Genomic DNA, 72089 nt, shown 5'->3' on the forward strand with positions numbered 1-72089 from the left:
TTCCAAAATCAATCATCGTTTCATTTGATTGTTCAGCAGAACTATATATCTTGTTCAGCTATGTAACAACATCCTTCCAATCCTGCAGTGTGTATGCAGTAACGATCAGGATCTCCAGAGTTTACAGAGTCATGATCTTTTCAGACGACGTTATGACAGTGGAAAAGCACAGATTTGAGGGTAAATTTGTTAAAACATCTATAGTGTGTATGCTTGAATCAGTGCTGATCGGGACTTTTTTTTCCAGTCGTTAGTACAATCGTTATAGATAACAGATTGGTGAGAAAATCCTACAGTGTGTAACCAGCCTTAGGGTTGGAAATGTCCCAAATGCAGGATCTGCTGCTCCTCACTGCCAGTGGGTATATGACCTAATGCAATATACTGTTATATCTCATCATAAAATCTACTAGAGACCTTTGCCAAGAACAGAGGAGTGTACTCTTTTTACTTCAGGTTATGCTTTTGCGTCACAATTCCACAGAATGTGATTCTACACTGTATTTGTATTTTGTAGCATTTATAGTCTATGACATACTTGACTATTCTCCCGGTATTTACAGGAGTCTCCTGAATTTCGAGGAGTCCTCGTGGACTCCCGGAAAAGTAGGCAAACCTCCCGGACCCTGTAAAATGCAGAATGCACTGCATTGAATAGCGGGGATGGGGGGGTGGGCTTAATCGTGTCATTAAGCCCCACCTCCGCTATTCAATGCGTGAATTTTTGTATTTTATGGTAGGGTCAGAGCTATAGTGACGTAATGACATTGTTACGCCCCCTCCTACCCTCTGTCACATAATCTGTACTCCGATCTTCCGAAAAAATTTGGCAAGTATGGTCTATGATTAAAGCTGTCACTGGTACAGCAATTCATTCTGCTGTGTAGTTTAGCTGTTGTAGGATTGGGGCCAAATTCTGCAAGGGAAACTCGTAACATTTGACAGCAAATGGTGGAATATTTAGCTTATCTCTAAATAACACCTAAGAAATGTCTGTTACTTGTCAAAACTAAAACAGTAAGATAATACAAGTGTCATAGGCAAAATCTAATACTATTTTCATATTACAAGAGGATTTGTTTATTTCACAAATCATGGTCCAGGAACCCTGGGCTGGTTATCCACTGACGTGAAGAAAATGTCACCATATACCAAACGCAATCATGGTAGCGTTTGAAATGCAGTAGTAACTAACGCTTCCACTTGCAGTGGGGAGTGAGGTGGAGGACTGTGCTATTCTCAGGCTCAGCTGAAACTTCTTCCACTTCTTAAACTATTTTTTCTTAACAAGCATGGAAGAGTCTGACTGGAGCTTACAACCTTTTAGCAGCTGTCACTATGTAGAGTGTCTGGAGAGGTGACCTCAGCTTGGGCAGGGACATTTACAGACTAATTTATACAATTACTTTGCACCTGGATCTTTAGGACTGATGCTGCTCTCCACTGGCAGTGGGTAACCAGCCTAATGCAGTTTACTGTTAAATGCCATCATAAAGTCTAGTATATCGGTTACAATAATGTGCTGATGAGATTTCTGGTAAAAATGCTTAAAAATAAGCCTGTTGGTATTTTTAAACATTGTTTCCATTTAATTTTAAGAGACAGATATGGTTCTAATTCTGGCATTCCTGAGGTATTATATAATAGAGAGACACAGGAATTAAACTGTCAATTCTTCTCAGAGCAGTGTTCAGTGCAGTTTTATATTAACATACTTTCGATATGAGGGAATTAACCCATACTGTAAGGTCCCCTGTGCCTGTAAACAGGCATTTCCTGGTATGATAGAAAAATGCTATGTTTTTTTTTCTCACATGAACAATTCTTAGACAGGCAGCCCCTGACATTTGGACTAGAGATCTCCGCCTCGCTGTGTTTACACAGTTGTCTCCATTCATTCAGTGAAAGAAATCACTTCCCTAGTGGTAGCTGATAAAAGGCTCTCTGCGGTGCAGTGTCAGAGTCACTGTGAGACCCAGCACATTCCTATTCTCAGGCTCAGCAGAAACTCCTTCCACTTCTTAAACAAACTATTTATTTTCTTTTGAGAAGACATGCAAGAGCCCGACTGGAGATCACAGCTTTTTAGCAGCTGTCACTATGTAGAGTGTCTGGAGAGATGACCTCAGCTCGGGCAGGCACACTCAGGAGCTCATTTATACGATTGATTTGCAGCAGGATATTTAGGGCTTGGGGTGGGAGACGCCCCAAAAGTAGGAGAAATTTGCTGCTGCTCTGCACTGCTTGTGTTCTGTATGGGATCTTTATAGTAAGCCAGGTGGTTAACTTGTTGCCACAGCACAAGCCTACTCAGAAAGTGGATGGAGAGATTGCTTCTTCTGAGCAGCCTAAGCGCTTTTTAGAACAGAACACTTTTTATGTGGAAAATTCCCAGCCAGATGGGGGCGCACTGAACAGTTCTTCAACGCTCCAGCCTAATGTAGTGTATATCACCCTGAAGTCTAAGAGAAGCAAACCGGCTAATATCAGGGGGACAGTGAGACCAAAGAAGAGGAGGAAATCTGCAGCTCTGGGGCAGCATGGCCATGGGCACAGCGTCCTACAAAGCATGGGCAGCCTGGAGGACCAACGTTGGAAAGGGTATCCAAAAAGAAGAGCCCCTACCTACAAATCCAAGGCAACAGAAGCAATTATTTTAAATGATCTAAGGGGGGAAACAAACAAGCATCACAGTAACATTAGAATGTACAGTGACAGTGCACCCCCTTGGTTTAATGCAGAAGACATAAGCACAATGCGGTTCCTAGCAGACTCCAGGATACAGCGGATTAAACAGGTGCCTTCAAGCCATGCACATCTCATCCTTTTTCAATCACCGTCCAGGAAAATGCCTTTTTCCTCCACACCCACCTCTGCCTGCCAGGGAACTTGTGGTCTTATTAAAAGACCCTTGGACATGAGTGAAGTATTTGCTTTCCACTTGGATCGGATACTGGGGCTTAACCGGACGCTGCCATCAGTGAGCAGAAAGTTTGAGTTCGCCCAAGGTAAGAGGATCTATTGTTCTATTGTAGAGTGGATCTGGTTTCCTGCAGTAAATGTACTACAGCCAGCTGTCCACTCTACATCCAGCCTCTACTCTGATTTGTATGACACATTACCTTATAATACTCTGTACAGAGCAGTGCTGAGATAAACTGGCATGGGCTGATAGGATGGAAAAATTGCTGATGCAAAAAATGGACATGTAACTTAACTGTACATCTAAATTTTACATATCTTGACATGACATAAATATACGAAAGGTCATATAGTCACTTATGGAAATGTTTCCAAATTTGAAAAGGAAGTAAATGTGTTGTACATACAAATAGTTTTTTGTATGTATACATAAGTTTATGTGCCATACACAGTAAAAACATCACCTTACTAAATGACAAGAAACATACAATATAAAATGAATGTAACTGGTGTCATAGAGAAAAATAATTGAATTGAGGTCCCTGACCCAAAGAGCTTACAATCTTACATAGTTCTTGTAACAGTTTTTGGAATGGAGCAAAAGGTAATACAATTTGCTGTTTCGTGTAAGCAAAATCTATAAAATGTTATATTTTATTTCTGGTGGTGAACTTTTGGGGCTAACCTGGTAGACATGAGGTATTGTGTTAATTTGTGCTATGGATTTCTAGCCGCTGTGGAATTATAAGTCCCAACATGCTTTGATTGGCAGAGGTTCCACAATAGCCAGGAACAACAGTTTGCCTCACAGAATGTTACTAGAGTAAGGCTGGGTACACACTACAGGATTGTCACCCGATTATCCTGCCAAGCACACGATGAACGACCGTTACATCCAATATTGCATTAGTGTGTGCGCTCCAACGATCAATGATTATCATTCCAAAGCACATTGTATCGTTTGATTTTATAAATGGATTATAAATCTCTATAAATGATGGAACGATGTCATGTCGATTCTGCAGTGTGTATACACTCACAACCAGCAGTGTCCACAGATCTCTATGGAGTATGCAGAGTCACAATCTTTTCAGCTGATGGTTATAACAGATGAAGAGCACAGATCTAAAGGGTTAATCTTGAAAAAAATCTTGTAAAAGATGTATAGTATGTACACATGAATCAGCATGATGATCGGGACTTTCAATCGTTGGTGAAATCGTTAACGATATCGCATCGGGATGATAAATTTTCTGTAGTGTGTACCCAGCCTAATATATATGTGTATCTTTATTGCAGCTACATTTGGTCAAACAAGTATCCAGAAGTTTTAGCTCTAGGTACATGTAGTGGATTCCAAACAAGTTTGATTTACCCCTTAACTGCAGCCTAACAATGCAGAATGTGTTAAGTATCCGTAGCTGGAAAATACTTGTGGATTGGATAATTGACCTATAAATATTATATAAATGTCATATAACTGTGACAACTATATTACATACAACTGTATTAAATACAATGCTTAACCAGTTTCTGACAGAATACTGTATTTAAACAGCAGCTCACACTTCAATGAAGCCTGAGTTGTCATTTCTAAAAAGTTTCTAAATATAGTGGCAATTTGGGGGGGTCCTCTTTTACCTGTACTATATATGCAGCCTCCAGTTCTAAGACTGGGCCCAAGAACTGTTTGATTCGCTCTGATGCACTTGATCACTTGCTACATAGCATATTAACCCTAATGTAGAAGTATCCCTACTACATTAGGGTTATTATGGAAACCTGGTGACCCCCACCTCCCATCATTTTTTGTCTTGGGGTCCAGTGATTGTGAGTTACTAACCTGATTTTAAATGATCTTTTATGCATAAAGATTACATATAACAACTGTAAAAATGAATAAATGTCATGCAGACTGCATATGATTCTTAACCTGCAAAAATGATGCCATCACTCCAATTTTTGTCTGCACTCCCACCCCTAGGATTGGCCATATGAATGCTGTACAACCCTGTGCAGATGTGATATACCATCAAGAAGAAAGACACCTAAAATATGTTTGTTTCAGGGCTTTATAACTGCATATATCTTATAAAAAGTGCACATATTTAATATCCGGACAATTTTGGGTACATTTCTGGAGTTGCACTAATTACCTAAAGGTAGCTTTGGCATGAATTATGGAAAAATTTATTTTTTGACTACCGTCATATTTTTTTTTACTATATAAAAAGTCCATAAAATATTTCATGCAATTTGCTTGTATAGCAAAGCAGCAGTAAACAACTGCACATTGCCGCAAATTGATGTGGTGATGCTATTTCACATGGATGTAGTGAGTCACCATATATGTGTAGAGAAGCCCCAGGAACAGCAAATAAGCAGACTGCCTAGAAGGATTTAAATCTGATATTGTTGTATTTACCTAAAAATAAAACAAATGTATAAATATACTATAAATATATGCCGGTACAGTATTTATATACAGGTGTCTGTTTTAGAGATAATCCTCTAAATAGCTACTGTAATCACCTCTCCTGAATCTAACTATACTTGGCAATTTCTCAACTCTGGCAAGTGTGGGAGGAGTGGTGGTGATGCCCCACCCCCTACTGTCTAATGCCACGATTTGCGACTGGGGGCGATTGAATCATCAGGTCCCATCTCCATTAGGGAGGCCTGTTCTTCCAGGAATCCGTGAGACTTGCAGAAAATTCGGGATCCTACTGAACATTCCAGGAGCGTAGGAAAGTATGATCTAAACTACACATCTGAACTGCTGTAAAGTGTATTATGTAGGGAACACAACCAGAAGTTCCTATGGTGCATATTTATTAAAGAGTGCATTTTTAACACAATCCCTTTCAATTTTTATCACAAAGTTAAGGATTGAAAAATCATGTGTATTTATTAAAAAAAAACGTAAAAAGGAGCAACAGTCATGAAAAACTGCTGTTACTGCGAAGACCCCTGTCCTATCTTTTCTATGGTCACTATTGCGACTTAGTGACCACCTTTGCGATAGTGACCGGAGGGGAGAGGGGTAAGATGTGGTGAGGGATCTGATCCCTCTACCGCAATGCTCTCCCCATAGAGCAGAGCTGAAAAATGACACATATGGTAATGTACGCCAGGCTGAGTAACGGCTTTTGATTACTTCCTAAATAACAGTAAATAGCAGTCCCCATAGACATCTATGGGAACTGCTCTGTATTTGAAAAAAATGCAAAGCAGCAGATAGCTACAATATCTGCTGCGATCCACGGTTAATAAATGTGCATATTACCAAAATATGTGTCAGCCCCCCGAAAACAAATTGAATGAAAAAAGGTATGATAAATAGGCCCCTATGAATGAAATAATTACTTATATCTTAGTAGATTTAGAATGTATGGAGAATGGTCTTCATAAATCTAGCAATAAATGATATCTAGGCATCACATATATGGAGAATTAATTTTGGAATTGACAGCTTTACAGAGCAGATCAGTATCTGAAACATTTTTCTCAATAGTGCAAGTCTATCGCCCCCCTTCCCCCTTGGGGTAGATTTAACTTGCTTTTTTGCAAAACCCTAACACTATTTATATATCCTCCATGTATCTGACTGACACGTCTAGATAAACTATGGGAACACCCTTTTTTTACAAATACTTCTCCTATGTGGCACTTCCTAGTGAAGTGGGCAGATCCGAGAGATTACCACACTCTCGCAAAATGCGGGAGTCTCCCGGACATTCTGGGAGAGTTGGCAAGTATGATTTAAGGAACAGCTACATTTTCAGTTTGTAAAGACTGCACATGTCAAATGTATCTGATAAATCTCTGGCATAGCTAATTTTCTGAAAGCTGTACATTTATATAAATGATATTTTGAGGAATTCAAAGAATACAATCTGCAGTATCAATGGATATCGGTCTTATGGAGCAGTGGTTTTATTATGCAATAGGTATGTGTCATTGAAGGTTGACAGCTGTAGTCGTACCCTCCTACCTTTTCTTTTTCAAAATACATTATTAGAGGTTGGTAATATATGTAACCAACCTTATGAAAATATTTGTATTTTTAAAATAACCCTTCACTCTCTTTTGTGTTCTAGTTTATAAAAATATTATGAATTAATATTTTTATTTAATGTTATTAATTAAGAATTAAAATCAATGTATTACTATTAATGAACACCAGTAATTCCTAAAAATGTAATAGGTTCTTATGTCTTGACAAATACAAACACCTTTACTTAGGCTCAAAGACACTGTAATGTTAATCTTTCAATTATTCTCTATTACTTTGTCACCCTTGTTCATTTATACTAGAGATGGTCACTGACCCCCGTGTTTTGGTTTTGGATTCGGTTTTGGATCTGGATTACCGTCGTGTTTTGGTTTTGGTTTTGGTTTTGCAAAACCGCCATTGCGTGTTTTGGTTTTGGTTTTGGTTTTGTTTGGTTTTGTTTTGCTATTTTGTTGGAAAATCCATGTTTTTGTGCCTAAAATAACCCAATTTAGCGCTCCAACTGTTTTAGAGATAAGTAATCTAATTGTTGAGGTAATAAATCATCCAAAAAAACAGTTTAATTCTTCGTTGGTAGGCCTTCATTTATTCTACACACAAAACAGATTGTCTTCCTCTCCATCTATGCATATTGGCAATGCAGCCATCATCTTTGGATGTATATTACACCCTACACTTATACTTAAATATGTAAAGAAATGGAAAAAGACAGTTTGCTTTCTGTCTCTCTAGGCCCCCCTCCACTTTTTAAAAAAAAAAAAAAAAAAATTCAGCCATTATAGACTGTACAATATTAATTGACATGGAGAAAGCCAGTTTGGTTTCTGTCTCTCTAGGCCCCCCTCCACTTGTATAAAATACTAATAAATTCAGCCGTTATAGACTGTACAATAAAAATTGAAATGGACAAAGGCAGTTTGGTATCTGTCTGCATCAGATCCTCTCTCCACTAGGAGTAAAATAGAAAACTATTCAGCCGTTATATAATCTAGAATATAAATAGAAATTGAGAAAGGCAATTTGGTATCTGTCTGCATCATAATCATCAACATCATCATTAGCGCCCTCGTCGCCTACACAAATCTCCCCCTCATCCTCTTCTAATTCGAAAGTGGCATCCTCAATTTGGGTATCACCGGCTACACTCGGGCTATTAAGGCACACATCAGCAGAATGCTCACGATTAGACATCCCACTGTTGGATGGACTCTCTACAGGGATTGTTGTCATTTGTGAATCAGAGCAAACATTCTCCTCTAATGCCTTACTGTTATCTTGCAGCTCGGCTTTGACGCATAACAGTAGTTGTGCACCAATTGTAGGCTGGGTAACTTTTTGGGATCTGCCACTAATAGCCAAAGGTGAAGGCTTCATTCTCTCTTTGCCACTGCGTGTGTAGAATGGCATGCTTGCAATTTTTTTTTTATTGTCACTTAACTTTTGCTCAGTTACACTTCTTTTTCGCTTCAATACAGTAAAAAAAAATTTGTTTTTTGTTTTTTGCACTAATTTGGAAACACTCTGTTGTTTGACATCGCCTTGGCCAGATGACGTACTGGAAACACTAACATCAGAACTGGTGACAGTACCTGGTTGCTCATTCTGATCATATGTGGACTGCTTTGAATCCATTCTGAGCGCAAAGCACTGGGGAGTGCTAAAAATTATTTGGTAGATACTGCTGACAGGTATGACTTTTGACAGCCAGTAATATTTATGCACAATTATGGGAGACACCCCAAAAACACAGAGGAGTGCTAAAAATTATTTAGTAGATACTGCTGACAGATATGACTTTTGACAGCCAGAAATATTAATGCACAATTAGGGAGGACACCCCAAAAGCACTGAGGTGTGCTAAAAATTATTTAGTAGATACTGCTGACAGAAATGACTTTTGACAGCCAGAAATATTAATGCACAATTAGGGAGGACACCCCAAAAGCACTGAGGTGTGCTAAAAATTATTTAGTAGATACTGCTGACAGAAATGACTTTTGACAGCCAGAAATATTAATGCACAATTAGGGAGGACACCCCAAAAGCACTGAGGAGTGCTAAAAATTATTTAGTAGATACTGCTGACAGATATGACTTTTGACAGCCAGAAATATTAATGCACAATTAGGGAGGACACCCCAAAAGCACTGAGGTGTGCTAAAAATTATTTAGTAGATACTGCTGACAGAAATGACTTTTGACAGCCAGAAATATTAATGCACAATTAGGGAGGACACCCCAAAAGCACTGAGGAGTGCTAAAAATTATTTAGTAGATACTGCTGACAGATATGACTTTTGACAGCCAGAAATATTAATGCACAATTAGGGAGGACACCCCAAAAGCACTGAGGTGTGCTAAAAATTATTTAGTAGATACTGCTGACAGAAATGACTTTTGACAGCCAGAAATATTAATGCACAATTAGGGAGGACACCCCAAAATCACTGAGGAGTGCTAAAAATTATTTAGTAGATACTGCTGACAGATATGACTTTTGACAGCCAGAAATATTAATGCACAATTAGGGAGGACACCCCAAAAGCACTGAGGAGTGCTAAAAATTATTTAGTAGATACTGCTGACAGATATGACTTTTGACAGCCAGAAATATTTATGCACAATTATGGGGGACACCCCAAAAGCGCTGGGGAGTGCCAAATATGAAGAAAAAATAATAAACCTCTATCCTCCTCTCTGCACTAGCGATTTTGGTTAGAGCAATTGCAAGAACAATATTGTATTCTCTGTCCCTGCTCTAATTAGCCTATGACTACACCCTGCTCCAGTGTCGGACTGGGGCATGAAGGGCCCACCGGGGGACTGCAACGCTAGGGGCCCACCAGAGGGGGTGTGGCCAGCCATCATAGAGGCGAGACCAGACACTAAAGGGAGAGTGGTCAGCCCACGAAGGACAGCTAACACCATAGTGTAGTATATAAAGAATGTAGTGTGCCCATCCTTCTCTTTTGAAATGACAGGCTGACTGCGCACTTAGTTACTAACCTGCTCATGCTCCTCTGGGCGGTTGGATATCCGGAACTCCTACTCTCGTCTGCCCTGCTCAAAGTGAAAAACACACTACCGCGCAGGTTCAGAGAGCCCAGACGCGACTCTCTGCACCTGTGTGGTAGTGTGTTTAACGGGAGTGTTTGGCAAAAATGGGGAAGGGGGGGGGAGGAGTTGCGCTCTACCCCTACTGTTGCAAGAGCAGCATTAACACAGGTTATCCCTCTCTACGAACTAATAATATACTGAAAGTTAAGCGCTCATTGACTTATGTATTATTCCAAGTGTAATGCTTATAATAAAATTTGTATTCTTTTATCTTGAATACAAATCGTATTTTTCTATATCTTGTATTAGGCTGTGAGCAAGAGGCTCGGTTCAATTAGTGGGATAACATTTAATGTTAGTTTTATCACAATTTATTGAATCCTGGTTAAAATACATAAAAATACATTAATATAGACAAATAAAATACTCCAATTAAACCACATTATTTATATTATGAGGCATTGATTTCTATATACATACATATGGTATGGCATCAATTAAACATACATAAAAAATCAGACAAACCTAGGTATATAGACTTGGACTAGTCTAGCTACTGGGAGGCAAATGACAGTGGGTATAAATGCTGCATTGATCCAGATATAACACAGTCACTGATATCTCAATAAAATAATGCTCATAGCATACAAGTCCAGTAGATGGGAATTTGTATTTCTTTAAGTCTCTGCTAGTGCAATATAAATATTCAGATCACTGTCCACATATACCACATGGTTATTGCTGCGATGCTTTCAAATTTAACTTTGTTTACTTGCAGTTTCAATGTATATAGAGATGGTGGCCAGGTACCCAGTGTGCTGAAATCAGAGGATGTTTCTCGTGGTCCGTGCTTGTTACTGTTGGAGAGGAAGGTGCCTGCGTTCCACTGTGGAACGCATCTGTCCCTTCCTGTTCTCGCGTATGTCCAAAAGATGAATTGTATGCAAGTCGGGAGTCAGCTGTTTTCTTAGCTCCTCCCTAACAATGGAGGGGGCGTGGCTATAATGTGGAGGGGCCTACCGGTGGATAGTCCTGCTGCCCTGCAGGCCAGTCCGAGCCTGCCCTGCTCTCTCCCTCTGTCAAATGGCGATGGATTGCTGTGGAGGCGTGTATTTATAAAGTTGAAGTATCGCGAGAACCGTGCCCCGAGATCCGACGACGTCACAATGACGTTCGGCCTCGATTTGGATTCGGAATGGGCGGGAGAGTACCGAGCTGCTCAGCTCGGTACTCGGATACCCAAAGTTCGGGTGGGTTCGGTTCTCGGAGAACCGGACCCGCCCATCTCTAATTTATACCAACCCTAGTGAGAAAGAACACCATGGCATTCCCCTGTCAGTAAAAGCTAAGTTGGTGTCTTACAAGGACTGTCAAATATACAGATTTTCATTTTGTTTGTTTAATTTCTAAGCACTGTGTGCATTCCAAATACAAAAAGATACACATGAAGGGAAAATCACTGGGTGGGGCATTAACAACATTGCCACATGTTTGGAAGAAATGCGCATTAATAGGAGAGGACCCAGGGGCATGCAGGGCTGGGGGGCAGCGGGCCATCTGACCCCTGGACCGGTCCCATAGAGAGCTACATTGGGCTGTGTCACTGAGCCACCTACATTTTTTTTCCATTGTAATAAGGGGGCTAAGGAGAGTCTTGCCCCCCGGGCTAAAATTTACCAGCCGTTCCCTGGTTGGACACATGAAGCCCTCACACGACTAGTCCATTGTCAGGTGAATGCTAGATTACAGATACAGACATGTCTTATACCCTGTTCATACTGCCTCAAAAAACTGGGTTACTGCTGGGGCAAGCCCAGACGACCTGGGTCGAGGCGCAGTGTGAACGGGTCCAGGTCTAATTCTCTGAACGTTGAGACCGGGGTTTTTTAAATCGCAATTAAATAGCAATCTTTCATATATACTCTTCCGGCATTCCAGGGGGTATATTTACTAAACTGCTGGTTTTAAAAAGTGGAGATGTTGCCTATAGCAACCAGTCCGAGTCTAGCTGTCATTTTGTAGAATGCACTAAATAAATGATAACTAGAATCTGATTGGTTGCTATAGGCACCATTTTCACTTTTTCAAATTTGCAGTTTAGTAAATATAGCCTAGGACTCCCTGAAATTCAGGAGTCTCCCAGACATTCTGGGAGTGTAGGCAAGTAAGATTTTCTTTATTGCACAATGCAGCATCGTTAGTATGAGAGCAGGTAACTAGATTTTTACTATTTAGCCATGTTTGTTTTTTCCACAAGTGACTGACTGTTACCTCCACTCACACCACAGACCCAATGTGGAACATTTTTAAATTATAATTTTTTGAAATATATTTTTTATTTTTTCCCCATTTTTTTTTTATAAGTGGAAATGGAAGCCCAATTCAGCGTTTCCAATTTCACTGTGCATGCATGAACCAGGTCGCACATGCAAGGAAGATTGTATTGGCTGAGGAAACGGTAAAATTTCTGTTACCACTGCCATCCAGTTTGCCGGGCAGCTGAGTATCACTCATGTTTTATGATCTTTCGCCACTTATTGCTAAATAGACACCTTGATGCTATGCGTTTCCCTAAAACAGCAGCACATGGAAGATTAATAAAACAATCCAGCATTAGAAGACAATTTAGTGTTTGCTATATGCACTATATGGACAGAAGTATTCGGACGCTTGACCATTACACTAGCAGGGGCTGTAATGACATTTTATTCATATACATATACTTTAATATGGAGTTGGTCCCCCTTTTGCAGTGATAACAGCTTCCACTCTTCTTGGAAGGCCCTACACTTAAGATGTTGGACTGTTTCTTTGGGAATTTGTGCCCATTCATTCTGCAGAGGCCTGGCTGGCTATCTCCGTTCCAGTTCATCCCAAAGATGTTCGATGGGGTTGAGGTCTGGGCTCAGTGTGGGTCATTCAAGTTCTTCCACACCAAACTCATCAAACCATGTCTTTGTAGTCCTTGCTTTGTGCACTGGGGCAGTCATCTTCTCCAAAATTGAAGCCATCAGACGCAACATCTCCTCCTCCCACCCCTCTCCCCCCACTCCCACCGCTTCACCTCCAGCCATCAACCAGCTGTGGTCCTCCTTCATCCCCACATCAGGTGAAGAAGTTCGCTCCCTTATTCTTTCCTCTCCACCCTCTACCTGTCCTCTTGATCCCATCCCCTCCCACCTCCTTCGCTCTCTCTCTCCTACTGCCTGCTCTTACCTCGCACACCTCTTCAACCTATCACTCTCCTCTGACGTTGTCCCATCCTCATTCAAACACGCTCTTATCTCCCCTATCCTTAAGAAACCCAATCTCGACCCCACCTCTCTTGCTAACTACCGCCCTATCTCTCTTCTCCCATATGCCTCCAAATTACTTGAGCGGATTATCTGCAGCCGCCTCACCAGACACCTCTCTGACAACTCCCTCCTTGACCCTCTCCAATCCGGCTACCGCCCCCTCCACTCCACTGAAACAGCCCTGGCTAAAGTTACCGATGATCTCCTATCAGCCAAATCCAAGGGTAACTACTCCATACTCATCCTCCTTGACCTCTCCGCGGCCTTTGACACCGTGGACCACCCCCTCCTACTGCAAACTCTTCTCTCACTCGGCCTCTCTGGCTCTGTCCATGCCTGGTTCACCTTGCTAATCGCTCCTTCTCCGTATCCACGTCTGGTTCTTCCTCCTCCCCCTCCCCCTCCCCCTCCCCTCTCCCTGTTGGAGTCCCTCAGGGCTCTGTTCTTGGCCCTTTACTCTTTTCGCTCTATACTTCCTCCCTTGGGGCTTTCATCTCCTCTTTCGGTCTTCAGTATCACCTATATGCTGATGATATTCAACTCTACATCTCTTCTCCTGATCTTTCCTCCTCCCTCTCTCGTGTAACTGAGTGCCTCTCAGCCATCTGAGCCTGGATGTCCTCTCCCTTTCTTAAAATTAACATCTCCAAAATCGAACTCATTGTCTTTCCCCCACCCAGGCTCCCTTCCCACCATGACCTCTCTATCGTTGTTAACAACTCCATTATCTCCTCTGTCACCCAACTCCGCTGCCTAGGTGTCACTCTCGACTTCTCTCTCTCTTTTGCCCCCCACATTCAATCCCTTGCCCAAGCCTGTCGCTTCCAACTCCGTAACATTGCCCGCATCCATCCCTTCCTCTCTCAAGATGCCACCAAAACTATCATCCATGCTCTCATCATCTCCCGTCTCGACTACTGCAACCTCCTCCTTACTGGCCTCCCCTGCTCCCGCCTTGCCCCCCTCCGCTCTATACTCAATGCGGCTGCGAGACTCATCTTTCTCTCACACCGCTCCTCCTCTGCCTCCCCTCTCTGTCTTTCCTTACACTGGCTCCCCTTCCCCTACAGAATCCTTTTCAAACTCCTCACCACCACTTACAAGGCTCTCTCTCAGTCTACTGCCCCTTACATCTCTAACCTCCTCTCCATTCACACTCCTACCCGCTCCCTGCACTCAGCCAATGATCGCCGCCTCTCCTCCACTCTGATCACCTCTTCCCACTCTAGACTCCAAGACTTCTCCCGTGCTGCCCCCCTTCACTGGAACGACCTCCCTCGCTCCATTCGTCTCTCACCCAATCTGTGCTCCTTCAAGCGGGCTCTTAAAACTCACCTGTTCCTTAAGGCCTACCAACCATCCACTTAACCTTTCACCTCTTCTGGTTCTCCCCTGCCCCCTTTCTCTCTCCCCGTTGCTTCACTGGCTCCCTTATGTACCTGATTCTGTTTACCCTCCCTTAGGATGTAAGCTCGTATGAGGAGGGCCCATCTTCCCTCCTGTCTCCATACCTGTTCTTCCGCTCCATCTCTACTGTATCTGCCTGCCTGGAGTTTCTGAAGTACTGGTACTTTGTGTTTATTGTTCTGTACTGTCTTACCCTGTATAGTCTACTGTTTGTATCATGTACGGCGCTGCGGAAACCTTGTGGCGCCTTACAAATAAATGATGATAATAATAATAATAATAATAGAAAAGGGCCTTCCCCAAACTGTTGCCACAAAGTTGGAAACATAGCATTGTCCAAAATGAATTGGTATGCTGAAGCATTAAGCTTGTCCTTCACTGGAGATAAGTGGCCTAGCCCAAACCCTGAAAAACAGCATCATACCATTATCCCTTCTCCACCAAACTTCACAGTTAACATAATACAGTCAGGCAGGTAACGTTCTCCCGCCCTCTGCCAAACCCAGACTCGCCCATCTGACTGCCATACAGAGAAGCTTTTTGCAAAAGGGGCTGGTCCACAGTGCAGAAGGGCACTGAAATTGTGAGGGTTATCCTTATTTTTGTTATACTGGGCGGTTATGTTGATTGATACATAAGAAATAATATAGCCTTTGCTGTCTGCAACTTCTACTTACCATAACTTTTCTGCCTCCATCTTAATTCAGCAGTGTTTATCATATACGTTTCTGTAGCAAACATGAACCATTTACACAACAAATCTACTTGTTGACATGTTGCTTATTCTATTACACTGAAAAAGTACTCAGATTGAATGCATTTGAAAGTGTACAGTGCTTTCAGCCATGCTACATATAACCAGGGCTGCCAAGAAGAATTCAGGGCCCGGGTACAACAAATTCATGGGGCCCCCCTCATATTCAAGTAAGACCCAAAATTTTTTTGCGCCGCCTTACGGCGGCGCAAAAAAATTTAGGTGTATGGTCATACATTCAGGGGCGTGGCTAGCCAAATGGCGGTGCAAAAATTTTGGGAAGTGTGGTCATGCATTTGGGGGCGTGGCAAACGTGACATTGGGGCGTGGCTAACATAAAAACCACTAGGCTCTCAATTCGCCAGAGCGTCACATATGTTCAAGCACTCCTGACTTTCAGGACATCTACCACCACAGTGTAGTATACAAACAATGCAGTGTGTACACAAACAGTTCAGTCTTGGCCTACACCTTACATTGGGCACAACATTCACCAAAAATTGGTATTGTCCCTACTAGAATCACAACATTTCACACACTGTGCTGCTCTCTCCTACCTGTTCTTCTCACTTTCTCCACCTGTGGCTGCTGGTTTCTTTAGTTGTGGCTTGTCCGGATCCAGGAATGTTGAAGGACCTATTTTGAAAAAAAAATGGCTACATTTAGAAAATTACAGCCAGCCCCGGCCTTAAATCAATAGCACTTACGATTAATAATTAGGCCTTCCTCCAGCCCCAACATTAAAATAATAGTATTCACATTTAATAAATAAACCTATTTCACTTCCTGCAAACAGCCCCAGCAATACCTATTTCCCGCAACCATCACTGCCATTAAATAATTCATAGTCACATTTAATAAATAGACCTCATTCTCCCTAAACTCACCCCAAGATTCAATAGCCCCCAAACCACCCCATCTTAAATTAATAGTCCCTACTATTAAATTGCCTCACCATCACCCTACAAACAAAATAGCGCCCATTAATTAGCCGCCACCTACCTCACACACACTACATTGCAACAAGCCCCCTGTGCCATCACACACATTACTGTGCCCCTTCATCACAACTACACTGTACCCCCTTATGCTCACACTGCGACCTCCATGCTGCTTTTCCCCCTTCTTTTTTACTTTGTGCCTCTCTCCCACTTTTTTTATTCCTCTGTTCCTCTCTCCCACTTTTTTTCCTCCTCTGTTCCTCTCTCCCACTTTTTTTTCCTCCTCTGTTCCTCTCTCCCACTTTTTTTTCCTCCTCTGTTCCTCTCTCCCACTTTTTTTTCCTCCTCTGTTCCTCTCTCCCACTTTTTTTCCCTCCTCTGTTCCTCTCTCCCCAATTTTTTTTTATTCCTCTGTGGCTCTCTCCTTTTTTTTCCTCCTCTGTTCCTCTCTCCCACTTTTTTCCCTCCTCTGTTCCTCTCTCCCCAATTTTTTTTTTATTCATCTGTGGCTCTCTCCTTTTTTTCCTCCTCTGTTCCTCTCTCCCACTTTTTTTTTATTCCCCTGTGGCTCTCTCCTTTTTTTCCTCCTCTGTTCCTCTCTCCCACTTTTTTTTTTATTACTCTGTGGCTCTCTCCTTTTTTTCCTCCTCTGTTTCTCTGTCCCCTTTCTTTATAGTACTGTCCCTCCCTGTTTTCCTCCCCTAGCCTCTCCGTTTCTTTACTTACCTTTTGTCAACTTCTTTCTTTTCTTTTCTGCTCTTCTGTCTCCTCTTCTGTCTTCTTTCTTCCTGCTGGCTGCGGCGCTCCTCACTGACTGACAGGCGTGACTTGATGACGTCACGCCCGGCAGTCAGTGTGAATGGAGGAGAGGAGGGACACGGCGCCGCGCGATCACGTGAGTATTTTTTTTTATTATTATTTATTTTTTCTTACAGCTCCCAAGAAACCCAAGACCCCCCCCCCCCCCCCGCGGGAAAAAAAAAAAAAAAAGTTAAAAAAAAAATACCGCAAGAGAGAAAAATAAAATAAGAAAATAAATAAATTTTATTAGCAGCGAGGGCCCGGCCCGGGCCCCCTGGCATGGCCGGGCCCGGGTAAACTGTACCCGCTCCCCCCCCCTCTCGGCGGCCCTGCATATAACTCAGGATAATGAATGTTATGCTGTCACTTTGTCAAGTATTTTTATGGAGCTTAGCATTTAGCAGTTGTTAGTTATATTATATAATGAAGACTGGAGCTCAGGTACTCTATATTGTACATACTGCAAAGAAACATACTACAACCAAAGGTAGAAGTGATAATCAGAGTGGATTGACTTTGTTTTTTCCATGACTGTCAAGGAGCAAATTACACTGAATTTCCCAGTTTTTCACTCTTTATATTGGACACCATCCTAATACATTCTAAGGAATTAAATGTTATATTCATTTGAAATGTTAAGTACGTAAAAAAAACTCACTATAAGTAGGCCCAGCATTCTAATTCACTCAGAGTGCTAATAATTTATGTATAATAATTCCAATCTGCTGGAGTGAACTTTTCCAAGGAGCCGTATTCCTCACCAAAACCCAGCGTGCAGCAGCCAGACTGAAATAAATCCTCTCTTTAGTCACAGTGCAAGCATCATCATGAAAGTGTGTTAAGGATTTGTAATAATGAATAACAATTATCATACTTGCCAACTCTCCCGGAATATCCGGGAGACTCCCGCATTTTGCGAGAGTCTCCCGGACTCCCGGGAGAGTGTGGCAATCTCCCTGATCTGCCCACTTCCTAGTGATGTGGGCAGAATTTTGTTCAAACACCGCGATTCACCGGGAATTGCGGCGTTAGGCTAAAATGACGCAATTTCCAGAGCCCCACCCCCTACACGCCCGCCTCCCTCCCGCAGCTCCCGGAAGCCATCTGAAAAAAGTTGGCAAGTATGAATAACATAGCTTGGTGTTAACAAACTTTTTTTTTTATCATATATTCTGTGACCTGTTTCAAATAGTTTCAGATGTTAAAGATAAATAAAAAATATTTTGCACAGCAAATTACAGTTCATGTGATGCTTCAGATAATCAAAAACGATAAGTCACACAGTCACATAGACATTATCCTTAAAATAGAACAGGAAATTGTATATTACAGAAGTACTGAACTCAGCATATCTGAGTTGTGTGGTTTGTGTAGTTTCCTAAGTTTTCAGTTCACTTTGATGGTTTGGGAAAAACACAAAGTGTGTGTGTGCAAAGGGTGGAGGTTGTGTAGCAAACTGATCCCTGAATTTAATTACTTTGGGTTTACTAATTCTTAAAATTAACTGTATAAAGTTTATAAACAGCAAGAAGATCTCTGAGATGTATTTTGATACCAGTTTAACATGGCTGTGTATGTGCTGTGTCTTATCTCCTTAAAACACCATTTAACATTTTAGTTGAGCTGATCATTATTCATGTTATATTTATGGACCCTCTAGTCATTGATGCTATTACAGGACACAGAACACATTGACTTTGTACCATACGTTGATTCTGTACCATTGTGTGTAGGATTTCTCGCCATGGTGACAGCTCTGTGTTATTATTTCCATTGGCCTCTTTCTTCCTAGAGCATCAGTGCTAGAAAAAAGTAACACGTAGCCTATTCCGTGTCTCCTATGTTTAGCTTTATTATAATGTTACTGGCAAGTTATATTCCAGTTTGTCTACTATTTTGTTGTATTAATGACAGAGAAAATCATGTTTTTCATCTTATTTTTATAAGAAAAATACCACCCAAAATTTCTACGCATTTTAGGTACAAATATAAAGGGACAGTTCTATGAGACTTTCAAGCATACTTGCCAACTCTCCCGGGATGTCCGGGAGACTCCCGAAATTCGGGTAAGCAGGCAAATATCCCGCAAACAGCATCTTGCTGTCAAAATTCAAGATTCACCACGAATCGGGTAATTTTGGCCCTGCCCCCGTGACAAAATGCCATTTTTGTCGTGGGGCGGGGCCAATATGACGCGATTCACCGCACCGTGCCCCTCCCTCCCTCCAACCGTGCCCCCCTGCCTGGGATCTCCCGGAAAGAAGATTATAAATGTTGGCAAGTATGCTTTCAAGTTGGTATAATATTTGTATATACTGTAATGGGACATACCCATCTCTCAACTGTGTTTGTTTTAGAACCAAATGTCACTTTCCATTTTGTCATGGTAAGAACTTAAGGGCCCACAGAATAGAACACCAACAAGTACCCACACACTATGCAGCTTGAATAATAGGGCATTTAAAAGTGCAACTGCATCATTATTAAAAAAAAAAATGCTTTAAATACTTTTGTTCAGCTATAAATACTCAGATTGATATTGTGTGTAATGCAAGTGATTGTTTCTAAATTTGTCCCTGCTCTATCTGTTAAATAGAGCTTTATCATTCATTGGCTGCTAAACATTTTGAGTTCCTATAGTAGTTTATTATAAGGTTATCCACAATATGGGCTGGTTCCATTAAGGAACATAAATGTGGTGCTGTATTTTGTGTAAATCGCTCTGCGCCTGCCCAGATCCGGACTATACACCAGAGAATGTTAAAACATACAATTCATCTTCGAGTGCAAAGGACCCTTATGACATATGGTTTCAGGAGAGGGGAATGGGCGTATACTTATAGTCAATGTACAGTAAGGTGCCAAGCTCGAGCGCACACAGCAGGGCTAATTGAAGCTTTGGACATCTTAAATGCATGTGCAATCAGGAGCAGCACTTAAAATTAATTTTATGTACAGTAGACATTAATGACATCATGATAAATGTATTGAATAGGAAAATAAATGAAAAAAGGTGACAATCTTTGAATATTTTCTTCTCTGTGCTTTCTGCTGGGACTTTATATTCCACATATGTATTGGACATATCGTGCAGTGTATTGTGTCTGTCAAAGCAGAGCGTACCTAGACCCGTATTCCACAAGAGACGTTTCTTCAGATCCGCTTGTAGTTGAATACGGACGTGTGTATGTCTGAATTACATACGTTTAAAAAAAAAATACAATTTACGTTTGTTTCAAGTGCCTTAATTAATCAGACTCTATATGTGATTATCGAATTGTGAGCTGTAGTTTAACATCAGCAGTTACAGATATAATGACTAGGTCTATACCTATGACCACAGAGTCCAAAGTGAACCTGGACTACATGCAATGAAATGGCCCCCTCATCAGTGACATGGTTGTTATTTTTCTCTTGATGAAAAAAGTCTGAAGCTAAAAATATGTTCCAAAAAAAGTACGGCGGGTTGGGAGATCAGCGCTGTGACTGTCTCTGGTGCATAGTAGTCTTGACTTCTGGTTCTTGGTTCTCTGTCCTTCCATCCAGCTGGATGGTAATAATCAGCACGTCCAAGTTGCGTATGTCCTGAGCGTTTATCGGATGCTGCACAGACGTGCAGCTTACAAGTGTCTGCTCTGCTGACATCTAATAGATGTACTTCAGGGGTGTGTAGCACATAATCTACATATTGCATATTTGTATACCTGTGCCTGTATTCCACAGTAGTGCAAGCGGTACATCTGTATATCTGTATACCTGCAAACATTACTGTATCCTGTTAAATACACCAACGTTCCTGGTTAAGTTTTCAAATGTGTGGATTCACCTCCTTCTCACATTCCAGCTATTACAGCCATCTACCAATAGGTTATGGGCCCAGCACCCCAAGTGTGAGGAATACATTTAACAGGAGACTCAACTTTGAATAAGAGGAAACTGCAAGTATTGCAAAGTCCTTTATTTGAATTGAAGTGCAAATGTATACTCCAAGTGCGAGCATGGACGTCATAAAATTAAAAGGCTCAGAGAATTATTCAACGTGGAAAGCATCAGATAAACGTCTCATAAGAAGAAGAAACCTGAGGCCACTTTGTATGGTACCAAGTGGCAGGGCCGCCATCAGAAATCATGGGGCCCCCATTACGCCCCCCCTCCCCCCGATGAGCGCCCCCGCCATGAGCAACAGCGCAACACAAACTTACCTGGGGGCCCGCTGTCTTGCAGTCCGCTGGTCTCCGCTACTCTTCGCTGATGTCTTCAGCCTGGCTGTCACCGTGACAGCCAGGCACCAGAATGCAATCGCAGGGGAATTCCCCTGCAATCATGTGATCTGCCTGTGACAGCCGGATCACATGATCGCAGGGGAATGATTCCTCCACCCCTGCAATCGCATTCTGGTGCCTGGCTGTCACGGTGACATCGGCGCAGAGTAGCGGAGACCAGCGGACTGCAAGACAGCAGGCCCCCAGGTAAGTTTGTGTTGCGCTGTTGTACCGGGCCCCCTGGTGAACCTGGGCCCGGTACAACAGTAAACCCTGTACCCCCCTGATGGCGGCCCTGCCAAGTGGAGTGAATGCAAAGGAATGAACAAATACATTGATAAAATGTTATCAGTTTCACAGCAATTCATGGTGCGAAAAGAAACAGTGTTAAAAACAACGAGTCATCTTTGAATGTGGTAGATAGTCACTGAAAGGATTGTTGGTACATGGATCCTGGAACCACCAGACCCTTCAGTTGTAACAAGCACTAGTTTAATACCAACATGGGAGAGTTGCATCAAAGATAAACTAACTGCACACAAATGTATGTGGCCCTATGGAGACTGAGTCAATTAGTGGTTACCGCTACTTTATGACAGAAGTATATTTCCTTAAAGCAAAAAGCAAAGTTATATACAAGATCAAGGAATACAAAACTCAGGTGGGGACTCAAATGGATCATAAGCTAAAAGTTTTGAGATCTGATAACGAAGGAGAATATCTTAAGAAGAACTTTGTTGATTTTCATACAAATCATTGCGTTCAACATCAATTGACTATTGTAACAACTGCCTGGTAGGATTCATTGTGTTAACTTAGATTGGCGCTGGCTTGCCAGGGGTGCTGAGTTTAACTAATTCCCCAGTATTCACCAAGAACCACTGCAAGGCGTGATGGACTTAGCTGCTGAGAACCCGTAGATTGCGGTCCCTTGACCTTCCACTAGGTGTAATACATGATACTGCACGCAGTTGGAGAGGTTAGAAGCAACGGACAGCAATCAGAGTAACTCGTCTGCATTGGTACATGAATGGTTAATAAATAATAGCTACAGATGGCAGGTGGAGTGTCAGGACAAGCCGGGGCCTGGTACACAGGCATACTACGAGGTAGCAGTATCCGGAGGCAGGCGGATAGTCAGAACGGAGCTGGAGTCTAATACACAGGAGGGCAATGAAGATTCATGAAGCAGATACGATGTCAGAACGGAGTCAGGGTCTGGTACACGAGCGGTCAATGTACAGGATAGCAACTCGGGGAGCAAGAGCACAGGAACTGAACAAGGACTGTGAGTCAGACAAGCTGAGGCATTTATTGCTCTGACACTGCTACAGTGTCAGAGCAGGTTTAAATAGTAAAAGGGTTTGAATTCCCCACTTCCTGGTTTGCAGTCAGATGATGCTGGTACTTCCATGTGTCAACTGGTGTGCTGTCAGAGACGGGCAGTGCTGGAACGGGGAGCAGGTAAGATCGTGACAACTATCGCACACACCTGAGCAAAATGGTGTAAGCTAATGTGCAAATTATACAATAGTTGGGAGGGCACATACGATGCTGAAGCTGGTGTAGAAATTAAATTTTGGGCTGAAGCAGTGCAAATATCAGTTTACTATGTACCCACTGTTGCAGCAAAAGGCAAAACACCAATTTAAGCATGGTCTGGAAGAAAGCCTAACGTCAGCCATTGTACACATTCCCAAAGAGAGAAGGAGTAAATTGGACTTTAAGTCAAAACACTGCATTTTACTTGGATATTATCTTGAGAGTAAAGGCTACAGGCATTTGGACACTGTAACAAGATCCTTGTTAAATCCAGTGACATCCTATTCCATGAAACAGCACCACCTAGTGGTGAAAAAGAAAGTGAAGTTCGAGAAAAGGTAATAATACTAGACATACCTAAATCCATAAATGTGTCTGAGTCAGAGACTTCAAATTTCACAAGTAGCAGGAGACAAGAAGTTTTACAAGAAGCAATAAGGGAAAATCTCCAAGGAAGTACTGCCAACATTGTGTTCTCAGGACCACAAAATTTGAAGAAGCAAAAACCAGTGATAAGTGGGAACACTGGAAATCAGCCATAGATAAAGAAATGATATCCTTGGATGAAAACGAAACCTGAACTGTTGTCAATAGGACAAACACCATAAAACAATTAAAAACAGATGAGTTTTCTGTAAAAAGCAAAATACAGACGGAACGATTGGCCATTGCAAGCCTTGTCTTCTTGCAAAGGGATTTACTCAAAGGTCCAGAATTGATAATGGGGAAATCTTCTGCCTGTGGCAAAGTACAGTACATTTCGCTTAGTCATTGCCACATCTATATTGCATGATATGTTGCTCTACCAGTTACATTTTGACTCTGCTTTCCTAATCGGGGAGTTAGTTGAGGAAATCTATATGAAACCCCCTAAGCATTATAATGAGAACGTTATACATTTCCTGTACGGCTTGAAACAAAGTGGCTGTTGTGGGTACATTAAACATGAGACTGCTGATAGACATGGATTTTGTACATTCCGAGACTGACCACTGTCTATACCACAAAAGGATAGATGGAAAGCTGTTCATTATTGTTGTATATGTGACTGACTTGTTGCTAGCAGGTCAGAAAAATCACATAGACAATGTAAAAAGTCTATTGGGAAAGAAATTCAAATTGAAAGACTTGGGCTCTACACATCACTTGTTGGGAATAAGAATTTTACCAAATTTGTATGCTGGAACTGACACCTTAGACCAGCAAAGTTGTAGTGAGTCTATACTTCTAAAGTACAGAATGACAGATGCTAAACCAGTAAATACTGCTATTGATAAGAGTACAAAATTGACCAATGATATGTCTGAAATAGAGGAGAAGAAGGAAATCCCCTATCAGAATGTAATTGGAAGTTTAATGTATACAAGTGTTGGAACTCATCCTGACATCACACTTGTAGTGAGTCAAGTGAGTCATTTTGCATAAATTTTGGAAAACCGTATCGGACAGCTGTTAAGAGAATTCTGAGGTACCTAAAAGGTACAAGTTCACTAAAATAAAAGTTCTCTAAATTGAAGTCTTTAGAACTGGAGCTTTTCTGTGATGCAGATTGGGGAGCAAACGAAGATGATTGTCATTCATATACTAGTTAGCTGTTTGGATTAGCAGGCGCAGTGGTAAGTTTGGCAAGTAGAAAGCAGCCAACAGTTGCTCTTTCCAGCATGGAATCGGAGTGTGAAGATACCGGGTTTATCTGGCCCAATGCTACCCACTTCACGCTTGTCTGGCCACCCACGGGTGCCTTCCTATGCCAGGAAAGTCTACCCAGTACCTTCTAGGGTTCATATAGTCACTCAGGCAAATTCAGTTAGAAAGTAAAGCAATACATTTATTTAATAAAAACAATCACTATATTATTATGTACACAAAGTAAATAAATGCCAGGCAGGTTAACCAAATAATCTGTCCCTTACCCCACTAGCTTATGGAGCTACAGTCACCTGGCTGTCCAAACTTGATGACCCATGGATCTCTCTCAGCTACATATGTAGACTCTGGTAGAGAACGACAACTCAAAACCAGATCTTTCACCTTCCATGAATGAAATCCCAGAATGAACACAATCCCCGCTTCTTATATCTAGGGTCAAATTTCCACAGTGTTTTCCCCTCTCTCGGCAAACCCCTTGGTCTCTCTCTCTTTCAACATTGGTAGGTCCTGGATCAGGGGGTTAGAGGGGGGAGTGGAGATGAGCTCTGCTTTCACAGAAGCGCCCTGCTGGGACACAGATAAAACATCTGGACTAGACCTATGGAGAACAAAGGATACTAATTGGCTTCCCCCACCTCCAAACATAGGGTAGCAGTCAGACCTTGCTAAAATGACCCCCTTACACTACTTGGTGATGTCACAGGGTCCCCAGCTGTTCCATGCTTCCTGTAAAGGAAGGAGGGGTGAGAATGAATGCAGCTCCAGTCCCCTCACCTGTATCCTGGACAGCACCTGATCTTTACCTTAACCCACCTGGCTTCACTTTAAGGACCATGAATAACAACCTCACTGCTACATCATCAATATACAATACACAATATACATATTTACAATGAGCTACAATGTCCCCTTATCCACATGTAATTAGACACTGCAGTTGTATTCTGTTGAGCTGGGGAACAAAAGCAAGGGCTATAAAAAGTACATGCTAAAATCCACATTTTGTGAGAAACGAGAAACAGGCTGGTTACGGTGTTATCAAACTCGTTTCGTCACACGGAGTATATGGCTTTGACTGAACCATCCAAAGAAACCCTTTGGATTAAAGAGACTTTGTGTAAACCACATCTTCTAAGTAAATGTGAGACTATTGACATAAAATGTGATATCATAAGTGCTATTGACTTGTCATCAATTACAAAGCATCATAGCAGGTTAAGTATATTGCCATTAGACATCACTTTATACATGAAGTTATTGAGAAAAAGTCAGTTAGCATAAGCTAGGTTGCAAGTGGGCAGAATGCAGCTGATAAGCTTACAAAGGGACTTGTTTCACAAAATGTTGATAACACGTCATGAAAAATGTGACTTGCAAATGTTATGAATGTTAATGTTTTTTGCTGACATTATTTGGTGTATTAACCCCATGTTTTCAGCTGCAGGAGAGACACATGAATGTTTATTAAGGTTAATGGATGTGTTTTTTTTCTTATAACTGGAGACATCTCTAAGTGACATGCGGTGTTGGGAGATCAGCACTGAGACTGTCTCTAGTTCTCTGTGTGGCAAAAGAAGGGCACTGCTGGGTCTCGTCTGCTCTTCACTACTGCGCACATGCAGTAGTCTTGGCTTCTGGTTCCTGGTTCTCTGTTCTTCCATCTGGCTGGGTGACAATAAGCAGCGTATCTAAGCTGTGTTTCTCCTGATATATCGGATGCTGCATAAACGTGCAGCTTACAAATGTCTGCTCTGCTGAGACCTAATAGATGTACTACACGGATGTGTAGCACATAATCTACATAGTGCATATATCTATTCCTCTGCCTGTGTTCCACAATAGTGCCTGCTGCATACATCTGTATACCTGCATACTGTTAGGCTGTCTGGTCAGATAACGAACCTGCACAACTGATAGGCAGAGGTCTTCACCTATAGAAGCCGCCTTTCCCGTAGAGCTAGACGCGCTCACAGGTACTTAGATGAGCACAGGACTTAACTCCAATGTAGTGTAGGTTCGTTATACCCACCGCATCGCAGGTCCGGAGACAGTACAGATGATAATGGATGGTCAGACGAAAGCCAAGGTCAGGGGTCACTTGCAGGGTAGAATAGTCAGAAAACACGCCAAAGGTCAAGGTCATGAGCAGAACAGCAGAATCCAAGGTACAAGTCAAAAGGTCAGGGTCACAGGCAATAAGGCAAGGTCCAGCACACAGGCAGAAAGTCACAACAGAAATCCAGCAGAATATCAGAGCAGGTCAGCACAAGTACAGAACTAAGACGCTATAACTGGCAGGGAGGCTAAGCCCTCCCTGCCTTAAATACAAGACACAGCGATTCAGAGCCTAGCTCTGGGAGTATCCACAAGCCCTGTAAAATGTGCTTTAGGGTAACATTAATTAAAGAACACTCAAACTTCACAATTTTCCTTTTCATTCATTTTTCAGTCTTCACCACAGTTTTCCACTATAACAATGATAAGAGGTCAAATTAAATTGAGTTTTGTACATCCATATCCCTCATTGCTTTTGCTGTATCACTCAATAGTTAGGTTTGCATGGGATAGTCCTGATTTTTATGTGCTAAATGGAGCTTAACGTCCTGAGAAAATGTGGTGTGTAGCTCTTTGTGGAAGTGGCATGGGAAGATACAGGTGGAATGGATAGATGAATTGTCATTTGGGCAGATCAGTGTGTTCCAATATTACAGTTAGGAAGGCTGTGAGGAAGACTTTAGCTGGTCGCACATCAGGACATGAAATGAGTCCTATGAGATACAATTATTTTCTAAAGGTCATGTGCCGACCTTGTCCATACATGGGCATTCTGAAGACTGATTAGTAAAAGCTTTATAGTGTGACAGGGAAACAGTGTTTCCCATTGTATATAATGTGTCTCTAACTGGGATTTGCTTCTAATATAATAAGGCTCATATTATATAACTGTAAATTATATAGTTATGCATGGTACAACAGACACATTCTACAGAGAGGAGTCAGCAGTATAGTCTGAATTGTCTGATCAGGATGTAAAATCACACAATATATATGAAACTGGGAGAGCCCATGTAATAAAGTCAAAAGGTGACATTAGCATGTCTCCACCCACTGTCTGTGGACACACAGAATAGGCACTGTTTTCTCAGGGATTATATAGGAATGTAGAATTATTGGAAGTACATGGGTATGGGTGCCTCCTGCTCTACAGACCGTTTATCCTGTGACAGTGTGCACACTATATAGTAAATCAACTTGCTAAATTGATATAAAGTTAAGAAATGAAAAGTTATAATTAAAACTAAAAAGAGTGCAGTATTTTAAATAAATTTGATCAAGTTTCCTGATAATGAAAATTAAGATATTCCTATTGCTTTCCCAATTCCTTACTCAAAAATTATTTCCCACCAGCTCTGCAATAAGTATCGTCATTATGATTTAAGTATACAGCTCTACACTGGAGCCAATATTTGATTATGAATATTTTAAAATCTGACATTACTATTTGCTCTTGATAATTAATTTTTTCTTGGCCTAAAGTGAATAGGTAATAATTAAAGTAATAGTAATAGATAATAATTACTGTAATATAGTAATTTCTAGTAATCTGGCAAGGTAGTATGTTGAATTTGAAGTTATATTATTAAAGCTGTATCTACATTTTTTTTTATTACATTTTTAAAATTGTGCATTTGAGAGTGATATGCAACCAAATCTAGATGACTAAATTGATCACATGTGATGGGTTTGAAAACTATATCAGAATATGATCTGTTTATAGTGCATTGTATTATTATCATTTGATTCATCTGAAAATATCTTACATTGTGCATGCCTTAGATCAAAGGGGTTGTGTGTATAGGACAATGCTTATTTATTAAGCAAAACATCAGAATTTAAAACCATTGAGTCCCTAAAAAAATGTGATCTTTCCTTATGCACTTACATTGTTTATGGATCTCATTGTCCAGCTAAGCTGTTGTTTGCTCAGTTAACATTGATATGTGTGGGGCCAGCTTAAGACAAGAAGCAATTAAGTTCATGTGGTCTATCTACACTAATGGTTTTGCATTCCGCTATCTCCGAGCAGTTTCCTCAGGAAGGTGACTCAGACTTAAAATGTGTCTGTTACATTTTGATACAATTGTTTTCAAACTCCTTTGTGACACGAATGTTGATAACAGATTTACTGCTAAATATGGAAAGGTAATTATTTCCGTTCTGGTTTTGGATAGCAAAAAAGTAAAATAAACATATTGCACACACAAATGTTATTGTAGGTTCTGGCAAATACAAAACAAATCCTTTTAGAGGCATCTGTGTATCGGTGACCTAACTGTTTGAGCTGCTTTTCTTAGCAAACTGCAGACATTCTGAAGGCCTAAAATACCTGGCGTAAGTTAATTACAAGGCAACTTCAGGCATACATTATTGTTATTTTTACTCACTCAAACATAGAGCTGTATATAATTAAGAGATGTGGTTATCTGATGTGGTAGCAGCAATTCAACTTTGATATAGTACACTTACTAAATAGATTTTATAAAAATAAATATGATGTACAAATGTGAACAAATATCTATAGTATTTACAACCATTAATTCAATTTCAAATACCACCACCAATGCACATGTTGCTTACTAATTGGTTGAGTTGGGCAGTGGTTATTAACATATGGGTCCAGATCTAGAAAATAAATCGCCAAACCCATTTTGGGAAGGTTCAAATGAACTGTCTTTGTAGACATATCGTGTACTACCAACTGTAATACACAATTCTGAAAGTATGTAAGTATGAATTGTCTGCTACAAACAAGGATATGGACCAGTGAAAGCCAGAAGCTTAAAAGAAAAAGGTTGCTAATAGCAACTTAATGAAGTTCACAGTTGTCAAACTAAGAAACCAAAAATACAGTACCATCCATGGAAGTTTAAAGTTAAGATGCTGCTAATAAGGGAAGGTACGAGGAAATACAAAGAAATAGCCAGACCTATTTCACTCCCAGATAATTAGATTGATAAACATCAAAAATCCCAACTTCCATGTCATGGTTAAATACAGGAATACAGCTAGGAGCCACAAATATGGTGAAACACACTCAATGTTTATTTGCAGAAATGTACAAATAGCAGGTAATCATGAGTTTGTAGTAAATACCAGGTGCAAGCTGATGCAGGAAGCAGGAGAAAATATGAACTTGCAGAAAACACCAGGTACTCAGCTGATGCAGGGAAGCAGAATGTATGAGAGAGATCCCAAGCAGCATAAACCCTGGAGCACAGCAGGAGGTTGTAACAGCAAAGAATAACAGGATGTGACCACAGAGTGTAACATCAATAACCAGCAATTTGTGCTGGGAGTGACGGGTATAAAGGAAACACACCCAGGTGCATGGGATAAAAGGTGAACAGGTTAACGCCTGATGCAACAAGAAAGACACAATAGCAGCACCTCTGGAGGATAGAGGTACTGCTGCAAACACACAATAGTAAAGTCTGATAGTCCAGGAGCGCATGCACTGCAAGGGCTTGCAGGCAGATCCTGACATTCCATCTAACTTAGCATAGATGATGATCAAATTATGCTCAGATACCAATGCAAAAATGCAAAAGAAATGTGGAAGAGCAAATCTGAGCAATAAATTATATTTAATAAGAAAATTACAGCAAACTAAGAGGATATAGGGCCAACATAAGCATGCCTAAATTAGGCGTACCTTAGAAATAGTAGAACCATGAGTCATATGACTAAAGGAAAAAAGTTTTGCCTGTCATCTTAACCAAAGACAAAAAGAGTTTTCATGGCTTATGAATAGAGCATGACTTCAGACGAGCTGCACAGAAAGAAGCTTGAGCTGCAGCATATTTGAGTATTTGGAAGCAAAGCCTATGTACATATTCCAAAAGAAAAGCATTCCAAGTGGAATGTGGAATGCTTCCAAAGAGAAGGAGGTCATTTGTGTAAGCTACAGTTAGAGCCAAACAGAATTCTACTTCAAGACACCAACAAGGTAACAATTAACAGAAGCTTTGTGATAAACAAAGACACTGGGCCTGATTCATTAAGGAAAGTAAGGGAAAAAAGTAGTAAGTTACTTTATTATTTTGCACATAAGTTAAATACTGGCTGCTTTTTCCTGTAGCACACAAATACTGGATAGCTTTAATTTTACACTGACGTGCCTTACTCCAACTATAAATCTGCCATCACATTTCAAATTTACATCCCTCTCCAATGCAACATGGTTTTGCCAAGGTGCAAACTTACTTTTTTTTTTGCTTTCCTTTCCTTAATGTATCAGGCCTACCGTGTTTTTCAAACTTCACAGAATTTCACAAGTTGTTCAGCCTGAGCAAAAATCAGAAACACAGGAAAATGAGAAAAACAACATTGCAATTGAATTAGGCAATCCAGCCTTCAAAGACAAGATCAACAAGATAAAAGAATATTCCAGCAGAATCTTACCGATCACTGTAAACTGATAAAAGAAGTGTGTAGCCAGTTTTACATTCATTGCTCCAGGTTGGAAAGAAAAATCCTCTGTCATTGTCTGTTTGATGACTCCTTTACAGCTCTGGTTATTAAACAGTTTCACTGCTACACTCACAAACATTTCTGTCTTCACTGTTCAGTCTGTAAACTGTACATATTTGACAGTATACAGTTTGTACACATTTTGCAGTGTAATTCCTCTCTTTAACAGATATATTGCCCTGTGAAACTTATTTGCAGCAATAGAGATTTCTTTTTCAGTTCACCTGGCGTTTTAATCATCTTGTTTCACTCTAATAGTGTAAATTATTGGGATATTTTTTTTACTTATGATGACAGCAACATACTTGAAAGAACGCAATGAACTATAACTTTCTTATACTATTCATACATTTTCAATCCAGATATGTTTCAAACTTTAAAGAGTTGCTTCTCTCTAATTACTACATACATTTTCCTGAACCCCAATTATTACACAGAGTTCTTCAATTTCTACTCTGCAAACTCAACACAAACCAGTAAACAAAACACCGTTAGTTACTCTCTGATGTAATATGGCTGTGCAGTTATATCAGACAGATTTATATCTATACTACATCCCCATTCCTTTAATTATACCCCAAAACACTGATTTTTATCTACAAACCTTCTTATTAAACGTATATATCTGTGCTGCCTTTCCACAACCAGAAACAGTATTCATCTTTCATAGTTTAGCAGTATCCGTTGTCTGACTCCTGTATCACCTGCTGTGCTATGTCATGTACTGTAACATTCATGGCACTTCAGTTATGTCGCCTCACCCTCAGTCTAATATACATGTATAAATCTACCTACAACTTCTCAAACTCTTAATCTATGTGCAACAACCAAGTCAGAAACTATTTGTACCAAAAAACAATGTAACTTTAACTTTGGTAGACTAATACAACAATTTGCATGTACCAATGCATTTCATAAATGTGAACGCAGGTCTGTGTAGGAAGATATTAAGCAACTCCTGCAATAAAGCGGCTAAAGTTGTAAATATAATGTATGTTTTTCTTTTTATATCCCTATGGATTTACACAACTAAGCATAAATCAAGTTTTTAGATTAGAAGCTTGGCAAAGTAATAAAGTTGAATGCTACACTTAATAAAGGCTTTACTTCTCTATTTGCTATATGGTTTGGACTATAAAACACAGGCAGAGGGAACTTCTGTCATATACTGTCATAGCGGGTGACTAAAACAAGAAATCATTCAAAAAAGTGAATGTTCATTCCGAGAAACTGTGAAGGCCGTAGAGGTCAATAGCTACAAGTTTGCTAGTTGAATTTTTCTGTATTTCATCATCATCATTATCATCAACATTTATTTATATAGCACCAGCAAATTCCGTAGCGCTTTACAATTGGGAATAAACATTTACAAGACAATACTGAGTAATACATACAGACAGAGAGGTAAGAGAACCCTGCTCGCAAGCTTACAATCTATGTATTTTGTTTAGGTGATTCTTTATTTTGAAAATGTCTCTATACATTGTCATTGTATATTCCTCTATTTCCTTCCAGTTTTCTGGACTGTTTCTCTTTTAGATTAGTTTCTATTACTAAACCTTTTGATGCTTAAATTGCTCATGAGGTTAGCCAGAATGAGAACGATTATACTGTCAGCATGGGCTATCCCACATGGGTTCTAAGCTATGGAAAAAATATTACAAAAGTCCACTTTGTATTTGCATATTATGATCTCTAAAAGCAAGATATGTCAGTGAATAGATAATCAACAGGATATTCTATATGAGCAAATAATGAGCTTGCAAATAGTATACTATTATGCTGATGGATCTAATGGTGAGGTAACAAGGATCCCAGTGGTCTCAACTGCAAGCAGAACTAGAGGCACAGAGAGCCTGGCTGCAACCCAATTAAAGACCGACTTGGCCATCTTTTCCCACAGCCCTGCATTTTGTTTCAATTCACAGATAACCCGGTCAGGTTTGGCTTTACTTGTTAGCTAATAAGCTATAGTATTACAGGTGTTTCCCCTCTGGGAACTTGAGAGGACTGATTAAATCTGGAAGGGAGTATTCTATGTACTGGAGGAAATGATGAAGGAAACGATATTCAGATGTTGACTTTTGTTTAGGTTTCCACTGTACGGTTTACAGTAAATTAAGCTGTATCTTGTATGTAACCCCCTGTCACTGTGTGTATTGTGGGTTGCAAAGGGTACACAGTGCACCTCCTTTTCAAGCCCTGGCTAGCTGATGGGCATGGGTGTAAATGATCAGGGGGTCCCTGCACATGCAGGTGTTTCTCTGTAGTTAGTGGGACACAGGGGATGTCACTTTGGTGCAGTGTAATAGAAGTCACATTAATTTGGGCTCCAGACCATCTCTATAACAAACTCAACTCTTTATTTACACTCTTCCTCCAGCACGATAATCATAGTGGTTGCAGCAATAAAGAAATATATGTACATCTCCTCACTCTCTCCAGCACAGTTCTTAATGAGCAATACGAATATGGTTGCAAATATATCTTATTACTCCTCCTGCACAGTTCTTAATGTTATCCAGATGTTAAATAACATAAATAATAGGTCTCTTACATTCCATACTCACTGCAGATCACTCTCCTCTGCAGGGGCACTCACATGGATGCTAACAGGCAGGCAGCTTCTCCACCATGCAGCTCTGACACACTCTGTGTACCTCTCAACTGCAGCTCATCCCTCCTCTGCGGGGATGATGTCTCCTGTGCTCTGACACTTCACTCTGTGTTCTCTCAGCCTCAGGGTCTGACAATGCAGCTACCATGCCTCTTGTTGCAACCCTACTCCAGGGTCTCTTCCATGCAAAGTGTCCCCCTCTATCTTGGGTTCTCTATAGTGTCATGGAGTTCTCCCCCTCATCCAGGGCATACATTCCTTGCCCTGGCTCAATCACCACGCTCAGACAGCCAGGCAATGCTGGGGGAGCCTGGGAGCTTCCACCCCAGGTCCCCAGCTACCATCTCTCCTCTCCTGTGTCTCCTCTCTATATCTCTTTTTGTTCCCCTTTCTGACAGCCCCTCCTTCTTCTCCCTCAGTCTCCAGGCTGGGCTGGGTTATCACCATGGTAACCTGTTTATGTAACTTTTCATAAACTATTAGCTTACCCTCTAGATGACCCCTCCTCTATTCACTGAGGTAAAGGTTTAACTAAAACACCACTAGGGGGGTGTTACATGTAGTAGAGGTTAGTCAGCTCTTCTTCAGGAATCATACTGCCATGGTGTGGCGACTAGTGACACCTGGGCTGTGGTATGTTATACTATGGAACAAGCAAGCCATAAAGATGCTCTTGTACTGGTATAACACCAGAAACATACCCTTCAGTAAGTTCTGTACTGTATGCTTGAAAATGTGCTTCTGGACAACCACTATTGTTTCCATTATTTTTTGAGTTCTGTTTGTCAGTTTGCAGTGTTTGAGCACCTTGGCTTAGTTATAGCACTGCAAGCATACTGTAAGGGCCATGTCTCCTTATGTGACTTTGTGCTCCTATTTTTGAGTGAGTTGCGAATTTATACAGTTTCAACTGTTAAAGATATAACCTTATTGCCACACTGGGGTTTTATTTTTACTGTTATATTAGTATAGTATTGGTGTCACAAATCGGGGCCTTAGTCCTGTTTACACCACTCGGTGGTACCATATCACCGTATATCTCCCTTTTAGTGAATTCAGCTTCATCCTGGTTGCTGCTTCAATCCTCCTGCTGTATACAGATCTCCACCATTTAACTCTCTGAGTGAGTTCAGCTTCATAGTGAATGTTGTTATTTGAACTGCAAACCATTAACCCTCTGAGTGAATTCAGATTCATCCTGTGGCTGTTATATGACCTGCAAACCATTAACCCTCGTGTGAATTCAGCTTCATTCTGCCTGCTGAAATAAATACTTTGGTTATTTATTCATCATGTGGATTCACCTTCATTCTATCAGCTTGTGCACAGATTCCAGCTGTTATCTTCTGTGTGGATCCTCCTCTCATCAATCTATTCCTGTCTCTCCTACTGGCTATCTGGGGTAGTAGGTTGTTGTTCTGAGTCATCCACCTTCTGCAGCCATTTCTGTATCTCAGGGTATCGACTTCCAGTTCCAGGGCTAAACCAGGTTCTGAGTTGCCCAGGGCCAGTTCCAGGCTTAGTCTGTTCAGGAGGTTGCCACCCCTGTATATCCTCTACCTGAGTTCTGAGTCTTCCCAGTCCCAGTTGTGGTACTATATTTGCCTGAGTCTCTGAGTTCTTGGAGGTACTTAGTCTCTGCCCATGGGTTCAGGTCCCTCCTGTTCCTTCATCCAGGTTCCAGTCCATCAGCTCCAGATTCCAGGCATTTATTTCAGTACGGAGTCCAGTCCAGCATTCCTCCTCCTAACTTCCAGTATACGGGATTAAAGCAAGCTCTATGAGCAAGGCATTCATCCAGCCTCCCAGTTTCCACTACACTCCTGCCACAGCTAGCCCCAGGGGTCCTGAGACAGATCCCAGAAACCCTATTGCCATGACAATTGGTACACTGTCCATGCCTAGTTACAGACATCAACAACGCTTGAGCTTGCAATTACACATACCGGGGATCATCCCAGTTTTCATAGAATTTTATCTTAAAAAGAGCAAGGTGATCACAGGCACTTGCTAGGGAAGAGATTTCCCTGTAACTTGAAAATGTTCCAAACATGTGTTCTGTTCCAGTTGACATCAAGATGCTGTTATTATATTATCTCTGCAGCATTCTTGAGGGTTTTCTGGATAAGGATTTTACCTGTAGTTTAGAACAGTAAGCGTAACATACACAAAAGCATGTACAATTCAGCCCAGTGTTTCTCAAAGCTGCTCCTGGCATTTCACTCCCCAACGCCCTGTGTAGCAGCGCTCCTGACAGTGATTGTATTAGGAGATCCTCAATGATCTGGTGTGTGTGTAACATTCTTACAGGGCAGCAGTAATTATTTACCTTTTACTCTTTGTTTGTTTGAGCTTTCTGGATATTGGGTCTCTGAACAAAAATCTATATCTGTATCACTTTACACAGCATGGGTCTGGGCTGTCTGGTAAGAATTGGGGTCTCCTCACATTTTAAATTCCATAATGAGTAGAGTACTTAACCTGATCATCTTTAAAGCCCATCAAAATGAGTATGAAAAGTAACATATAATCTATAATATAAAAGCCTAGCGGCGTGTGTTAGTCTGTGTGTGAAAAAAACAAAACAAGCTGCAGCGCCACCTGCTGGGCGGAGTTATACACTGACCTACTAAATTCTTAGCATTATCTAATATATAAAAGTAAAAGCCTACTGGCGTGTGTTAGTGTGTGTGGGTGTGTGTGTAAAAAACTATTTTCTCAGAAAGGGCTCATCCAATTGACCTGAAATTTGGTATACTGACATTATTTGACAAAAAAATTAGAATAGTGAAGTCAGTTAACTTCCATCATCCCCCCTTTCCCCCCGTGGGAGGGGTAGTAAAGGCTAAATTTACGAGTTGAGGGCTCAAACTCATTTTCGTGGGGTAATTTTACCTCATGAACACACATGTGTAGCGGCGTGTGTTAGTGTGTGGAAAAAACTTTTCTCAGAAAGGGCTCATCCAATTGACCTGAAATTTGGTATACTGACATTATTTGACAAAAAAATTAGAATAGTGAAGTCAGTTAACTTCCATCATCCCCCCTTTTCCCCCGTGGGAGGGGTAGTAAAGTCTAAATTTACGAGTTGAGGGGTCAAACTCATTTTCCTGAGGTAATTTTAGCTCATGAACACACATTAAAAAGGGCGCTTGCGTCGGGAAGTAACGCTCTTCCCCTGAGGAGGCCTGGGCTAGGCCCAAATGCATGACACACCCTTCAGCGGAATGTCTGTTGACATAAAAAAATCTAAATAATTTAATCCACCCAGTTATAGATTTTGGGTTACCATACTACAAGCATAATGAGCCCAAATGCCCAAAAATTAGATTTCATCTGGTACATCAGTGCCAAACCAAGGTGTTTTATGATGCACCACAGATGTGCCATGTAAATGTCCTCACCTGTGTTCCAAATTCATTTTATCATAATAATTACTCCAGATGCACAAAATCCTGAATTTCCTACTATAAATTTTATTTTGGGGAAAAAAACAAGTTGTGTAATACAACTATTTCCCTATTATTTCCCTACTATTTTTGCAGCACAAAACCTACTGTGTGTTACAAATTCAATTCTTTGTGATATGAAACACATTTTTATCGACAAACTGGATTATCTGTGCCATAACTAACTTTTAAGCCACACAATCAGTTTTTTTTGGTTACAAAAAATATTTTGTGATATAATAAATTGTGTTACAAAGGAAATTTTGTACCAGATAACCAATGTTGCATGTTACACAATTGCACTTTTATTGCTGTAATAAATTTGTACCACAAAATAAAATTTGAGTTGCAAAATAATGCAACCCAAATTACTTTTACGTTGCCCTCTTTCCTGTATTTGATTGTAATATAATTGTTTTGGATTTTAAATATTCCTCCTCAGTAAATATCAACATCTAAAGCTCAGAGAATAAGAAAAGATAATAATAATTGCATCTAATTGGAAGAGAATGAATGAAGATTATTGTGCTGTTGGTCAATATTAAAAAATAGGAATAAAATAGGGACAGATCACTAAAACCTGGGACAGGACTATTGGATATGAATGACTACGCAGTATTTAACACATATGTTTTGTTTCTATAATTGATTTTGTAGACAAACTACAGTGACACAGTCATGTGAAAATCATATTTACGGCACAACTAATATTTCATGTTATTTCATAGCTGTAGCTTTATGGAATAATAATGTAACGACACATATTATCCTGTGCAGCAGACAAGCATACACGCTAGGCATCACATTGCTCAACAAAAGTTATGTGATTACATATTATACAAAATCATTTAGAAGTTCTCTTACATTCTTAGACAGGATAAGGGCGATGAGGGCATATTTGAAAGGGGAGTCTGCCAGATGTTAAAGTAGAGATTAAATGCTTGAAGTCATTGACTGTAAACAAACTGGATTATGAGCTGAAAAGTGAATATTATTTTATAAGGAGAAAATACTTAAAATTCTGCTCTCTAGGAAAGGAAAGAGAAAAACATTTTGGCACTAAAAAGAATAACTAAAAAAATTTTTTTTAAACAAATTATTAATATAAATAATATTAAAAATATATAAATAATATATAGAGAGAGGGAACATAGCTGCTGCAAAAGAGATTATGCAATCCCAAAGGGCAATTAGACAACAAAATACAAAAATATTCTCGCAATATATTCCTTAAATTACCCATGTAAAAATCTATTAAACATTATGTAGAAGATCTGAGATGAGCCAAAAAAGATATATAAATAAATGGCTACCATATTAATTAAATCAACATTTACATTAATTAAAGGACACTTTAAATGAGATATATAAAATAAAATATAAATATATAAAATATTAGGGGAAGATTCAACTAGCCGCGAGGTGTCTCCGGAACGTCTGTGAGACACCTTGCGGTGGAGATTTGATCGAAATCTCTGCTTATTTTTTCCTCGTACCCCACAGCCCACAGGGGTGTGAGAGAAAATGAGCAAAGATTTCTACCGTAATTTTACCACTGGTGTTCGTTGGCGTGCCACATCGCTGGCAATTGAATTTCCCCTTTAATATCAATTAAGACAGTAATAATGGACTCCCAAATACATCATCGTACAGAATGTTTTTATAATAGTTTTAAAATATTATAAAAGTCTCCTTAATAATGAAAAGTCTCAAATAGTGGTAAACTAAAAAAAGATGCAGTTCAAGGGAATGACTGCTCAGATGCGGTTGTACTGAAGGCTGTCACTTGTATAAAATAATAAATACAGGTGAAAATCACTGTATGTGGAACATAAAAAGTCGCCCCATTCTCTAAGGAGTATATCACAGAAGTGAAGAAACATGTCAGTCTGTTTGTGCACATCAAATTTTTCCCTGAAACAGTATGTTTCAGATCCTCTGGACTCCCTGGAATACATTTGCCTAAATATTTAAAGCTATCAATGATATGTCATCAATTAAGAAGCAGAAAATAGTAATTTATGAGGAATAAGGGGTAGTGAGCCACTTATGGTGATTACAAATATTCAGGTGACATATATACTTGTTTGAACTTCAAGCAATGGAGGGACATTGACTGTTCCATAAAAAAAGTAAAAGAGAAAAATGTTTTTCGAGATATGATTTGAAAGAATGTTTTATATATATATTTTTTTATTGCAAGGCCATGTTGGTGAAGCTGTACATTGCCAGTTTAATAAGTGAGTGAAAAAACATAATGGGATACTAAGTATGTTGTTAGTAGAGATGGGCGGGTCCGGTTCTCCGAGAACCGAACCCACCCGAACTTTGGGTATCCGAGTACCGAGATGAGCAGCTCGGTACTCTCCCGCCCATTCCGAATCCAAATCGAGGCCGAACGTCATTGTGACGTCGTCGGATCTCGGGGCTCGGTTCTCGCGATACTTCAACTTTATAAATACACGCCTCCACAGCAATCCATCGCCATTTGACAGAGGGAGAGAGCAGGGTGTAGTCATAGGCTAATTAGAGCAGGGACAGAGAATACAATATTGTTCTTGCAATTGCTCTAACCAAAATCGCTAGTGCAGAGAGGAGGATAGAGGTTTATTATTTTTTCTTCATATTTGGCACTCCCCAGCGCTTTTGGGGTGTCCCCCATAATTGTGCATTAATATTTCTGGCTGTCAAAAGTCATATCTGTCAGCAGTATCTACTAAATAATTTTTAGCACTCCCCAGTGGTTTGCGCTCAGAATGGATTCAAAGCAGTCCACATATGATCTGAATGAGCAACCAGGTTCTGTCACCAGTCCTGATGTTAGTGGTCCCAGTACGTCATCTGGCCAAGGCGATGTCAAACAACAGAGTGTTTTCAAATTAGTGCAAAAAACAAAAGCCCAAAAAAAATTTACTGTATTGAAGCGAAAAAGAAGTGTAACTGAGCAAAAGTTAAGTGACGATAAAAAAAAAATTGCAAGCATGCCATTCTACACACGCAGTGGCAAAAAGAGAATGAGGCCTTCACCTTTGGCTATTAGTGGCAGATCCCAAAAAGTTACCCAGCCTACAATTGGTGCACAACTACTGTTACGCGTCAAAGCCGAGCTGCAAGATAACAGTGAGGCATTACAGGAGAATATTTGCTCTGATTCACAAATGACAACAATCCCTGTGGAGAGTCCATCCAACAGTGGGATATCTAATCGTGAGCATTCTGCTGATGTGTGCCTTAATAGCCCGAGTGTAGCCGGTGATACCCAAATTGAGGATGCCACTTTGGAATTAGAAGAGGACGAGGGTGAGATTTGTGTAGGCGACGAGGGCGCTAATGATGATGTTGATGATTATGATGCAGACAGATACCAAATTGCCTTTCTCAATTTCTATTTATATTCTAGATTATATAACGGCTGAATAGTTTTCTATTTTACTCCTAGTGGAGAGAGGATCTGATGCAGACAGATACCAAACTGCCTTTGTCCATTTCAATTTATATTGTACAGTATATAACGGCTGAATTTATTAGTATTTTATACAAGTGGAGGGGGGCCTAGAGAGACAGAAACCAAACTGGCTTTCTCCATGTCAATTAATATTGTACAGTCTATAACGGCTGGATTTTTTGGTATTTTATACAAGTGGAGGGGGGCCTAGAGAGACAGAAACCAAACTGGCTTTCTCCATGTCATTTAATATTGTACAGTCTATAATGGCTGAATTTTTTGTTTTTTTAAAAAAAGTGGAGGGGGGGCTATAGAGACAGAAAGCAAACTGTCTTTTTCCATTTCTTTACATATTTAACTATAAGTGTAGGGTGTAATATACATCCAAAGACGATGGCTGCATTGCCAATATGCATAGAGGGATAGGAAGACAATCTGTTTTGTGTGTAGAATAAATGAAGGCCTAACAACGAAGAATTAAACAGTTTTTTTGGATGATTTATTACCTCAACAATTAGATTACTTATCTCTAAAATAGTTGGAGCACTAAATTGGGTTATTTTAGGCACAAAAACATGTATTTTCCAACAAAATAGCAAAACAAAACCAAACAAAACCAAAACCAAAACCAAAACACGCAATGGCGGTTTTGCAAAACCAAAACACGACGGTAATCCAGATCCAAAACCGAATCCAAAACCAAAACACGGGGGTCAGTGACCATCTCTAGTTGTTAGAGTTATTTGTCTGTGGAAATCCCATTTAAATTTATAAATAAGTGACCCTTCCACAGTTCGATTGGCATAACTATTAGTTGGGCAGCAAGGTGGTCAGCATTGCTTCATCTCAGCACTGAGATCATTGGTTTATTTTCCTACCAGGACCCTATCTGTGTAGGTGCTCCTGTTTCCTCCCATAATCAAAAGAAAGACATACTGGTAGGTTAAATGGCTTTTGATGTAAAAACCCTATGTGTGTGTGTGTGTGTGTGTGTGTGTGTGTGTGTGTGTGTGTGTGTGTGTCTCTCCTTGTGGTAGGAATTATAGATTTTAAGTTCCACTGGGGCAGGGACTGATGTGAATAAATTAAATATTCTCTGTAGAGTGCTGCATCATACATAGGTGATGAAATGATAAATAGATCTGTAAATATGGGAAAGTGATACTTATGAACAGAGCTGCCGGAGTATTGTTTTTTATATATATATATATATATATATATATATATATATATATATATATATAAAATAAATAAATAAATATATATATATATATATATATATATATATATATATATATATATACATAGTTAGTTAGCTATTAAAATAATGTGGACATTGGGTAAGTTTCTGTTTAAAATGACTTAATTAATGCTTACGTTTCACTTATTTACCTGGGGTTAAAGGAGGTTCCAGCCTGTACTGATGATGGTACACCAGCAACATGACTTGATAAAGGCCCATCTCTTGCTGTTCAATTATTTAAAGTCTGCCATGTCTGTGGCCTTGCATAGAGATAATGAACTTTAAAAAACATAGCAAGTGTACAGATATTTACTCCTAAACTATCTTCATTTGTGTTCATTATTACAGTTACACTAAAATGATATTTTTTTATAGTTTACTCTAATCAGATAAACTGTTGATCTACTATACAATATGTTATAACAATCATGCATAGATGTGCATTACATTATTTGTCAGAACCAGTTAACCGAGATGTAGCATATTCCTTTTTTTTCCAGATGTACTTCCATGTCCCGTTATTTTGTGGGACTCCTCTTTACCTCCAACAGATAACAACACACAATCTTCCTATAAGCTGAAGTGGGGAAGTTATCAAAAGATCCTTACATACAAGTGTTGGTTGAATGGAAAAGTTCCCAAAGCAGATCTTGGCTGTCCGGACATCCATCACTATGAGTGGTCCAAGCTGGCACTTTTTGATTTTCTTCTACAAGTAAGGAAACATGTTATTAGAATACATATTATACATATTCCTTTTTATAAAATAGCTGCAAGAGGGAAGCAAATATAATAGAAATACCATTAAAGAGGATGTTTGCCAATAATATTTGTTTTTATTTCATACAGTAAAAGCCTCATACACACTAGATAAAAAAGTCATGCCCTACGTACCATGCACCTGTCATTATAGAGATCATTGCTCTGGTAAACACACTAAGGGCCTTATGTAGAGTCTGGGAAGTGTGGGGGCAAAATGTAGGGGGTCCCTTAGAATTTACTATTATCAGCTTTGCCACCTTGGGCTGGTGGCAGTATAGCCAACAAACCCACAGCGTGTGGTCCCCCTGCCATAATACCAAACCAACCCTAGGCTGGTCAGCACGGGCCAGATTCCCTAGGGAGTACAAGCACTTAGGGTTAAATGTATAAGCTGCAAGTTTACAGTGGGTTTGAAAAGTGAAGATGTTGCCTATAGCAACCAATCAGATTCTAGTTATCATTTATTTAGTACATTCTACAAAATGATAGTTATAATCTGATTGGTGGCTATAGGCAAAATCTCCACTTTTCAAACCTGCCGGAAACTCACGGCTTGATACGTTTACCCCTAGATTTCTTCCCACACCCCTAGGGCGATGGGTGTGGGGCATGAATGATTAATTAAAAGTTAAAACATTTTCAAATGAGGGCTTGAGTCCATGCTATATATATGACTATACCAAGGGTAGGGGACCTTTTCATGTTGGAATGACACATTAATTTAGCTGTAATCAAATAAGGCCGCAATCAAGAAACTTCAATTAGATATACTAAAAAAAATGCACATTATTTTGTAAAAATTTAACTACTACGTACTTACTAATTTCAAATAAATTAAAACAATTTGTTAACTTTAGAATTAACTAATCTTTTAATGACTTTGTTTTGGCTGCTTTTTGATGGAAAGCATTTGAATATTTGGCGCAACATGGAGGACCACAGTTTCAGCTGATCCTCTAGATGGGTATCCATCATTTGTGACCTTAAGTGCATCTTGATTTGGGTTAGGTAGGAGAATGTAGATTTGCAGCAATAAGTGGTTGATAAGCAAGAAAGTTTTTTCTGGGCATGTTGTCGAAGGCGTGGGTATTCTACTGCATTTTTCCATATTTCAGTTGGATATTTCTTAGCATCAAATAATGACTTTAGAATGCCATGTACTAAGAGCTCAATCAATTCCATCTGTAGTTCTTTACAGGGCCTTGGTGATATCAGCTAGGTGAGGTTGTGACCTTTTAATTGTATTCTCCAATTAATAAGTCTATAACAGCTGCGTATTATTCAAATGATTCGCATATATCATCCGGCTCATCAATGACCTTTGCCAACTGGGGAAAATGTTCATCCAAAATTTCCTTTTGAAGAAGAAGTGTTTTGAAAAAATGCTTGTACATATCATATATAGACTTAGTTTTGTCTTGCAAAGAAATATTGAAGTTGTTTTGATTTGACATGATATCACACAGAAATCCAGCATTCCTATAGCAGTCCTCTTTCAATAATTCACATTGCTGATTCTGTTCTTCACAAAATGTAACTATCTGTCCTTGCAGAAATAAAATTTTGGCTAACACCTGTCCCTGCGATAGGCAACACACTTTAGAATGATACGGTAAATCCACACTGAATACCTCATTGTCCACCTTTAGCCTGTTACCAAACTGACGATGCCGTGTTACATTTGCATGAATACAGTTAAGAATACTTATAACTTGTTGCAAAGTGTCACTTAAAATAGTAGCTTTAGCACAGAGATTTTGCTGATTCAAGATTCAATGAAAATAAATAAGAGCATCTGGATATGTTAATACTTTATTTATCTGTACAATAAACCCTTTATGTTTTCCTATCATGCAAGGTGCACCGTCTGTACATACACTCACTAAATGTACCGAATTCAGTTCTACTTTATGACATTTATCTTGAAAGGTGTTGACGATATCTATTCCCACGTGGTCTGCTTGTAAGAGTGCCCAAAGCGAGTTACTCTTTGTAGCAAAGAAAATCTTCTGTTATGGCCCAAATGAAGTATAAAACCTGCGCCAAGTCAGTAGTATCAATTCAGTCATCTAAAGAGATTGAATAATATATATTTTCCTTTTTGAGTAATGCAAGACGTTGTTCTGTTACCTTGAAGGCTAATTCATGCTGCTCATCAGTTATGGTTCTCCGTGAAATAAGCAGTTGTTTGTACTTTGAAACGTTATTGGGGTCTAAGCATCCTACAACTTCGACAATTAATTATTTCACGATTTCTACATTACTGAATGGCTTCCCTTTTTTCCCAGAGTATATAAGCTACTTTATAAGTTACTTTAATGGCATTAATTCCAGGGGGTGAATGTATCAAGGTCCGATTATTTAAAATTGCGGAAAATCGCGGGTGATAGCCTGCGATTTTAGTTCCCAATTCACCAGATGTATTTTGCTGCGATTTCAAACTCTCCTGCGTTTATCAAACTCTCCTGTGTTTGCTAGCTGCGCGATTAGTAAACACATCACTGTTACACTGTCTGTCTATAGAGCCGGAGGTCCGGCAGCTGTCAAAAGTTTAAAAATAGAGAAATGTTAAAAAAAAAAAAAAAAAAAAGCTGGTTGTGTAAATATCGGTGAAAAATTTGCTTGGGTCCCCCTGATTTTCACATAACCAGCACTAGGCAAACCAGCCGGGTTGGTTGGCACTATAGCAGGGGGACACGCGGCAGGGGTCCCTCTGCCATATTGACATACCAATCCCAGGCTGTTCAGCGCTGGGCTGGATTCCCTAGGAGTGGGGTTCACCGAAAAAAAATTAGCGGGCCCCCCTCTAGGAAGAACCATCCCAGTGCTGAAAGCACTAGGGCTCTTTCTACACCCCTGGGCAGTGGGTGTAGGGTAATATCGGCGATTATAATGTTAAAAAACTACATGGAACTACAAGTCCCAGCCTTGCCAAGGTGCCATAAACAGTGTGGGCATGCATGGCAGCCAGGTCATGCTGGCACTTGGAGAACCACAACCAAAAATGTTTATTAGCCTAAATATTAGATAGTGCACGATAATAAAATAGTACATAAAAACCAAAAGATAAATATTCATATGTTACAAATCAATAATATGCAATGTCCATAATACCCGGGTATTAATAAACCAGTCTCTGAAATAGAAATAGTACTGGATAATCCTCTCTTCATATACATATACCCTTCTGAAAGGGTGTTTAAAAGCAGCAGTCGGCCGAGGGTAAGCAGTAACATATGGAGCTACACGCTCCTTTTAGATGCAATGGTATTTAGTTAAATCACCTGACGCTCCGTCTGGGTGCTCTCAGACAGCAGTCATCTCAGAGTAAAACACGTATGCATTTGATAGCACACTTTAGTTCCACCTCCTGCAGTAATGCTGCCAACTCGGGTATATCAATAAATATAATCAGAAGATAATAAAAGAATCCAATAGCCCACATGTATAACGAGTCCCAGGTATTACATGTAAAGCAGTCTCAGCAGCGAATGTTTAGCAGATGTATGATGTGTTTCATCTGTAACAATCAGACTTTATCAAAGACCGTGGAGCTCTCTCCATTCAATCCTTCCTTAAATAAGACAAGTAGGTTTGGGTCTTATCCTTCAATTGGTCTCCTAATCGGAAGCAGCTGAGATACGCTTCACACTTCAAGAAAATGCACACACATATTATTTTAAAAACAACAATTATACAGGCAATAAGCTATTAGTCTCGGTACAAGTACTTCCCGACCAGGTTGACTTGTGGTTAGCACGATGGCTAAGTGGTTAGCACTTCTGCCTCACAGCACTGGGGTCATGAGTTCAATTCCCGACCATGGCCTTATCTGTGTGGAGTTTGTATGTTCTCCCCGTGTTTGCATGGGTTTCCTCCAGGTGCTCCGGTTTCCTCCCACACTCGAAAAACATATTAGTAGGTTAATTGGCTGCGAGTTTCTCTCTCTTTCTGTGTGTGTATGTTAAGGAATTTAGACTGTAAGCTCCAATGGGGCAGGGACTGATGTGAGTGAGTTCTCTGTACAGCGCTGCGGAATCAGTGGCGCTATATAAATAAATGGTGATGATGATGATGATGATGAGGCAATACAAATATATATTATTAACTCTCTCTGATAATGGCCAATACTCAACAAGAAAATCAAACTGCTGACAATATTTATAAAATAATTGTGACTAGAGACACTTTGGCAAAACCATGTTGCCATTTACCTCCTGGAGGGGGAGGTAAATTTATAATGTGGGTACAGATTTATAGTTGGAGTAGGGCATGTCCTAAATCAACTTTAAATTTCAGTGTAAAAATAAAGCTATCAAGTATTTTTGTGCTACTTGAAAAAGCAGCCAGCATTTAACTTATTTGTAAAATAATAAACTAATATGCACCCCTTGCATTGTAACATGGTATTGTCCAGGAGAAAACTTACTCATTTTCTTGCCCTGCTTTTGTTAATGAATCATGCCCAACATCAGCACTTATGTTCCTTGATGAATCAGGCCCTATGTGTGTAAAATGATGACTTCTATCCACCACCAACAAATGATGTTGGGACAGTCATTCTTTTTAGCAAGCATTTTTTGAACAAATTGTTATCATAATATAATGGATAGTTTCTGGTGTTGAGTAGCAGAATGGTAATTCATGGTGATACTTTAGGTCCACTTTAAATCTTAACTTAAATGTACCCAATACACTACTAACAGCCAAACCTAAGCTGTGCTATGGAAATTATAGTATTGAAAAATATATTGTTAGAATAATCAGTGGGTTTTAAATTCACCATTGCAGAGCAGAATTGTAGGTACTGTATCATCTGAGAATGAATCTGATGCTTTGCACTGTACAATGTAATTATTATATTTACAAAGGATCACAGCATGTATTTTAATTGTATCTTATTAGCAACATAGGAATGAGTAAGTGGAATTATATTGTCTTATTGGTAGCACAGGGTGTATTCTTGTGCAATAATGCATTTGCAGAGAAAGAATTCAGAAGATAAAAATAGGATGGCTCACTACTGTAATGGCTCCTTTTGTGTCAATAGCACACATAACTCTCCTTTTGTGACTATGCTATGCCTGGAATGTAATATAAAGTCCTGTGAGGATTAGATTGACCCCAAACATAGTACAAGTCTTTTAGAAATAGTTTTGTGCGTGTCACACTTCAGAATACATGTCAGCTTATTAATAGGTGTCTGCTTTTCATGTTATACACCCTGTCAACAACTAAGTAAAGTGAGTGGGAAAAATAGTGAGAGAGTTACCTTTTTAATCCCTGGTCAAAGTAAGTCAGAAAAATAAAATATCTTTACTATTGTCTTATAAACTTGGTCTGTCATATGCGTATACATGTTAGTAGTAGTTTACCGTCTTTATGTCTCCTCCAGTGACTGTTTAAAACAGTTGAAATGTTTTTTTCTGAGTCTTTTAAGACAAGCCTCCAAAATTTCAAATGGTCAAACAAGGGGGACTTAGAGACAGATGCATAGCAATAAGGGGTGCAGCTACAGGTCTCAGGGTGAGGTGTCTCCCCGCTCCCCCCAAGGCCCCTGCCCTGCTCTCAGTGGAGCAGAATGGAGACCTCTTATATGTGGCCTGCACATGTGCTGGACCAGACAGGCTCAGAAGAGGCCTACCGATATTGAGGCGAGAATGGCATCGCCAGCCTCTACCCAAATTTTGCTATGGGGCCTGTTGATGCAATGGTCTGCCCCTGTTTAGAGATGTTCTCCAGTCACATAAGTGCAATATCATAGTTCCCTATTCTCCCGGAATATCCAGGAGACTCCAGAATGTCTGGGAGTTCTCCCGGACTCCCGGGGGAGCAGCGCATCCTCCCAATTTCTGTCACTTCCTTAGTGACTTGAGGGCCTTAGTGACATGATTCACATCGCGTCATCCTGGCCCTGCCCAGTGGCGCACGCAGGGGGGGGGGGTTTCTGGGTCTCCAGAAACCCCTCCCCTCCGCTAAAGAAGTGCCCCTGTACTATCCAGCATCCGCGGCGGTGCTGTATTGTATACAATACAATTTTAGAGGAAAGCCTCTCTCGGACATATCTTTTACATGGAGAACACCTACTAATAAGCAACATTTAAGTATTATTCACATTGAAGCATGTTCTGCATATATTTTTATGCTTAATATGCAATGTTCTGTGCATATAATGACATTTTGTTCTGTCCTAGTGTTCACATAACTAGCTGTGACACCTCAGTATGTGTAATGTGTAACATTGGTCAATATTTAAAGCATTCCTCACCTCCCAGTCACATTCCCCAGGTCTAGGAACAGTTTGTGAATTTCTAGTAACCCAATTGCATCTCAGCCTTTTTGATTGTGAGACAAACATTGATTTAAGAGCTAATAAGTTACAGACACATGAAAGCTAAACAGAACAGAAGTGATTTATTAACTAATGAGTTATCGCTACCTAATTTTAGCCTGGTAAATATTAATACACTAAACTTATGGTTCTAAATTCCATGTTTATGTTGTAGATGTTGTACTTAGTGAAACATTTTTTACTAGAGGTTTGTATGCTTTTTTAAAAAAGATCAATACACAGTTGTTCTAAGCAATAGTTTTCATATGCTATGTAAATAATCTCGATCGTTACCTTTTTTTAAACACATCACGTAACAGTTGCAGGTGTGGCTCAAAAATCAGAATCCAGATATCAGAAAATCAGAATTATAGATATTTTATTCTGCAAACATATTTTTCTTTTGAGATGATCACACGATGCTCAATCCAATCCTGGGATACCATCCTATTTCATGTGGTCTGGGATTTTCATCACTTTTAAGCAAATTTGTTTATTATAACGTTTATTTTAGAATATATTTTCTGTAAGAATTGTTAGTATAGGAGCGCTTTGCTCCGTCCCCTGATGCTATGGCTGCCTGTGAACATTCAATGTGCGCTACTGCGCATGTTCGGCCATACCAGATAACTGATACTTCGGCTTTTGCGCCGACTCTTCACTGACACCTGATACGGAGCAGACACAGAAAGTAGTCGCTGCAATCCTAACATAAGATATAAGTCCTAAAGCATATAAGAAGGTGACAGAAGTCTCCCTATGTATAATAGGAGTCTGTGCCCACAAAAACGAAGTACTTTACGGACGTGCTGCATATATTAGAACCTACCTGCATCTACATATGTATAAGAGTGCATCTGCCAGAATATCTACATACAAGAGAGTATACTGTATATACATAATACTATTACTGCTTTATCTTTAGCAAACAACAAAAATGATTTTTTAATAGGCACAGCAGCTTACCAAACAAGGGAGTATTACGCTTCTACAATTTCTCCAGGTGTGCAACTGGCCTCTAGGGAATAAGGGAACTAGTGTCCTTACCTGGGGAATGGTGAGAAACAAGGAGGAGTATAATGAGGATTCCACCCAGCTCACAGAACCAGCTGCAGGTCTGAGGGAGGACGACAGAAGTGTAGTGAGATACTGTAGTACACACAAAAACTGATATAAATAAAAAGCCAATGGAGCAGTCTTTTTTTTCTAGACAAGGCTCAAATAATAGCACAAATCTGAGGAGCAATAAACACTAGATTTGCATGTGTCCATTATACCTGTTGTTGAGACCCATAAATATTAGCAGTGTAAGATCACATCAGTTGAATCATAAACAATTATTTGCCCAAGATAATGGCCAGACCTGCCTAACAAGGGTTGATTAAGGTCATTAAAATGGAAAAGGGAATATGCTTAATAATATGACTGGTTTTGCACACAAATGCAAACATTACATTTTGTTTTATGGGAATGGATATTTAAATGAGATTCCATTTAGGTATTTATCTTTTACCAGGAATGAGCATTTAAGCTGCACACTAGACAGATTTTTCCACTATGTCAGAGGTGGTGTCTCAGCCACTATATATCAGGGACACTATCATCATCATCATCACCATTTATTTATATAGCGCCACTAATTCCGCAGCGCTGTACAGAGAGCTCACTTACATCAGTCCCTGCCCCATTGGGGCTTACAGTCTAAATTCCCAAACACACACACACACACACACACACACACACACACACACACACACACACAGACAAGGGTCAATTTATTAACAGCCAATTAACCTACCAGTATGTTTTTGGAGTCTATACATCTGACCCAGAAGAGGGGCAATATTAATGGACCAAGAGGATTAGGAGTTTTTGGGACAATTCCATCTAAAGCAGGGACATTTGGGAGAAATGCTGCGTTCCTTATTACTTTGCTTGGTTAATGACCCCATAATGTCTTGTCTCTGACAGTCTCACAGTTATATGAGACAAGCACTGGTGTCAGTATAATAAAGATATTTTTATGTGAAGTGAACCTGGTTGTTGTTTGTTATAGAGCGAATTGACTTCGGACAGTGGATGAGCGAATGGTTGTGGTTGTGGCAGGCTGCCTCATCAACTAGGAAAAGACCTTGTTCTGTCTGGCTTAAAACCTATATTTAGCAGTGGCTTTAATGTTCTCCAAACTAAACATAGCGTTGCCAGGGTGGTGGTCTGGACTAAGCAGGAAACTTACATCAGTCATTTTCCCGATTGTTTTTGTGGGGAATGTCCCGAATCTACGTGTGATTCATTCTTTTCAAATTAACAAAATGAAAAATGTAAATTAACAGTAATTTTCTTTCCATCTGTATTTTTCTGTATATATGATAAACATATAAGCAGGGATGGATGTCTAAAGTAAAAGGGCTAGATTACTTCACATCAAATTCACAATTCAATCTACAGATACAGCAAGCATTAAATTAAGATTTAATGTGCAGTTATTTATTCTCACTGCTCCTTGTTTAAGCCTTCTGTAACGTGCAACAAATGGCATTCCATGACTGCACACTGAGTAGATTCATTACTTTACTTTGGCCATACCCTGAACCAAAATTCATTATTGTGCCCTTAAATAAAAAAGGATGGACGTGCATTCCAGCTTTTCCAACACATGCTGTTTGTATGTTCACACATTGATGTTCAAATGAATTATTATTACAGTAGAACAGTACAGTATACTGACTGGTATGAATGATTAAGCATCCTATGTAAAGCACTGTGTGATATAGTAATGCTATATAACTAAAGGTTAATAAATATATATATATATACTAGAGAATAAGCTCTTTTATACAGTGTGTTTATACTGTAAATATACTCCAGTTGTACTGAGAGCAGCTGCACATGCCTTTTTTTTGTTGATACCTGAAAGGCATTTAATCTGATCAAACAGTTCTGTTCATGCCCCACAGTGTGTGTGTGTCCCTACTTCCACTAGAGTGTAAGCTGTCTAATGGACTATATGGGCCTGATGCATTAAGTAAAGTAAGGCAAAAAAAGGAGTAAGTTTTCTCCTGGACAAAACCATATTATAATGCAAGAGTGGCAAATTAGTTTATTATTTTTCACATAAGTTAAATAGTGGCTGGTTTTTTTTTTCATGTAGTGCACACATATTTGATAGCTTTATTTTTACACTGAAATTTAAAGTTGATCTAGGACAGTAACGTAACGAGGGTGGTGCGGGCGGTGCCTTCGCCCAGGGCACAAAGCCAAGGGGGCGCAGCAGCTGCCCGTTACCTGCCTTCAGCCCTTAAGTTCCGCTTAAGGGCTGAAGAGAGAGAGAGATTTTAACTTACCAGAGTTTGATGCTTCAGCCGTTAAGTTCTGCTGTGGAACGCATGTGCGTTCCACTGACAGGAAGTTCAGTATTTAGAACGCAAACTTGCGTTCCACTTGTGTCACTCAGATCCTTACGCTTGCCCATTTTTCCTCCTTCCAACAATTCCATTTCAAGAACTGACTGCTCACTTGCTGCCTAATATATCCCACCCCCCTTGGGAGGTCCATTGTAACAAAATAATCAATTTTATTCACTTCACTTCACTTGTCAGTGGTTTTATTATTGTGGATGATCTGTGTAACAAAAGTGTCTTAATTACAATCAAAGATACTATTCATTAAGGGCCTCATGTAGAGTTGGATACATTTGCGCCCAAAACATACCTGTAAAATGGCGCATTTATGTTATTTGTATCTTAAGATACTCAGCATAGTGCATTAAATGTATCTACATGAAGATATGGTTTAAGCACCTCAAGATATGTTTTAAGCATGTTTTAAGTGTATCTTGATGCAGCCACATACCAGTCATCATTATCAACTTGATGATTATTGGCGTTTTAATGTATAATTAAAAGTAAATAAAAATAAGTCACCCCCTCTCCCAAATTAAACTAAGCACCAGCGCTCATAGCCAGTGCTGGGTTTTGCCAATATGGGGGGACAGACAGCGAAGTGTACCCCCACACCGCACCAGTAACAGACAATGACAGGCTGGGGCTGGTCAGGTTGTAACAGGCAAACAACGTGGGGTCCCCCTGTCACAGTGGGACACAATCCCTAGGGAAAAATATCATCATCATCACCTTCATCACCATTTATTTATATGGTGCCACTAGTTCCACAGCGCTGTACAGAGAACTCACTCACATCAGTCCCTGCCCCATTGGGGCTTACAGTCTAAATTCCCTAACATACACACACACACACACACACACACACAGACAAAAATATGACAGCATATCACAAATTATAATCATCAACACAGAAAAAAATACACCATGTCAATGGAATGTGCAGAGATGCATACTTATGTCCAACTGTAAAGTCAGGCCTTAAGTGTCTTTTAGGTGCCATAAGGTGCATGTGGCAAAAGTGGGTGTCTGTACCGTGTCCCACTGAACGAACTTGAAATAATGTCTGCTATACAGAGAAGACTGGCATACAGCATGCGCTACTGTTAGTACCGTAGGACACAAAAGTGCATAACATGGGCATTGCCATATTTACAGTACACTACTTTTCTTATGAATGCGCATGCAGAGACTTTCAGTAATGTGAACAGATAACAATGTGCAAGCATGCGCAGTTAGATTGTTCAGTATTGCCATCTGGTGGTAGAAAAGGGTGATGCATGTAAATAAAAGTAATTGAAACTTGACGTTATAGGTGGAAGTTATTTAGGCTTTAAGAGATGCAATACCTTGATAGTACAATCTGATATGTTTCTGTAAAGGTTAATGCATGTTACATGAATGAAGTTAAGCCGGTGTTAATTGATAGTTTAACTCTTGCTAAATCTATAAGTGTGAATGTTGTGATAATTTTTTTGTTTTGTAAAATGATGCCAGATTGTGCAGGAATTATTGTGTTTTCTCTCCTAACCCTCACTCGTATCTGGATATACTTTGCAAATCGTAAAATATTTGCCTTAGCTGCTAGAAGTGCAGTCCAAAGATAATTTAGCAACTACTTTTCTGAAAGATCTATAGAGAACTGACTTCTGTAAGTGTCAGGTGTAGCAAGGTGCTAGGAACTTATCAGAGTTTAATAATGAATTCTGCCTACAGATGGCGCTGTGCACCACAAGTTCATAAAAGTAATAATAATAATAATAATATATAAATATAGCTGATGTTTTGCAAATTATATGCATAGCACTGTTAAAAGATCTAATGTCGATGCCCTCGGAAGTAACATTTAAAATATATTTTTAGCAATATGCATGATATTAATGATGAATAGTTTGCAATGTTCCCTGTTCTAAGTGTAGTGTCATACTGACTATTTTTCCACAGCAATTATGCAAGCAAACCCATTATGAAAAATTATTATAAATACCATGAACAGCTTATGTCCCTGGCATATGGGTTATGAAAGCATCGTTTATATCTATCAATTTCATTGAATGTTATCTTTCCGTGCAGGTCTACACTCGTCTTGATAAACACTGCTGCGGCTTCAGACCTCGAAAAGAGGACACATGTGTGCAAGAAGGGTTACACTTGAAATGTGACGACCCTCATAATATTGACCTGACACACATAGTAGAAAAGAAGAATGACCCTAGGCACTTGGTTTTTATTAATAACAAAGGATATTTTGATAGAAGTGAAGATAATTTGGATTTTAAACTGCTGGAAGGAATAAAAGAGTGAGTATTGCCATAATTAATTTAATGAATGTGTATTTGTTGATACATTTACAATATATGTAAAATACGATGTCTTTCCTTAAACCTGAGCCAGTACATATATGCAAAATCCAATCTAATAATGTATGGGGAGTAACTTGGGGATTAATGATCTTCTTAAAAAGCTATAAGGATCACATTGCTGACAGATATCTCATTCAAGACATGGAAACATGATATTAGGCATACGTATTCTGCAGAAAAAATGTTAAATTTATCACCATATTTTTGATGCATTTGATACCACCGTTTAAGCCCATATTCCCTTTCATTTTGGTGCACAAATAAGTTGAGCCCTAGTTTGGATTAATACAATTCTGGCAGTTTCGGGATCCACAAACTTATTCACACAACCTCAAACAATATGGTAAAGTTCATCTTAAAGGAACTAACTAAAATGCTCCTTTACCCAGTACTATTTGCCGTTCTCGTACAGACAACTGACAGTGGGCCATTAGTGATAGTGAACTGACTCATTCTACAAGAATGGGCAGGTTGACCTTAAAAGCATGTGTAGAGAGCTAATGAGTGCCCTGGAGTATACACTCAGAGACACTGGATGTGATTCTGTTCTGTTGCGCTTTAAAGTGGACAGAGGAGAACTGATGTGCGATCCACCTGCTGGGCCTAGTTGGTATATAAAATCCAGTTAATCTGTAGCTATGCCATGTTCGTTAAAAATGGTCATCACCCTTTCCCCCCTGACCCTCGTCTTTCATATTCTCAATTATAGTTTTGCAGTACATTTGTTCAAAAGCTTGTTTCACATTATCTAAAGGAATTTATAATTGTTATGTTTTGTTTGATTTTATGTCTAAACTTAAGTGGAAGCCGGTGATTGAGGGCCAAATCAACCACTGGTGCAAGCTACATCGTTTACCTAATGTAAAAGGGGAAGTATTGCATGTATACCATTGTGCATTTGTAAGTATCCTGCACAGCAACGGTAGACTGCCATTCACAGGCCTTGTAAAAATCAAAATAGATTGACTGCAATCAATTTATTTATGGATTTAAGTCAACAAGTGAATGAAGTGTTTGCACTTTTCAAGCAGTGTTTAGCCTTCTAAACCCATTGGCACAAATAGGTATGTCTAAATATTCTGATTAATTAGATAAAAGTTCATCTTCCCTTGTATTTTCAGGTTTCCTGAATCTGCTGTGTCAGTGCTAAAAAGTCATAGACTACGGGAAAAACTCCTCCAGTCATTTTTTCTGGACAAGACCTTCTGGGAAAGTCAAGGGGGACGTAATGGCATTGAAAAGCTCATTGACGTAATAGAGAGGAGGGCTAAAATTCTGCTCACGTACATCAATGCTCATGGAATTAAAGTTGTACCAATGAATGATTAAAATGACCAAAGGACCTCATGAAACAAGAAAGTGAAAACATTGTGTCACATTTACTTGAACTAGCACAAAATGTAATGATACAATTGTTTTCTATATATTTTGGGGAAAATGTAATGTATGGTGTACAGATATGGCATTTTTTAGCTAGAAAACTACAAATTCTGAAACCAAGAGAGAAAAATAATAAGTAATTAGTGGTTATGTCATATACACAAACATGATCATCATATGTTTCCTTCCATGGACACTATCTATGAGGAACACAACTAAACAATTTGGTGAGGAGAGATATGCCAGGGTAAGTGGGGGGAAAGCCAGAGATAATTTCTATATGTAATTTAGTATATTTTAAAAATGGTATTCCAAATGTGTATATTATCTGGAAAATCCTTTGTCTCATGCATTACAGAAATTAGATCCCACACCTCTATTACCATATATGTGCGTTGAGGCTGAATTATCTTCAACAATGTATCAATATCATTTATACTTAGCTTTGCTAGGAAGGTTTTATAGACTTTATAAAATCAAAACGCCACACTAGATTGGGTATTTATATGGCATCAATATTGTATGTTTCAAGTTGAATAAAACATCAACATAGAGCTACGATACCTTTTATAGCCTGCATTTATCATGGTGACATATACTACTGCTTGTGGAGAGCGGAGCACAGATCTTCAGGCTGTCTGAGTTTCTGCAATTTATTTTTTCTGCTCTCACAGCTTTGGAATATATACACCAACTCCCAACAGTGGGAGGTTAAACGTTTTCAAGAATGCACAAATAACTTTATGCTTTAGAAATAAAATAATATCTGTATGATACAGATTTGTGGCATGTATTAAGGAAGGGAATGAAGATATAGTACTGATCATTGTAGGGAAGGAGTAGTGTTTTCAGACATGTTAATATTGCAAGAGTGACCATTTTTAAAAATAACTCCACCCAAACTAAAATGAATTTTTGGGTGAAGTGTCATTCAGTTATGGTTACTTACTTACACTCTGACAAGATATTGCATTAGTGTGTACGCTCCCACGATCTGGTTTTATCGTATCAAAGCTCATCCTATCATTTGATTTGGTTTTATAAACTTGCTAATAATCATGATCAGCGATGGAATGATGTCAGCCAAATTCTGAAGTGTATATGCACTCACGACCAGCAGTGTAGGCAGATCTATATAGGGGCCAATTCAATTGCGCCGAGGATAACGTAGCGTTAACAGTATTACCGTTAATACGGTTAAACTGCGCATAATTACCCATAATACGGTAATTTCAATGGTGGATTTTTACTCGCGGCTCCCTGAGCTGCGAGATGAAATCCAGGCTAAAATTACCGTAACAACGGTAATACTGTTTATGCTACGTTATCCTTGGCGCAATTGAATTGGCCCCATAGAGTCACAATCTTTTCAGCAGATGGTTATGACGGATGATGAGCGCAGATCTGAACTTAGATCATGTAGGTGTGTACACATAAATCTGCATGCTCATCTGGACTTTCAATTGTTGGTAAAATCATTAAAGAAATCAGTAATTTTCTGTAGTGTGTACCCAGCTTTAGGCAGCCTTTCCAAGCACTAAACATTGATGTTAATGCCCCTCCCCTATGAACTCCTATTCATACAAATGGTTCAGAGAGAAGTGTTTCATTAACACCACTCTACCCGGAACTAAAGTTTAAGGGCTAGATTTACTAAGCTGCGGGTTTGAAAAAGTGGGGATGTTGCCTATAGCAACCAATCAGATTCTAGCTGTCATTTTGTAGAAGGTACTAAATAAATGAAAGCTAGAATTCGATTGGTTGCTATAGGCAACATCCCCACTTTATCAAACCCGCAGCTTAGTAAATCTAGCCCTAAGTCTTGGATGGAGTTTTACTTTAGAACGGATCCCAATCTACAATAGAGCTTATGAAAACTGACCCATAGTGATATATTGAGAGATATAGATGAACTTGCACTGCGCTCGTTCTGCCTGCAGTTTTTGTCAGTAAGTGAGGTATGGGGTGTTCTCGAAGAACAGGCGGCTCTATTTTCTGTATATAGAGGTCATATTTGATTAATTATAACACCCCTTCAGTAAATGTAAATATTTCTGAGTTTATTCAATGCACTAACATTAAATTAAATAAACATAAAGCATAATAAACATAACAAATAAACATAAAATAAATGAACTATTGCTTCATTCACAATATTGTAAAACACATAACAATGAAAACATTTAATTGCATTATAAAAGTAACTTTCATAACAGGCTGTTGTAAAATGGTATAATTCTACACGTTTTCTATAGAAACAAATGAAAAAGCACAACTATAAAAAGTACCTTTATTGTAATAGTAAACAATATGTTGCGAGCTATTGTTCCTGTTTATACTTTCTAAACATAAACCATGTTTGTTTTGAAATATGACCAAAATACTGTATATTTCCTTTTTTTCCTCATTTTCAAGGTGTAGAAGCTAATGGCTTACAATAATATTTGTTTTACTTTTTTTGTTTTTTAAAACCTTTCAAATATTTTTTATTGACAACTTTTTTAAAAATGTAATGACAATCTACATTTCTTACTTGCACATATTAATGTAATTCAAAGAATTGGCATAAAAACGTGGGTAGAGAGTAGAAATAAGGGACTATGTAGTCTGTTTAGGACCCAAAACATTGATGTGCTGAATTGTATTTGTAAGTAGCACAAAAGAGTGTCAGAAGTTAATATTCTCAGCTTTGTTTACTGACAAATACTGCAAACTTATTTTTTTGCAGACTGTCAATATATTGTACAATGTCTCTGCAGGTGCCTAGATGGGAGAGCAGAAATGTACACACAGGATTGATGCAAAATTGGGAAGGGAAGTCTGTTGGGCAGATTTATTAAATGTATTAATTGTACTCGATTGTGAAAGATTTACATTCACTATCAAATGAATACATTCTATCAGATTAGGAAAAAATATTTGTTAAAAATATTTTTTTATATATATATATATCGTTTTACCCTAAATTAATTAGGAAATTGAGGCATTGAGAGTGAAGAAAGATCTGCCATGATGGTGTAAAACATACATCTTTAGTAAATACCTCCCCTGTGTCCTTATGTTTTCTCTCCCTTACTAATATGATTCTTTTAATCGCTCTCCATTTTATTCATATAGAACTTGTATTATTTCCTGTTTGGTCATAGAAATAGATATATCAGAAGCATCATCCATGAAATATGGCATCTACTAACACACTGTTGCAATAACATTTTTTTGGTCTTTAAAATACGATTGCTTTTTATTTTCAAGTAATAATTTTTATGCATCTGATATGTTTACAATCTAAGTAAAAAGAAAAAAAATTGCATGAAACATCTTTAAGGTTTTTTTTGTATGCAAAAATTGTAGCACTTACATTTGTGTTAAATCTAAAGAAATCACCTATAGTTTGTTAACATTATGTATTTGAGCCTTACCTGTAACAGAATTTGTGCTATGGAATTACACTGTTAAACACTTATGCCAAAACCATATGTTACAAATGGTAACATTGCAAAATATTTTTTTTTTTTACCATGTTGGTAAGTGTCTTATTTGTAAAATGATGGGAAGGTGAAAAAAAATAAAATATATTAAATTAAAAAGTATTTTCGTTTTGGTTAAACTATATACTACATAAACATAAAACAATACATATTTTCCCCTGTGAATCCTAGATTTAATAAAGGGGAACTGCATCGACATTTCGGTATAATAAAAATATTAAACATGTATGTTGTATTAGCACCCCCAGTGGCATATAAATCATGGTTGCAGAGGTAGCAGCTGCATCATTTGTGATAGTACAATCAGAAGTGTCAATTAGTTGTTACCTTTTAGTTATTTGCCATTATTTCCATCAGTCTGTTATGGATATATAATTTATATCAAAAATGTGTTTTGACAAAGTTATTGCACATCCAGATTCTTATGGGCATATTCAATTGACAGCGGGATCGCCAAAAATCGTTAATACGGTAATTTACTCGCTGGATTTCAGCTCGCAGCTCAGGGAGCTGCGAGCTGAAATCCAGCGAGATATTACCGTAATAATGGTAATATTTTTTGAGCGCACGATTTTCGGCGATCCCGCCATCAATTGAATATGCCCCTTAGTCTGCGACTAAGTTGGCTCCCCATGCAATATCAGGCTGTTTGGCCAATAATTCAGTGCTTGTGATGCTAAAACATCTGATCATGCCCAGAAATAAGTAATGAAGATGCTGCTATTAGTCTGTGCCGCTGGTAATCTTCCAACTACATTACTCGCCACCCATGTGGTCCTGTGTGCTGAGAATATTTCTTAAAAAGTGAAAGCCTCAATTACACAATATCCAGGTGCCTGTAGTCTTCAAAGTACTTTAAACATTTTTACACATATACTGCACACTAGACATGGGCCTTCCCTGCCTCTGCTGACTGTGATTGTGGCTCACTGTGGTATAGAGTCTGATTGACAACATTATCTTCACCCATCACAGCTGCATGCATAGATTTGGGCTTAGCTGTTGGAACACAGAGATCAAGATCACCAAATGAGTGTGGTGGCTAATAAGGCTGAAAGGGAAGGTTTGTACAGGAACATTATTTTATCCCGTCTCTAATCTGCTCTAATTTTGACAAGCGAATGGAGAAGAGACAGAAGCACACAAAGAGATAATTGATCTCTGTGGAGAGGTAGTAATGGAGTCCTCATGACCATCTTAATCTGGAGGATGAGGAATCATAGACGGGAAGGTAGAGCATGTTCTGTTTACCCAAATCCTTGTTCCGCCACCTGCCTTACCAAGATGACTGTGTGAACTGTACTCTCCATAGACCTATACATATAGTTTGTGTGGTTCATCTTCTCCACTGTTTTACCAACTCTCTTCTCTCCACCCATCCGCAAGTTTACTAATAATTAAAGAAAGGAGAAATAGAAGTAATTAATGAGTGTGTGCACATGGCCTAAAGTTGATGTGACTGCAAACAAAGATGCAGCAATCAAGTATGGTTATAAATGAGGGGGTATATTTACTAAACTGCGGGTTTAAAAAGTGAAAATGTTGCCTATAGCAGCCAATCAGATTCTAGCTGTCATTTTGTAAGATGTACTAAATAAATTATAACTAAAATCTGATTGGTTGCTATAGGACAACATCTCCACTGTTTCAAACCCGCAGTTTAGTAAATATATCCCTAGGTCTCTGGAGTTTAAACAACATCTGCTATTTAGGCAATGCTGAGTTGGTTATAAGCAATAAACTAATCTGGTCAGTCAACATGCTGTAAATCTAGCAAATCTACAAGGTTACACTTTGCAATTTAGGAAATCACAATTTAAGCAGTGTAGTGGTACCTTACACTTTATTATTTCTTTTGTCAGTTGTTACTGCTTAAAATAATCCCTAACAAACATGACACCTTGAGTTATAGTCTATATGTCTTGAAAGTTTGCGATGATCATAGTTTAGTAACTCGCTCACTTTCTGGCTTTTTAAAATTCCAAACATTACTGCAGCCACTAATGTACTATATAATGTCTGCAAATTTTGTTGTATTATGTTACTGGTCATAAGCAATGAGAATCAGCAGAACTAACTGTTGAGAACATCGAGCTGTGATGTTCGCAACATTAAGTACTTTCACTAAGGTCTTAAGCAATTGATGAAGGAAATAGTGAGGTAAGAGTAAGAGTGGTACATGTTATTTATTACATTATTAAATCCCTATTGTTTTCTGGTTGCAAGCCTTTCTGTTTCCAATCTGTTATAGATTTCTTCCATATACTACATTAATGAAGCTACACTATGTGTCTTTTAACATCTGTCTGAGACACCTTCAAAATATCCTGCCCATTCCATAAAATGCACACAATGGAAAAAGTAAAAGTATTCAATCAAATTCCAACCTAATTCCACTTTAGGACCACCCCTTTCTTAATGTAAATTTTAAAATACTGCTTTGTTTAGCTTCATTTATTGTTTACATGAATCATGAGAATGAGAGGACAACAAAACTGTCTTAATTAAGACAAATGTTTGGAGGTTTTAATTACAATGTATATGAACTAAGCTTGAGAAAAAGGACTCCCGCAAAGAACGCCATGCAAAAATCATGCATGTTGGTGCCAGAGTAGTCACACTCATGTGCCTTATTCATACCTAGTAAGGAATGGCCCCGATATGCCCAACTCCCCCAATCAGCCAGTGTAAACTGTTCTCACAATCCCACAATGTCATATCTATTAATCTCACTAAATCACAACTTTGTGATGAAACTAAGAATATAGAGAAAAGTGCTAACAGCTATCCAGATTTAATATATACATTGGGAGCTACTTAAGCTGGACACAACTGATGTACCTTCTTACAAAACGTGAAGCCTGTTATAAAGGACAATGCAGTGGTTATATATATTATATACATTACCAGTTTTCACTTCTGCTTCTAAGCTATTGTATTGGAGGGACATTGGACTGTTCCACACCACTTTAACATACCAGTATTAAACCAAGTATGTTCCTGACTCTCTCCTAAGGATGAATACACTCCCAGGACACTGTGTCCCATACTATTTTAATGTTTAATTTTTTTGTTTAAACTTTCTTATTGCATGTTCCAATACAGCAGATCACATAAAAGACAAGCTTACATTGCACAATGTGATGCCAACAAAGCAGAATGTAATAACGTCAGACAAGGTGCTCTTCTATAACATATCAACAATATTGAGACATCAGACAAAGGGGTAAAAGAGCAACCCAAACTGGAAAACTAGGAGAGATGAGTATTTGGAGTTAACTTGAGAAGAGAAAGCCAGGTGTGGGGAGATGTTGAGAGGATAGGGGAATGGGATAGAGAAACCTGTAGCTGAGCTTGCAGTGAAGAAGGATAGGCTTAGCCTGTATTGATTAGATCCTAAATTTAGTCCTAGACATGGTGCTGATATCTACTCCTGAAAGACACAGGTAAGATAACTTTATTTTAGCTTTATCACTCCTTGGACTGGTTGAGTCTTCCTCTTGAATCTCCCTGTGTCGATACCCGCTGGACCCATTGTTGATGACCTCATTGCATAGTGTCTTATACAGATCAGAATCTTTAAAGTCTAGACATCTAAACCAGGTGTTTTGGAAGTTTTTCTAGTTCTCACCTCTGCCGACATACACAAAAATATGCAAAAACATTCCAATTTGGAGAACCAGTCTCAGACACCATTGGAGGAGAGGATTGCCATCGAATGGGTATCACTGCCTTTGTGGCTTCATTAAGATGCCTTAAAAGAGATTTTTTTGGTAGTTAGAAATGAGAAATATTGTTAAATATAGGAGTGAAAATGCCAGTTCTCTCGGCACATCCCCATCCCAAATATCTCCTTTCATATGCAATTGTGAGAATTATGACCTGTTGATTGAATGGGAAATTAGGTATCTGTGAAGTGTCAGAGAAAAATATGTCAGATAGACTGGAATTTACACGCAAGTGTGAATTTCCTTACCATATTAGCATACAAACAGCCCTCTCCTAGTCACCTCACAGGTAGGAGGGTAGATGTGAAGAATCAGGTTTATAAGGTCTCTGTATGTTATCAAATATTGTCATAGTTCTAGTGGCCAATTATGTTTGAGAAATGGTCAATTCATCTAAATTCTTTTTTATTTCTTTAATTTGTCCTTTTATTTTAAAATAAATTGTTATGCATGATTTGAATACTGTATATCAAATTATTGTTGTTATTTTGTTAACTTAAGCATTGTGAGTATTTTTCATATTAAAACTCATTAAATAAGATTCTGTCTTTGTGTTCTTAACAGACTCACGGTCAGACAGATTGGCTATTGTAACCGCTACCTAACTGTAATACGGAGTATTATTTGGGTTAATGTTAAGTCTCTGTGATTTAAAGTTTAATTGTAGTGGGATATAAACTAATAGGAGGTATTCTGAGTAAGGGGAATAAACAAGGACTTCCTCATAGTGTGGTCTATGAAATAAAATCCTGGTGGTGGTAGTTTTGGAATAATTATATACTGAGTGACATAAAAAATGATTTAATCACCTGTTTCACATACATGTATATGAGTTAGCATGTCAAGTACATAACAAAAGGGGTTGGAAAACTTTGCTCCTTCTGATGGAAACAAGAAAATGTATAAATGTGACACATATAATGAAAACTGACATTACCATTTGAAAAATTTGGACAAATTACACTAATCTACCCAAATTACACCTAGTCCGGTGGATCCCAAAATTTCTCATTTTGAGGCACCCTTAGTGTCTCCATATTTTTTTTCAAGGCACCCCTAAGCCAAAATAATTACCTAGCAGTCACTTGCCTTGCTTATCACCGTCCCTGGCCAAGACACCCCCGTGAGATCACTGTGACACCCCAGGGAGCCACGGCGCACAGTTTCGCCACCGTGCTGCCCACCTAGGCAGAAGATATGTTTTACATCATAATTGCTTGAAGGTGGAATTATATTTTGTGACATAGTAGATAAGTCAGATGCAAACAAGGATTATTTTTTACGATATATATGTAGAGTGTTATGTTAGTTTTATTGTACAGAGGAAAACATACACACTTTTGATTGGCCAAGCTACATTTAAAAATGGTGACTATGCTCATATCCCAATCCACCTTGATAAAGACCAGAGGTTAAAGGTTGAAATGCATTGGAGGGTTGGGGATACACAGTTTTCTTGAGGGCTGTGGATTGCGTTTCCTGTGTAGCAGCATCCTGGGAGCTTGCCATGTAATATCTTATCACTGTTTATGTCACACCTCTATTCTGGTAGGAGAACAGGATGTACGCCTTAGGATATCAACGGGTTTATATTATATGCTTGATTCAATTTTAAAATATTGTAAGTGCATGTTAATAATATATATATCAAGATTGTATTGAAGATAATGCACGAGATCTTCTATTTTCTCTATATTTGCATATGTACATCCACTTACTAAGGGAATCGGTCAGAGAAATAAAATTGTGACGTTTGCACCAGTATCTGAGGGACTCTTGTGTTCGCTGATATTAAAATAATGTGGAGTAAGTGCACTATTATAGGGGAGAGTTGGAGTGACACCTGTTTCTGGAGAATGTTTTTCTCTAAACATCTTTGTGGAAGGACTCAATGGATTTGGTATCACCATTTCCTTTCTATACATGCACAATTGTGGGGTGTAATTTCATTATTTTATATCAACCTACTACACTACACTGTTGTGTTCTCCTTCCATGTGGGGGCAATCAAGAAAATCCTGCAGTACATTGTGAAGAGATGAATAAGAGGAGTGGAAGTAATACAATTCTCTGTTATTGAATATTCCTTCGTACAGTTTCTGTTATATATGATGACAGTGCTAGGAATTCCTTCTTTTGTTAATTTGTTTATGTTTATTGAAATGTAGTATTATTTCATCTAGGATATTCTAAGCAACAGTCACTGGAGGGCTAGTGGGTCTACATTATTTATATAATAGATTATTGGAATTTATCCAATACTGGGGTTATCAAAATTAATAATAATATAGTACTGTCAAATATTAATATTATGTAGAACTATTTTAGGAAATATGACAGTTCTGAGGATCATCATGTTTAATAATATAGTTTAATAGTTTATAGTTCAAGTGCCATCGTCAAGCCCTTATCTATATTTTGCTATGGGGCCCTTTGATGCACTGTTCTGTCCCTGCAAGTGTACAAGTCCCCTTTCAGATTATAGCCTTTGCCTGATAAATGCTTTTGTGTTTTACTGCCCATTTAAGGAAAAATAAGGAACTAACAAGATATGTGACCCAAAGCAACTTTAAAAGAGATTGTGAAACAAATATAGATGTAAAGAATGCAATTTCAGAAAGAATTGCTGTTTTAAACAGGAAATCCATTGCTTCCCAGATACTTACATTCCCAGGGGACACATTGTAAGACTTTATCCATGCTAAGGGAGATAGAAGTCAGCTGTTAATAGAGAACATTACCAGTATTTTTTTAATACCTGTTTATGACCTCTAACCATTATCTCTGCTATATAAATGAACTTTTGCAACCTAAACTAGTCAACATAAGATATTTTTCTGCCCAGTTCAGCAATAGTTTAGTACTATAGCTGACATACAAGAAAGTTTCTCCCACTCTAATTAGACACAGACTGCAAACCTAAAGAACATATTGTTCTCTCTACAATTTACTCATGTCTCTAACGGAAACATTACTCATGTATTTTGGTAAATTAAATGAACTACATATTGGAGAAATAAGAAATGTAACACATTAAAATGAGCTGTAATATATTTGTGCAAAACCAAATAGATATATTCTATAGAAAGTGCTGGCTTATGAAGGGTGTCATTGGTGTCACCACACAGAGCCTCCATGCTTGAGCTCTTTTCCTGAACTTTTCTTTTTAATAAAAGTGAGTGACAGAGGTGCGCATGTGTGCTACTATTTGTGAATGCCAGAGCTACATGTGTGAGCTATGGGGGTATGACTATGCAGGCAAATGTCATCTTCCTACTAGTCTGCGACACACTCCTGTCTGGCAGACACTTGTGTAACCAGTTGAATAAACTGGGATATGCAGGCCCGGTACTCCCATTAGGCAAGGTTAGGCACTTGCCTAGGGCGCCGGACTCTGGAGGGCGCCACAGAATGGTAAATGACTTTAAAACTGTACGGCGACCACTGACCATACCTGTCACGGCTGCCGCACAGAATTCAGATGCACGGGGAGGGGGGAAGAGGCTATTGCTCACCACCGCCGCCTCTCTGCTCCGCCTCCTCCCCTCCACTCACTAGTGTCAGTGAGTGGAGGGGAGGAGACGGAGCAGAGAGGCGGCAGTGGTGAGACAAGGTAAGGAAAGACGGGGGGAGGAGGGCGCCGATTTAGTAAAAATGCCTAGGGCGCCATGGACCCTAGCACCGGCCCTGGGGATATGTTAAACAGAACAGAGGAGTCCCTGCAAAAAAATATTCCATGAGCAAATAAGTGAGACATTTCAGAGAATGGGGGAGATGGCAGCCCGGACAGCCCTCTCTAAACGTGTTTTTTTTGCCTCACTCTTGAAATGCAATTGGTATACAGTCATTGATCATTGTTTTCTGGCACAAATACTCATTACACTTTTGCTTGTATAAACATTGGTGCAATCGGATCAGGGCAATCTTGGTCTGCACTCTTGTACTTTTTTACCTGCCAAGGTAAATCACTAAACTAATATGAAAAGAAATCTATATTTTGTTGAACTGACCTGGTTGCTTATTCTTTATGTATGCTGCTTCTTCTCTTGCTTTTTATGCTGAAATACGTGACAACACTTTATTTACTTTAAAAATCATGTTAGGTGGTGGATTTCAACCACACATAGTGGCCGGTTTAATACTCCAAACCGACACATATCCTATAGGGTGATTTGAGGCTGGGATTTTAAATGCATGGCCATGTGTGGCAGACTGGAAACAGACAGATTGCTGGCTAAACCGTCAGTTTAGTTAAAATCGCCATCAAAACCACCAGAGTAAGTTTTTTTTATACCTGTCTGGCTAGATAGTTCAAACATGCTGTGTGAGCTATCTTGCCATTCAGAAGATAAGTGGAGGCATCACTGACGCATAAATTATAGGGCAATCATTATTTGTTGATTAAAGGGCAAAATTTAATTATAATTCTTATATGGAAGTACATTTTTTTTTTTCATTATATTAAGGGGCAATATTATTGTATTATTATATTATGGGGGTACTACGTAGTGCCACATGTGTGCATCATGCATAATTATAGCCCCCATTAGCAATCAAATAATATTGCACAGTTAATATAGTTATATATTCATATTTCCCCATAATATAATACAATAATATTACATCCATAATAAAATTTAAATTTACAGTAAATTCACAGTTTAACAGTTAATTGACTTTAACTCATATTGTCCTTTTTGGGATTCCTTAGATGCACTTATCTAATATGTATTTTGAAAACTACTGTGTCATCCATTCACAATAGGTCTTTTCAATCTGCTCTGTTTTGGAACCAATGGAATCAGCAAGATAAAGTTTAATTACCAATAATGACTCAGAGTAAAAGGGACATGATGAGGGAGTTTATGGTTAACAAGGTGTGAAGATAAGTGGTTCCCAAATCACTCAGACACGGTATTAGAAGAAAAATAGAAGGATGATTTATTCTGCAGAACAGGATTAAGTACAGCACAGCCCCCTTAACGATAGCAGGTCCAACAAGTGAGGAAATCAGTTCAAATAAATCCAATGGGATAGGTACAGCACGGCCCCCTTAACAATAGCAGGTCCAACAAGTGAGGAAATCAGTTCACATAAATCCAGCGAGATAGGTTCCACAGCACATCTCTGGCAGAGCATCACCTCTTGGCCAAAGTCAGTCACATACGTGTCTAGCTCCCCGGGAAGACTCTTTTATCACCTCATAATCCCACCTTGGGAACTGGCTGCCCAGGGGAGTTGCAAGAGGTCTCAATTGGTGGGCTTGTCACACTATCCAGCCCCCTCCCCTACCTCCCCAGGTGTTCTCCATCAGGTGACCCCTGTTGGGTCCGGCTCCTGGCTGTCTGTAGAGCTCACTAGTGGACAATAGGGAGCAAAAAGAAATAACAATGGTAGCTTAATTCACTCAACGCCTGAGTGTTCCCTGTGGAGGTGGAATTTAACCCCTGAAATACTTTTCCAAGGAGATGTTATAGTTCCATCACTGATACTTCCTGATAACAACATGGCTAAAAAGTGCAGTACGGATATAGATTAGATTGAGGGGTTGTAACACTGGTTTCATACACCCTGCCCTTTTCTTTACAAAAGGGTTTGATTTTAAATAGATGGGGATTATCTGGTAATGGGGAGTTTAATGTTGATGAACAGCTTATGATTTGCTCACATATTTAATGATTGTGAGGCTAAAGGGATTGCATGATCAGGGAACTCGTAATTATTATGATAAGTTTTGACTATGTTTGTACACAAATAAAGCTGTCCCAATAGGGTCTTAATTTTAGTCCATAAGGGCCCACCTGTCTTAAGCATCCTGGGCCCCCCAACGCCTTAATCCGGCTCTGCTCCTTTCTCTGGACATTGCCCCAGTATTGTACTGGGTTTGTGGTGGTACCAATAGATACAGTTGTGAAGTAGTCAGTGAATAAAGGGGCCTATTGAACACAAGTTTTTGGTTTCAGGCGAGTACACAAGTCTGGGCTGGTGTGCTTTGTATGCCAGAGTTGATTTTTAGTCCCAGTTTGACTCTATTTTGCATAAAGCTATTAGTTTTCAAGTTTGACATGATCACATGATCAAAGACTAATTTTGCAAGATTAAAAGTTTTGTACCAGGGTCTCAGTTTCTATCTGACCAAAGAGAAAAGAGACTGTTCATTGGTGCTGCATTTTTGTCATTGTTGCTGTCCTACTGAGGTGCTACCTCTTCTCACATGTAGGTAGAAAGACTGGCTGAGAATAATTTCCCCATTGTCTGCAGCAGAATTCATTTGAGATGGGGGATTGGGTTGAAACAGGATGGTGCTCAAATGAGTCATGATAAATTCAGAGCAGTCATTATCTGGACACAATGAATTCAGGAGATCATGATCTGTGGATAATAATATCAAGGGAGTTGATCTGAGGGATAATTCGGAAAGGTGAATTATCAGTTGGAGAGTCAATACATAGGCATAATCAGGGGGGAGAATTAATATAGGGGCATAATCTGGTGATAATCAATACATGGTGGGCATTTTATTGGAGTCTTTCATCTGGATTGTAAAAGGAACCGTGAGGCAGGGCACAGCTGTCATTTTGTTCAGGACATATAAATAGGACGTACACTCTGGAGTGAGGAACATTTTGGGAAAGTGTGTGTGGGAGAGATGAGGGAGAGAAAGAATGTAAGAGAACAAAAAGACAAAGCAAAGAGAAAAAAATTAGAGAGAGAAGCAGAAATTTCTCATAACATGAGCCTCAATATAGTATCTATTATTGAATGGGAGTCCTCTGACACTCTGCTACAAACTCTGTGCTGCCATCTTGCGTGTATTTAGGCAAGGTACACACTGAAAATTTTTCCGACCGACATGTTATCTACAATGATTTTACTAATGACTGAAGGTCCAATCGCTCGGGCGATTCATGCATACACAATTACATGTTTTATCTTCAGATCTGTGCTCTTTATCTGGTCCTCTAGTCGTTTAGAGAATGACAGCAAAATAGTCACTCATTCATTCATTCCTGGCACACTGATTAACAGCCTTATTATAGCTATCCTTACAAATTTTGTTAGCTTCTGTGTCTCTGCAATGACATTTTAAGTCTCAGAACGAACGAACAAACTATTCCTTCTACAGTACTTTCTACATGTCACAGGGACATGTGCAATCGCCGACATTGGTTGATAAGACCATGACTCTGTAAACTCTATGGAGATCGAGATCATGAGTGCATACACACTACATGATTGTTAGGTGATTGGGAGGAAAATAGTAAACAGTATGACCAACCAAATGAGCCGACATTCGACTTTGTAATGACTTTCGTTCATCGTTTCCTTAAACACATTAACCAGCTTCCGATCGTATGTCGGCTGATTTGCCCAATGATTGGACAAAAAAGCTCCAGTATGTACCTAGTCTAAGAGTTGTGAGCTTGCAGAACATAACTACTACTGATAAAGAATTGTGCTTGTTACTACAATTGAGAACTAGTACAATATAACAAATTATGTTAAAAGAATGTTATCACCAAAGCTGTGATTTGTATAATTTACACTGCTTACAACAAAATGATGTTTTATTTACAAGCTGTATCTTTACCTGTCTTAACAACAAGCACTGCTATAGCTGGTAGAACCTGGGAAATATTGTTAAAAAAAAATGTGTTGCCTAGTGCTGGTTTCTGTAAAATCAGGGCAACCCCACACTTTCTATCCCCCCTTCCCCGGTTTTGGAATTACCAGTTAGCTAGCAGCACAAGGATTTCTAGTTTTTGAAGGGGGACCCCATGCCGGACCAGGCACAGGATTTAAACTAGACCCCTGGCAGGTGCAAGCGTTATGGCTGAAACCAGTGCACTTCTTAGTGCGCTGGAATCTGACTTTGATGTTCCCTGCACTGGAACATCCTTATTGTACCTTGCCCACGTCAATCAGCTCACTTCCCACCCCATTCACTCCCCTAGGAGGCTGCAGTAAGCCTTCTTTTTAGGAGTTTTGAGGAGGATTCGCTCAAGAACCCTAGATACGTGCCTTAATGACTCAGGTCCTCTGTGTCTAAACTGCATGAAATTACATTATATTGACTGCAACACGTGTGGCTAGCATACATGCTTATCTTTAATCATACCTGCTTCCTTTTGATCATGTCTTCATATTTTGAGTGTTGCTGTTCATACACAAACTGATCCTGTTGCACAGCCCGAATGCATCAAGTCAGAGTATTATGTAATTTATCCAGTTGTATAGCTTACATATAAGTCGGTTAGTTCTTTTGGCAGAAGGCCGCACACAACAGTGGTCATCTGCCAAAAGTATTTTTAAGCCATGATTGAAAATAGAGTAAGGAATTTCAATCTGATTATACCAACTAAGGAATGACATCTTTTGCTGGTGCCAAAGAAGTACCATTACTGGGTCAATTTACTGATATCTGCATCAATATCAGTGTATGTATGCTCACCTTAAAAAAATGATTGTACAATATGTTGTTCAGCATTGTGTATGTTTTTGCTTATATCATCCTGCTGTTGACCCGTTTCTTGTTTCCTTGATTCAATATGTATGTCAATAAGAAACTATTGTCTCATGAAACATTGTTTTATTTGCTTGCAAATTGCCATTACAATTAATTTTTCTAGCAATAGCTCAATACTAGATGGTATGTGGTTTATTGCATAGGCCACAGTTCTGTGCACCACACCAGTTGCACATT

At 39.2% G+C, this 72089-nt stretch overlaps 1 protein-coding gene across 1 annotated transcript; it reads left to right on the plus strand.

Annotated features, from left to right (window-relative positions):
* Positions 1-1840: 1840 nt before the first annotated feature.
* GASK1B (golgi associated kinase 1B) lies at positions 1841-59756 on the plus strand. The gene is made up of 4 exons (XM_075198227.1): positions 1841-3008; positions 42433-42647; positions 54500-54726; positions 55911-59756. The coding sequence occupies exons 1-4, from the start codon at positions 2120-2122 to the stop codon at positions 56116-56118; spliced, it is 1539 nt and encodes a 512-aa protein (XP_075054328.1). The 5' UTR covers positions 1841-2119; the 3' UTR covers positions 56119-59756.
* Positions 59757-72089: the final 12333 nt, after the last annotated feature.

Source organism: Mixophyes fleayi, chromosome 1 (genome assembly GCF_038048845.1).
Source record: "Mixophyes fleayi isolate aMixFle1 chromosome 1, aMixFle1.hap1, whole genome shotgun sequence".
In the NCBI taxonomy this organism is placed as follows: Eukaryota; Metazoa; Chordata; class Amphibia; order Anura; family Limnodynastidae; genus Mixophyes; species Mixophyes fleayi.

What these genes read in the sequence shown, in the direction of transcription:
- GASK1B (XM_075198227.1), top strand. Translation starts at nt 2,120, where the DNA reads ATGACCTCAGCTCGGGCAGGCACACTCAGGAGCTCATTTATACGATTG. An exon ending in AAAGTTTGAGTTCGCCCAAG is followed by an intron (nt 3,009 to 42,432) that starts GTAAGAGGATCT and finishes TTTTTTTTCCAG; the next exon opens with ATGTACTTCCATGTCCCGTT. An exon ending in TTTTTGATTTTCTTCTACAA is followed by an intron (nt 42,648 to 54,499) that starts GTAAGGAAACAT and finishes CTTTCCGTGCAG; the next exon opens with GTCTACACTCGTCTTGATAA.